We start from the raw sequence: 69,008 nt of genomic DNA on the forward strand, positions 1-69,008 counted from the left end.
GTGTCACACTACCCATGAGCGGGCCAACGGTGCCTAATAGAGTCCCTGCTGCAACACACTCAGCCTGAATCGACCACTAACCCATGAGTGGTGGTGTGTGCAGATCCATGTAACTGGCGATGTGCTCAACAATAATGGAGCGGACTATTGCACAGCATGCAATCATGCAAATGGTGCATGGCACTAACCACAAAATATCCTGACCTAATCCACATGTATATAAAAATGCATCATAGGTCAACGAATCAAAACAATCCAAAGGTACACAGAAGGTATAAAACCTAGGTCCTGAACATGGTAAAGCATGGTATATCACTACCCCTATAAGCATGTATAAACAGGTAAAATATACATGAGATGCAACCCAATCAATCAATCAAGCATGTACCAAGATTTGGGTAGTGATTAACCGAAACAGATAAGAAACACAATTAATGCAACATGTTAATTTCATTACTAAGCATATCAAAGACAAAAAGTCAAAAGTACCCGCCTCCGATAAGAAAAGTCCAAATCTGACTCCGAGATACCCGTCTCGCGTCAAAGTCCTGTGTCACCAATATATATACATTTTTATTTAGCTACAACTCATATAAATAGCCAAATAAAAATCTCTAACACTAAATTAGGGCAAAACCCTAATCATATAGCATTAATCCTACCAAAATTAAATCCAACGATTATTTAGGGTTAATTGCTTTAACCCTAATCATACCATTAATTTAATTCCAAACCTAATCCATATAACCTAATTATTCTACACAACCTAATGATGAATAAATTATCAATAGGTATCAAGATCATACCTAAACAGGGATTAATCCAATATATTCCTAATCCAATACATGAACCTAACTCATCAACATGTAACAATTACTCTACTTCTTACCTTGATTCAAACCTCTGCTCTTGATCCAACCCACTGGTGATGTTGGTTTGAGTGCTGCCGGTAAGAAGATCACAGATCAAACATAATTTGTTAACATCCTACTACTAAAACAACCTACAAATCAAACCAACAGAACAGGAAACTGATCCGAGATCAATCAAGATCCTCAAATCCCTAACCTTCTCAACACTGCCTTACCTTAACCGTGACCTAATTCCACCACAACGAAGGAAGATTGATCAGGAACAGAGGAGAGGCGGCACAGTGAGAATCAGAGAGGCGTCGGCTAGGGCACAAGGGTGAGGATCGGCGTTGGCAGAGGAAGACGGTGGCCGGCACAGAGAAGCAGCCGAGAGGAGTCAGTGGCGTCGGCTGTGGTGATCGGCTCTGGCAGCACAGAGGGAAGAGGGAAGATCGGCGATCGGCAAAAGAAGGCGGCAGTGGCGCTGTGCAAAGGGTAGGGCAGAAGCGATCGACCAGTGCTCGGTATCTCCATAGCTAGGGCACCGGCTATCGGCGCTGCTCCCTACGTCGCCGGCGGCTAGGGCACGGTTTGCGGCGGTGCTACTCGGGTCGGCGGCGCTGGAAAGGGGCAGAGGGAAAAAGGCTTCGGCGTGAGAGGAGAGGAGAGGAAATGAAACAGAATAAAAGGAGAAAAAGGGCGCGAGCAGTTAGGGCAAGGAGAGGCACGGCTTGGCGTCGGCGCGAGTTCGGCAGGGAGAAGGAGTGAATGGCGACAACCAAAAACAAAGAAAAAAGAAAATAAATAAAGAAAAAGGAATTAAGAAATTCAACTTTTCCTCTTTTAAATAGGGTAGCCAAAACAGGTTTTTTCGAACCCCATTTTGTCCCTGTTAACTCATCCATACGAGCTCCGAAAAATTCTCGAAAAATTTTCAAAATTTTTGAAAAATTCCCTTATTAATATTCGCCTATTTCCCGGTATTTTACACTCTTAATATGAACGAATAACTCAAGAAAAGTCAACACTCTCCAGGGCCAAAATTTCTTTAAGATAGCACAACTGAATAGCTTAGACAAGCAGTTCAGCTGATCAGATCTACAGTCTGATCGGACAGAATGGACGTCTGATCCAATTAAACTCTTTGGTTAAAACCGATAAGCCAAGTGAAAGGCAAACCCCCGATGACATTCTATAAGCCCAATCGGCCAAGCGACTGTCGATTGGATCATGGGAAAAGTTCTATCGGTATGCCAGGTAAGCGGATTATAGATCCCCTAATCCAACGATCTTATATTTCTTTTTGACATTTTGTACCATGATAATGAATATCCTATATGTAAAGTGTACATCAAAAACTTCGTCTTTATCAAATATAGAGATTATATATCTATTTTGAAAAAAATATCAGAGCATATCATATGATATATCCTTTTCCAAAAACGTTTAGAAATTTATATACAAACAGTAATACTATAGAAAGAAATCTCCATCTGTACATGTACCCCTCATTATATATTGTTTATATTCATGTTCATCATCTTCTACCCTACGCCAAAACCTTTATTGGCGGATCACTGATTTTCAACATCCGAGTCAAATATCCAACATTCACCATAGATTTCACTAATTCAAGTGCGGTTCCTTCGTTTAGACACTGACCTTTAAGATATTCATCCAATTTAAAATCAATTTATGTTGTTTCCATTGTAACATGCGAAGTAATGGTAGTTAAATTTTCTTCAAAATTTGACCCATTTCATTTTAATTCTAATGAATCTTAGGGGCATTTTTCAAAAAGTCTTGGAAACATTGGTGGGCATTTTAAAAATTACTGCATTTTTGGGGGGTAAATTCGAGATGTGGTAATAATCCCAAATGGTAGAATTTACACGACACTGTTTCCGTCCCTTCCACAGTTGCGCCAAGCTTCTCGGCTCCATCTCTCCCCGCCTTAGTCGACGCGGATGGCTGTGCGATCGCCGGTGCCCTTCCGCATCCCTCCATGCAGCCGCCCCTTCCTTCGGTTCGGTGCTTCCAGGTCGCACACGCTTCGATTTCTCGAGCCCTCGAAGCAGTCCCTCCCATCCAGACTTCTCATCGCCGCCCGTGCCACCGTCTTTCCGGGAGGCTCTAGTTTGGATTTCAACGGAGATCCCCCGAGCTCGGCTTCCCCTGCGGCGGCCTCCTCGATTATTGACTTCCTTACCCTCTGCCACCGACTTAAGGTCGGTATTAACGATTTCTCTGTGTGAACGTCTGCCTCTTGACTCTTGAATCGCAATTTAGTGTTTTTCATGCGTCGTTGATTATTTCTTTTACTAATTGCATTTTAATTTGGGATCCTTCAGAATGTTTTACGGTTTGGATCCTTGAGGCATGGTTTTAAGCCCTTTATGGATCACACTCAAACAATTGGGAGATGCGCTTGGTATATTATCGTTATTGGAAGTTAAAATCGGAATAAAGTACCGGAATTTTTAAGGGAAGGAAAAATGAACGAGCGACATATCCTTTCTATTGGGGAACTTGTTCTCAGAAAGTTCGAACTTGTGGCATTTGGGAATGACACTTTTTCTCGAAGGAATCAGCTTTAGTATAAAGGTTGAGTTTTGGGCTATGAGCTTCCCTATTAAAACAGACTGACAAAATTCCAGTTGAATCGTTGCCAACCTCACTTTGCTTCATATTCTACCTTTTCCCGTCTTTTTGAGGGTGCATACCTATAAGTGCTCCTATTCTCCTCAACTTGGTGTTGCATCAAAATTTTATGTTTGATAAATCTTTGACCTTCCGGACAAAAATGAACAAGTTGAGGTGATTTTTAAGAAGAAGATTTCTGTTGTGTATGTGTTACAATATTTAGGCTATCGAATGAATAATTTGTTCTTTTATAAATACATTCCATGAGTAAGGATAACAAACCTTGTGGCAAACTATCTTTCTGAACAAGCATACATTTTGGGAATATGGCTGAAAGAGTTTGAGAATTCGGAGACATTTTTCATTCTCATAAACTATAGTTGACAAGTGGATTGCAAATGTACAATTCTTCAAAAGTAGTACAACTATAAGCCATTTATCATAACTATTTGTGTTGTCCACATCAGTTTTATTTAGTCATTAAGCATGTGGCTGAGATCCACGTTATTGAGGATTGATACTTGCCTGTCCATCTATTCTTGAATCCAACATCAGCGATCGATAATCAGCTCTATGGTTTTGAATTATAGAGTTTGTTCTTTCATAAGTGTTTAAGCACATCAGATTTGCTAGTTGTGCTCCATAATTTGACACAGAATAATTAATTTTGATGGCTAATTTCAGTATGTGACTTCTTACTAATTTCTTCCATTTTTTACAGACTACAAAAAGAAAAGGATGGATCAAACATGGTATTGATCACCCAGAGTCTATTGCTGATCACATGTATCGGATGGCATTAATGTCATTAGTTGCTGGTGAAATCCCTGGTGTTGATCGGGAGAGGTTGAACACAATTCTCTGAACTGCTTCTTTATGATATGTTTAATATTCCGTTTTAGAAAAAGTTAGTCCTAGTTCCACTTAGTTGTCTTCCCTGGTAAACTAAAGATAAGTCACCATTAAAGCTTGTATGCAAACAAACAGTAAATTGAATAAAAAAATGTTGTTGATTACTATTTAACATAGAGATTAGTTGCTGGTTTTGGTAGCATGTCTCTATTGTTTTCTCCTCGAAAAATAGAGTAACTTGCCAAATACCAATAGATATCTGATGTGGTTTGCAATGCCCCCTCTTGGCTTGAAGATAAACAGGGCCACGGTCCATTTATTTTGTTTCCTATTTGACCAAATAGCTAAGGTCAAAGTATAGAAGTGTGCGAGGAAAGGAAAGTGGGGAGATCCTAACACCCTCCTCTCATAATTTCACTCATTTACCCTTTCCTCTTGGTGTGCAATTTGTGCTCTTGTTGCCAAATTTCTGCTTGAATGTATAATAAAATCAAGGGTTAGTTGGCAATATCTTAGAAGAGTAGACTGGTAAGTAGCTAAGAGTAACTTGTGACCCATTTGATAAGTTGTAGCAACCTTTTATATGTTCAGAGGTTATGAAATCATAAAAAAAAAGTGACATCAGAAGTTAACTAGTGAATCATTAGTTATTTATTATCTCTATTTCTACTCCTATTTACTCAAAGTTTTTTTTTTTACAATTCTCTGGTTGTAACTATCTTAATCTATCTTATTTTTAATAGGTGCATTAAGATTGCAATAGTTCACGATATTGCAGAAGGTAACTGACACTGTCTTTCTTTTTGTTTATTCATTTTTTTTTGGTTTGATGAACTCTCTAGATATGTTGGTATTCAATATCTTCCTAGTGCTTATCTTTTGACCACAATCCAAGTGTTTGTTGTTGCTTGTTATTATATTGTGATTTGTGAATTTTTCTATTTCAGGTTTGATGAACTCCCTAGATATGTTGGTATTCAATATCTTCTTAGTGCTTATCTTTTGACCACAATCCAAGTGTTTGTTGTTGCTTGTTATTATATTGTGATTTGTGAATTTTTCTATTTCAGCTATTGTTGGTGATATCACACCTTCAGATGGCATTCCAAAGGCAGAAAAGAGTAGACGTGAACAAGAAGCTTTGGATGAAATGTGCAGAATTCTCGGTGGAGGATTAATGGGTATGGAGTAATTTAAAACACCATTGTTTTCTTATGTTAACTCTCACTCTTTGATTGTCTTCTGATGTTTTTTTCAGCTGATGAAATTCAGGAACTTTGGCAGGAGTATGAGAATAATTCTTCTACTGAAGCTAGTCTTGTGAAGGATTTTGACAAAGTATGCTTACCTCATCTCTTCAGCATTTACACCATTGCTTTAACTTATGGCTAATGTGGTTGAAGTACAAGAATAATCCTAAACTATGTTTCCATTTCATTTGTACATAGTGTGTTTTGTTTTCAGTGTCATCAAACTTCATGCTTGCTTCATTTTAGTCATTTCATCAGATTTATTTGATGGCAAAGCTATAAGGGTTTAAATGCTGTTACGGATGTCTTTTTGCAATAGGACTCCATGGATTTCTTCCCATCTAACAGCTTTTTTTTTTTTCCTAATATCATTATATAAACAATGGTTTCTATTTCATATATGTACCCAAATTTTTTTATTTATGTTTTATTAGAATGCACTACCTTTTGTCATGTTTCAATAAGGTTTATTTTTTATTATGATCCACTGAATTACTAATGGAAAACAGAAAGGAAAGTTTAAGGAAGACATTGATAAAGATAAATTCTATGTACCAAAATGAACAGTGGTCATTGTTCAAGGAGTTTCTGTAATTTCCAATGTCTAATGCTGTTACCTTTGTGAACCATTCACCTGTACGAAAAGAATCTTTTTCTGCATCTTCTGTTCCTATTTACATTTGTTGTTTTTTTTTTAATTATAAGCTTGAAATGTCATAAACTGCCAAAAATTTCTTTTGGTGCGTAATTATTTTGTTTAAGGACAAATTGATCACAACTTCCTCTCCAAGAATCATTGCTCACTGTACTTCTGAAGATTCTCTTGGATATTCAAGCAAAATAGAAGATTCCCTTAAACTCTTCTTGTCATAGAAGTAATGGAAAAAAGTAATGAAATATGAACATGTGTGTTATTCTTTCTAATTGGATCAGTCATATGGCCTAGGAATATTCTTACAGACAAGCATATCGTGGATTTTTGTACTATCTGTTTGTTTGTGTTTCATTTTAGAATTTTTTTAGTGCAGGTAGAAATGATTCTTCAGGCTTTGGAATATGAAACAGGTAAAATTTTATCATTTCATTTTCTATGTACAATAACAAACCATGTTAGAGTTTGGGTCGGTAGCATGAAATCTGTATCCCTGTATTGACTCTATCATGCAATGTTATACGAGCATGTCACTAAATGCTCATCTTCTATGGATTGGCATTATTGATGTGAGAATGCTTGTAACCAAAATATATAAAATGCAAACCCATGTTAGTTATATTACTTCATATTTGTATATATTCATCAACACTATGCTCAGATATTCATGCCATTTGCATTTAACCAAGAACCTGCTATTAATTTCACATGCTAGAGTTGTCTTTTGATTTTTTTCCCTCACAAGGCCTTATAGAAGTATGTACTTGACCTGTTTTGGGAAGTCGAAACACTCCTTAACTCACTGACCTTAGACTTCGACATTTTTGACATCTTGTTTGAATTTGTTGGTGAGTACTAATGCAACATATAATAACAACAAAATGGAAGTGTGTCGAGAAATGAGCATTTTGTTAAACCTGTTATTCCTCGTTTTCTTTAGATGTCACAACCCAGATTTTAAATCGGTGTTTGTCCCCAACAAATCAAAATCTGCTAACTAACCAAATATCTTCATATTGGTTTTTGGATGATTCTGCCACTTGGCTTAGAATATGATTAAAGTAACCAGTATTCCGACTAGACCTACCCTAGCCCTTGCTATATCAAAGTTTAGCAGGTGATCAAATCCTCCTTTTTTTTCTTTTGCCCATGGCAGATAGACATCATGTTACTATATTCCTTATTTGCAACTGAGCTATGTTCTCCTTAATAATCTAACATTCTCGCAGAACATGGGAAGATCTTGGACGAGTTCTTTATTTCAACTGCAGGTAATAGACGAGTAGACGTTATTTGTAACTTGAATCCTGCTTCAAGTAATCAACCTGACAATTGGATCTTTTTTCTTCTTTGAATTGGCAGGAAAATTTCAGACTGATGTTGGGAAGAGTTGGGCTGCTGAGGTGGTATCGAGAAGAACCAAGAGACTACATGATCTAGCTTAACGAACCGAGTTGGCTAAAACATGGAGATCGATTTGTATTTCGGAACATTGTCAAACAATAAGAGTGCTTGACCCATTGAAGCCTTCCTTCCTAAGCGTCCTAAAACAGATGTTGCTGAACTGATGAGAAAAAGAATCAGTTCATATACCGAATAGTCAACGGAAGCAACTTTCATTTAACTTTGTGGGGCTTTTACTTGAATCAGTAGGGTAAAAGCTTTTAGGTCTGCATGTGTTTCGAATAGGTGCTGACGAATCAATTTTTTTTTTTTTTTTTACATTCAAGACTCTGCAAATGGAACATTGACCAGTGTTTGAATAATCATTATCTTTTAATTGGGACAATTTATCTATAAAAATATTTTAGAGGAATTTTAAAAGGAAAATAGATTGTTGTATGGAAGGATGCATGAATTACCTGCCGGATCTTAGGATCCTACCATCCAGAATCACTATCACTAAAGATCGGTTTTGTGGTGGAATCGTATGGTATCGATGGAATCGACACGGCCTTACGTTACAAAGATTTGGATGTGGTACTGGAACTAAGCGTCCTAATTGACGACTCAACGGGTAGTGAACGGAGGGGACATAAGGAGGTGATGTTGGCGCCTTGCGGAGAGGGATGAAGAGGGGAAGACGTTGATTGGTGACTAGCAGCGGTGAAGACATGGATGTGCAAGCGCGTGAGTGAGGCCACAAGAGGAGTAGCAGCGGTGGCGGCGTGCACTCGAACGAAGAGGGGAAGGCATCGACCAGAGGTCAGCAACGACGACAACATGGATGCATGAGCGCGCAGGTGAGGCCGTGAGGAGAGTAGGTGCGAGTGAGAGGAGAGCCTAAGTCTCTGTTTGGATGAGGTGAGGTAAGGTTCATTAATGGAAGGGGATGGAAGGGGAAGGGAGGGAAAGGAAGGGAAAGTAATATATTTATCTTGTCCTTGTTTGGAAGGGAGGGAAAGTTTATGTGAGAGGAAAAGGATGGAATGAAGGTTAAATATATAAATTTATAAAATATCCTCTTATTTTTTTAATAAATCTGTATGTGAAAAAATAAATAAGGATATAATTGTAATAATTTCTCCTTACCCTTCCTTACACCCCAATTTGGGGTGTAAGGAATTTCTCTTATTCCCGAGCATGCAAGGGGAAGCTTTACCCTTCTCTCACCTTCCCCTTCATAACTCACTCTCTCCCAAACAAGGGTAAAAATTCATTTTACCCATGTTTACCTTTCCCTCCCCTTTACTCACCTTCTCCCAAACAGAGGGTAAGTCTCGCACATGTGAGAGGATAGGACATCACACACATGATTTTTAATATATGGTTAAATTTTAATTGAAACTTTCAATCAACTCCTAATTTAAATAAGATAGTTTAAAATAGACTTTTTTAATTATCTTTTATATATATATATATAAATTTATTTTAAATTTTAAAAATTATAAATAAATTTTATTTATTTATTATAGATTTTCAATCTATTATTTCTATTATTAATTTAATTTAATTTAATTTAATTTATTCTAAAGAGAATTTAATCCAATATCAAATTTATCTAGTATTCTATTAAATGTTAAATTAAATTTTAAAGATTTTTAATAAGATAATATGATCCTATAATCTGATCCAAATCAATCTAATTCTGTCATACCCTTAACGTCTGATTTCATTTTGTCTTTTTCCCTTTTTTTTTGTTGCCTTCTAATCCATTGGACGAGTTTCTTCTTCGTTGAGGTCTACATGTAGATTCACATCTTGATTAGATGAGGTGTTGTTTACCCCCGACTCTAAGGTATTTATCTTCTTCATGCGAACAAGGTAATCAATGGACTGTGGAGTGAACATTGGACGGTCATTTACAATTCTCCATACATGCTCGAGATTAAATGCAATACTGTTATTTTCATCTTGATATTTTTCATACGTAAGCCACAATATGTCCTCATCATTGTGGCCTCTACAATATGCAATATAAATACTATTATAATTTACATCGAAGTGATATACCTTTTTTGTTTGGTATTGTGTCAGTGCTAACGTATGACACTAACAATTCTATTGAGTGTACCTGAATGACGATTCTCATTGCAGTAGATTGCAATACGTCCCCAGAAAGCTCCACCTAATCATTGTTGATGATTAGATCATCACTGATAATTGATAGATCGTTTGGAGTGATATAGGGGGGTGAATATCGCGCGTTTAAAAACTTTTCTTTAACCTTTTAAAATCAAAGTCGTGCAGCGGAAAATAAGAAAGGGGACAAAGTTGTTTACTTCGTTCGGAGCCTAGCTCGACTCCTACTCGAAGGCCCGCGGTCCTTGACCGCGCCGATGGGCAAACACTATAACCCTTCTTTCCGAAATCTTTGGAAAGAAGCAGTGCGTACAATATGCAAGATAGTAACACCCTACTATCTTGTAACAATTAAGTACAATGCAAGCTTATTACAAAATGAAGTATACCGACAAGGATTTGAAGACGAAGCTAGGTCGGCACTTCTGAATGGAGCAGCTTGCAAGTCGTAGAGCAATAGCAGAAGCTTGCACAGAGATGACCTTTGAAGCAGAATCGTGTACATGAGCTCTGGACCTCAAGCTCCCTCTTATAATAACTGTCGACGTTCGGTCGATCGATCCATGGGTTCGGTCGACTGCACCCGCTCCCCTCCTTTTGTGCTGAGATTCGCTGAGATCTGATCTTCGAGCATTAACTGATCATTAATGGTTCGGTCGACTGATAACCTTGTTCGGCCGACCGAACAGTGAATTTCCCTTCTCGCTGAGATTCGCACTTAATGCTCCATTAATGTTTTTATTGGTTCGGTCAACTGAACCTCATTTTCGGTCGACCGATCATGCTGTGATGCCATATTTGCGATCCTGATCTGCTTTGCCATTTTTGCCTGTTCGGTGGACCGAACCTTTTTTCGGTCGACTGATAAAAATCCTTTTTCGGTCAACTGAACCTCCTGTTCAGTCGACTGAACCCTTGGTAAATTGAAGGTTTCTGAGTGCTGGTCGCGTGGCCGCTGACAGAGCTTGATTCTAAGTTCTGAGTCAAAAGTTATGACCATTTGAAGTCCAAGGGGTCATATGACTCTGCAATACAAAGTTAGTTCGATATAACAAGAATATTCCTGCAAAACAAAGTTAGCACAGTTATAATAGTAATATGCATGAGTATAACAGTTAGCACTGTCTTGATCTCAACTTGGAAACCTTCCCGGTTTCTTCAGTTGGATCAGCGACCTTAGGTTGTTCCCTTCAGGAACTCGATCTCACTGTCGCTCCTCTAATTATTTACCTCAACCTACCTACCAAACGTTAAGTCCTCCAGACCTGATTGGACTTTACTGTCTGGCCATGACTAGGGCTTTCCTGATTGAGTAAATAGCCTGCACACTTAGCCAAATATCAGATCATAACAAGACTTAACATGAACCTTTGACAACATCAAAACTCAGGTTTGATCCTGGTGCACCTTGCACCAACAATCTCCACCTTTTTGATGTTTGGCAACCAAGGTTTATAGTTAAGTTTAAAATATGCAGAGTTAAGTAAACAAACATTTAACTCTCCCCCTGAGTTCAATAACTCCCCCTAAATTTACTATCTCTCCCCTTTTAACACACATCAAAAATAGGGGTAATACCAACATGTTTGAAATAGTTTAAGAGAAAAACTAAGTTTGAGTTAGAAAACTTTGAAAATTTTTGAAATCAAGGTTCTCTAAATATAAGTTAGAAGTTATTCGATTGAAAATAATAGTAAAAAAAAGTTTTTTTTTTATAAAAATCCATAAAATATCTAAGTTTTGAATTATTAAGTTAAAACTATTTAAAAATGTATTTTTGAAAAATTATCTAAGAAAAACTTTGGAATTTAGAATTTTTTTAAGAGAAAATAGTGAACTAAGTTTTTAAATTAGTCTTTAAATTTTTTTAAATCGAAGTCAAATTTTGAAGAAGAAACTTTGAAGCAAAAAATATTTTTAATCAAGAACATTTATACATTTTAGGAAAATAAGTATATAATTTTTGAAATATTTTGGAAAGAGAATTTTGAAATATATTTTAAAATCCATAAGTCTAAAACAAATAAGTTTTGAAAATATGAATTTCGAAAAATTCTAGGAAAGATTGGTTTTGAAATGATGTTCATGCTCCCTCTTAATTAAATAATCTAAAGATCAAGCGAGATAAGGAGTAATTTAGTTAATTATTTAAGTTAAACTTAATAAAGGTTACTTTTGAATTGATTAAGATTAATTAATTTAGGATTAAATTTAAATTAATAAAATACGGTGATTAGTTTAAGTTGTTAATCAATTTTAGATTAATTAAAACAACTTAATAATTAATTAAAATTAATTAATGTTGATTTTTAATTAGATTAGATTAAGATTACTTAAACGTGAATTAATTTACGTATTAAATTAGAGAATTTATAAATTAATTGATTAAGTTGAGAATTAAATAAATTTCGATTAATTTCAATTTTGTGTTAATTAGATTTGTAAAGTTAATTTAAATAACTTCAAATTAATTAATGATTTAATTATTGTTTTAATTAAAATAAATTAGGTTTGAGATTAAAAATTTATTGATTTATTTAATTTATAATTTATTGTATAAATTAAAGTTATTTAAAATTAAGTTGAGTTTTAATTATTTTAAGTTTAAATTTTAATTATGTTTTAATAAAGTTTTAAAAGAAATTTAATTAAGTTTTTAAGAAATTTAATTAAGTTTTAAAATAATTTTAATTAAGTTTTAAAATAATTTAATTAAGTTTTAAAATAATTTAATTAAGTTTTAAAATAATTTAATTAAGTTTTTAATTAAGTTATAATTAAGATTTAAAAATTTTAATTAAGTTTTTAATTAAGTTTTAAAATAACTTTTAATTAAGTTTAAAAAATAATTTTAATTAAGTTTTAAAATAATTTAATTAAGTTTTAAAATAATTTAATTAAGTTTTTAATTAAGTTATAATTAAGATTTAAAATTTTTAATTAAGTTTTAAAATAACTTTTAATTAAGTTTTAAAAAATAATTTTAATTAAGTTTTAAAATCATTTTAATTAAGTTTTAAAATAATTTTAATTAATTTTAATAAGTTTTAAAATAATTTTAATTAATTTTAATAAGTTTTAAAATAATTTTTAATAATTTTTAAAAAGTTTAAAATAAGTTTTAATTAGGTTTGATAATTAATTATGAATTTAAGTTTGGATTAAAGTTTGATAATTAATTTTGAATTTAAGTTTAAATTAGGTTTGATTAATTAATTTTGAATTTAAGTTTGAATTAAAGTTTGATAATTAATTATGAATTTAAGTTTGAACTAGGTTTGATTAATTAATTATTCGAGAAAGGTTATTGAACCCATGTTAGATTCAAACTTAGCTTTGGGTTAATCAAGCAGGTGTCCTAAGGATAAACTTTCAGTTCAGTGGCGAGGCATACGACCTACTTGGATATCATTAGACCACTTGCTGAAGGCTTTCCACACTGTTCCTGTCCAAAAAAATTAATACTAAATTTTGGTCTAACTAGCCCATATATGTTTGACTGGGGTAGCTTCGGTCAGATTCACTAAGTCTAGTGCACCAGGTAGAATTCCATATTCAGCCTAGACATGCCTTCGACAAAGCTTCCTTGACGTACTATCATCCCAATCCATTCCGATGCTATATTATAGGGTTTGGTAAACCTTTTTCATCTAACTGTTCTAAGCAGAAATAAACCTAGTCCTAAGTATTGAGTTTAGTTAATCAAGTTGGTTGTATTATTTTTCTACTTGCTCCCCCTGAGTCATAGCTTAGATAAGGTCTATCTAAGTAATGGATTTGACTCTTAGGGACCAAGTATAGATTTGGTTCAATTTGTTTGATTAAAAATTTTGTTTGGGCCCATGCTTGGACTTGACTTCTAACTTTTTGACTAATTAAAGACAAATATGATTTGTTTGTTTGTTTATGGTTGTAACCAAGTCCTGATTTGTTGTACACGGCTCGTTGCGATCCAAGTACCATATTTAGACACTTGGATCCCAGATCGAACTTTTCCAACATTTCCTCGAGTTGCTCGACTTGTCTTTTCAAGTTAGAATTTTCTTCCTCAAGTTTTGTAACTTGAGTCGAAGTTCCAACTTGAACTTGATTAGTCGAGTTACTCAAGTTAACTTGTTCCTTAAGGTGGTCTATTTCCTTAAGTAGCAAGTTATTTTGTTTTTCGGATTTTGTTAATTTATTAAAAAAGTATTTAATTACTTTCAACATTTCAGACTTCGAATTAAAAGTTACCTTATCGTGTCCTTTTGAAACTGATGCAAATCCATGGCTTATCTCAGACTCGCCGTCAGACTCTGACTCATACTCATCTTCAGACTCGGATTCAGACTCTTCAGTCTTTGCCATAAATGCTATATGACTCAAGTGCTTTGGTTCTGGTTTTGTTCGGGGCTTAGCTTCCTTGTTTAGCCCTGCATACAAAGCTAACCCTTTCTTGGCTTGACTCAAGTTAGTCTGCTCATGTAATGTTAATTTACAAAATAGTTCGTCTAATGTAATAATGGAAAGATCCTTCGCAACTTTATAGGCGTCTATAATAGATGCCCATAAGGAGTTTCGAGGGAATGAGTTAAGCGTATACCTGATGATATCACGATTCTCAAGTTGATGGCCGATGATATGTAGTCCATTTAGGATGTCCTTAATCCTCATGTGTAGTTGGCTTGCCGACTCACCATCTTGCATTTTAATATTTAGTAATGAATTTAATAAAAGATCACGCTTTATTACCTTTGTATCATTTGTCCCTTCATGTAGTTTACTTAACTTATCCCACAAATCTTTTGCATTGTCGAAGGGCCCGACTTGTTTGAATTCTTCTTTTGATAATCCACATTGTAGAGTGTTGAGTGCCCTTGAATCAATTTGTACTTTCTTCTTTATTTCTTCTGTCCATTCATCTGGATTGTTGACTGGTGATGTGTAGTCGCATCAGATAATAAGCCATTGATCAATGTCTGTTTTGAGAAAAACTTCCATCCTCTTTTTCCAGTATGAGAAATCGCTTCCATCGAATAGCGAAGGACGCATGGTCAAATATCCCTCGAATTGCACCATTTGTTCTTGCACCAAAAATTGAGAAACAAAAAGAATTTCCAAGACTTTTGTCTTGGGATTAGCAGTGCGAGATAAAGAAAGAAAAAAAAACTTGAGAATTAAATAAAACACTTTTAAAGCAAAATAAAAAGTTTTTAAAGTTGCTCGAAAAGCGGTTAAGTAATTTCAGAGCTATCAGGTTCTGATACCAATTGATAGATCGTTTGGAGCGATAGAGGGGGGTGAATATCGCGCGTTTAAAAACTTTTCTTTAACCTTTTAAAATCAAAGTCGTGCAACAGAAAATAAGAAAGGGGACAAAGTTATTTACTTCGTTCGGAGCCTAGCTCGACTCCTACTCGAAGGCCCGCGGTCCTTGATCGCGCCGATGGGCAAACACTATAACCCTTCTTTCCAAAATCTTTGGAAAGAAGCAGTGCGTACAATATGTAAGATAGTAACACCCTACTATCTTGTAACAATTAAGTACAATGCAAGCTTATTACAAAATAAAGTATACCGACAAGGATTTGAAGACAAAGCTAGGTCGGCACTTCTGAATGGAGCAGCTTGCAAGTCGTAGAGCAGTAGCAGAAGCTTGCACAGAGATGCCCTTTGAAGCAGAACTGTGTACCTGAGCTCTGGACCTCAAGCTCCCTTTTATAATAACTGTCGACGTTCGGTCGATCGATCCATGGGTTTGGTCGACCGAACCCGCTCCCCTCCTTTTGTGCTGAGATTCGCTGAGATCTGATCTTCGAGCATTAACTGATCTTTAATGGTTCGGTCGACCGATAACCTTGTTCGGTCGACCGAACGGTGAATTTCCCTTCTTGCCGAGATTCGCACTTAATGCTCCATTAATGTTTTTATTGGTTCGTGTAGTTGCAGCGGAGGCCGGCAAGAGGGGGTGAATTGCTGTAAACAAAAATGAAACTACCCTCCTCAGATTTCAACTCAGAATAAATGCAGTAGTAAAATAATAAAGACAGAAAATAAAAGCAGAAACAGAAGTTTAACCTGGTTACAACCAAGAGGGTTGTTGATCCAGGGCAGTGAAAAGCGCACTAAGAAAATTCTCCTTCTCTGAAGGCGGAGAAGCCTTTTACACTCTAATTGCTCAGAACTACTGCTAGGAATTGCTTACAGATTGATTGCTTGAGTTGTGGTTTAATTCCTAGCTCCAGGGACCTTTATATAGCTCATGGAAAGTCTATCCCGAGGGTCCAAGGCGCCTCCAACAAGGTTCAAGGTGCCTCCAGCTCGGTCAGCGGATAAAACTTTATCCGTAGTATAAACGGTCAAATTTGACCTGTTGAAGGCGCCTTCAACAGGGTTGAAGGCAGCTTCATGATGGAGGCGCCTCTAAGCCTGCTGGAGGCGCCTCCAAGCTGGCAGCACAGTTTCCAGCTTGGTTTTTCCAGGTTCCGACACTCCGTTCTTTTTGGGTGATTGCGGCCAACCGGAATAGGGCTCACCCGAACCCAATTCCCGGCCTTTTCCTCGAGCAGCCTTCCATCCCGGCTTCACGTCCCTCGAACGCCACACACGCTCTTCACGCCCACCGGAGTACTCTTCCGCAGCTCTCTCATCCTTCGAACGCACCGAACCCGTCGGCTCCCTTCTCGTGCCGTCCTTCTCGCTAGCTACATCTTCCGCTCGACTTCCTATGTTCCTAAGCTCCTGCACACTCAGACACAGGGATCAAACACAGCAGGACCTAACCAACTTGGTTGATCACATCAAAACTACCACAGGGTCCAACAGTTCGGTCAACCGAACCTCATTTTCGGTCGACCGATCATGCTGTGATGCCATATTTGCGATCCTGATCTGCTTTGCCATTTTTGCCCGTTCGGTCGACCGAACCTTTTTTCGGTCGACTGATAAAAAGCCTTTTTCGGTCGACTGAACCTCCTGTTAATTCGACTGAACCCTTGGTAAATTGAAGGTTTCTGAGTGCTGGTCGCGTGGCCGCTGACAGAGCCTGATTCTGAGTTCTGAGTCAAAAGTTATGACCATTTGAAGTCCAAGGGGTCATATGATTCTGCAACACAAAGTTAGTTCGATATAACAAGAATATTCCTGCAAAACAAAGTTAGCACAGTTATAATAGTAATATGCATGAGTATAACAGTTAGGACTGTCTTGATCTCAACTTGGAAACCTTCCCGGTTTCTTCAGTTGGATCAGCGACCTTAGGTTGTTCCCTTCAGGAACCTGACCTCACTGTCGCTCCTCCAGTTATTTACCTCAACCTACCTGCCAAACGTTAGGTCCTCCAAACCTGTTTGGACTTTACTGTCTGGCCATGACTAGGACTTTCCTGATTGAGTAAATAGTCTGCACACTTAGCCAAATATCATATCATAACAAGACTTAACTTGAACCTTTGACAACATCAAAACTCAGGTTTGATTCTGGTGCACCTTGCACCAACATGATAATAACAAATGATCTTGCTAAAACCTCATCATCAATGATACTCCATGTTGACTGCTTTCTTCTACCCGCAGCGTAAAAGTCCACCTTCTCTAAATTTGCGAGTTCAATTGGGAATTCTGTTGGGACCGAAAAGTAGCTAGAGGGGGGGGTGAATAGCTCGTCGCGTGCTTGTGTGCTTCGCTGCTTGTTTCTTCAGAGATGTACAGCGGAAATACAAAAAAAACAACTACAACAATGCTAACAAATGGATTTTACTTGGTATCCACCTCACAAGAGGTGACTAGTCCAAGGATCCACGCACACACACACACCTCCACTAATAAACACTCCTTTATGGTAACTACCAAAGGCGGAGAAGCCCTACAACACTCTCAATACAAGAAGAAGTAAAGGGAAACAAAATACAAGCAAAAGCTTACACGTTATGCAGTGAAAACCCAAACCCTAACTTCTTGTTGTTGCCCGCCTCTTGATCTTGGATCACTAGCAAATCTTGCTCCAAGAACACTTCAAGAACTGGCGGTAGAGTGGAGAAGAAGTGTGGAGAGTTGCTGGAGAGGATCGGAGATGAATCGTAAAGTCTCTACCGAAGGAATCGAACTCCTGCGGCTTTTATCGACGCTAACGGTCGGATCCCGATCGATTGGATTGCTCCCAATCGATCGGGGAGGCTTTGGATCGATCGACTGATTGATCCAGAGCGCCTCTGTGCTCTCGGTAAATTGCCTGGATCGATCGGCTGATCGATCCAGGGCTTATCGTGCAAAATCGCAGCTCCCAATCGATCCACTGATCGATTGGGGTATCTGGATCAATCGACCGATCGATCTAACCCTGTTCTGTGCGATCGCGCACTTGTCCCAATCGATCCACTGATCGATTGGGAGGAGGTTGTCGCGAAGACTCGCCCAATCGATTGGGCATGAGCCAATCGATCGGTTGATCGATCCAGCTCATGATTTCTCCCTAAAATCAAGTCTAAAGCCTCCTAAACCAACATCTGGTCAACCATGACCTGTTGGTTCATCGTGCCTAGCATCCGGTCACCCTTAACTTGTTAGAACTTGCTCACCAAGTGTTCGGTCAATCCCTTTGACCCACTTAGACTTTTCTCCTCTTGCCAAGTATCCGGTCAATCCCTTGACCTACTTGGACTTTCACCAGATGTCTGGTCAACCTTGACCCATCTGGATTTTCCCCGTGCCTGGCTTCACTCACCAGGACTTCTCATCTGTCTGCCTTTACTCATCAGGACTTGCAACTACTTAGCTTCACTCACTAGGACTTCCAACTGCCTAGCTTCACTCACTAGGACTTTCCATCTGCCTGGCTTCACTCACCACGGCTTTCACTCGGCTTCACTCACCAAGATTTTCATACTGCCTAGCTTCACTCACTAGGACTTTGACCTGGCTTCACTCACCAGGATTTTCTCCTGCCTAGCTTCACTCACTAGGACTTTCACCTGGCTTCACTCACCAGGATTTTCTCTCTGCCTAGTTTCACTCACTAGGACTTTCTCAGTCAAGTATCCGGTCAACCTTGACCTACTTGACTCTTCTACAACCAAAACTGATCAAGCCATGATCAGTGGAGAATTGCACCAACAATCTCCCCATATGAACAACTGCACCTACACTTGTCCATTTCATCGAAGTCTCATATTGTCAAACATCGAAACCCAACACAAGACTCAAACTTGGTCAATCAGGTCAACCTTGACCTGAGGGATATTGCACCAACAATCTCCCCTTATTTTATGTTTGACAATACCTCATTTAAGTTAGACTAATTTCCATAGCCTCAACTTCCTTCATGCCACTAGGTAATGAAGGCTTGAGTTACAACCTACATTCTCCCTCTAAGAAGGCAGACCCCCTCTTAGATAATGAAGGCCTAACTTAAATCCTACATTCTCCCCCTATTGGCACACATCAAACAAATTCACTTGTTGATGCCACTTCTTGTTGAAAACTCTCCCCTTTGAGACTCTCCCCCTGAAGAGTTGCTCATCATTGTTCACAACTTCCCTCGTTGTGATCAACACGATAATGAAGGTCTCATACCCTTCATTTATCCTTAACCCTATATTCTCCCCCCAATGTAGAAAGATGTCCAACCTTGAACATTTATAACTTAAACAATGAAGATATCCACTCTCCATTGTAATCCAATGCTCAACCTTGAGCATTTTTACTAAAGAAGGTTAACCACCTTCCAAGGTGTATGAAAAATAGTTTTCTTGTCTTTAAAGAGTACCTCCCCCTAAAGATATGGTCGTGAACTTCTATCATTGCACCAACAATGACTTGGAATCCTTAAACCTTTAGGAAACCCAAATTTAGAAGTTTTTGAGGTTCAAAAGTTCAACATTTTACACCAACCTCAACGTAAACTTCAATTTAGTCTTCCTTAACCAATCTATCCTTGTTTTCAACATGAAAATACCCTTTTTATGTATACAAATATATTTTTAAGGGTTTAGAATGGTTACCTAGACTAAACACAGTTCAAAATGCTGAAAATAATCTTTCCCAGCCAAAATCAGCAACTTCAATCGATTGGAGTTGGGTTCCAATCGATTGAACTGACTTGAATCGATCCACTGATCGATTCAGAAGGGTTGGATCGATCGGTGGATCGATCCAGAAGGCTTCTGTTCGCGAGAAGTCTGCTCTCAATCGATCGCCCGATCGATTGAGAATCTTCAATCGATCGGGTGATCGATCGAAGTCTGATAGTTGCTGAAATTTCATTTCAGTCAACTTCAGAAACCCCTAGAAAATTCTATAAAATTTCAAAAATCATGAAAATCATTGTAGACATTATTTAGGACATATATTATCATGGAAAAATAATTTTCTATGAAAATACATCATATTTTCAAAGATTGACACAAACTTGAAAATTTGTAAAAACTTTAGTGTTTTCTTCAAGTTTGTGTCTTACTATTCAATGGTGATTACTATCAAAAGATAACCTTCACCAAGGTTTTCCAAAATCATTTTAAAAATATTTTCAAAACCAATATCCCACCATGTTCCTTGGGCTTAATGCACATGACTTGTACATTAGCTTTCCCAATGATGGAAAAACACATAACGATGTGTTTTGATGAATTTAAAACTCAAAAGAATGCACTAAATCAACATCTTGAGTTTTGTTCATCATCCTAATATCTCACTTGTATCTAATGTGCACTAAAACACATACAAGTCACCTTATGGGCCTTTGTGAGATGTAAAATTTGGTTTTGCCCTAATCTAGAGATCATGCATATTTATCTAGGCATTTTGTGGATATTGAACATCCACCTAGGATGTCACTTGTTGATACTTGTTGATAAATGTCATTTGTCCTTAATTTTAAGGAAATAAACATAATGCATGATAATGTTATGACATACATCAAAAAGAAATAATTTTCAAAAGAAAATTTCCTATAACTACATGATGTATGTATGACATGACATGGTATATTTTTTATTTTTTATTTTTCATAGTAAGTCATGAATGCAAAATATAAAACTAAATATGATGTCATGGCATATAGTGAGCAAACAATCATGGCAATGTTTAGCATAAATAAAATATCTAGGTTGTCTACCTAAGTGTCCTTAAAACCTTAGCTAAGTTAAAAATTAAACCTAAATTGCCCTCTATACGTTCAAGAAAATGTCAAAACCTAAATTGGTATTTCTAGTTCTCTTGATTAACTTATGCCAATTGAAATTAAACTTATTCCTCAAATGTTGGCATATTTTTCTTCCACAAGAGTAACACTAAGAAAATACCAAACTCCCAACTTGGTATTTCTTATGTTTTCCCAAATTATGCCAATTAAGATTAAAATCAATACTTCTCAAGTTTGGCATATTTTACTCTTTCAAAGAGTAAATCATAAATCCATTTCATTTTCAAAGGTTAATAATAACCTTGAAAATGCTCCTTGAGTGTCAATTTCTTCAAAGTTGGGTTAACTACCCTCCTTCTTAGAGTTGACACTCTCTAACCCATCTATGGGGTAGAGAAAATGCTCCTAGGAACCCAAAACCTATTAGTGCTCCTTGGATGCTCTAAGTATTCACTAGGGATAACTTTCCTAGATACCTTTTTAGTGGCCTTGTTTGGCTTCTTAGAAGCCTTGGTCATATTTTCTAGGTCAACTCTAGGGATTGCTTCCCTTGTGACTTTATTAGACTTCTTAGAAGTCTTAGTCACATTTGTTGCAAAAATCCTCTTAGGGATAACCTCCCTAGTATTCTTGACTTGACCACTAGACTTAGAATTTGTTCCATAACTATATGGAACTCTATAGTAGGAAATTACATCCTTCTTGACCTTTAGTTTGTATCTCAAACCTTTATGCCCATTGGATGACTTTGATATTCCTAGCCCTAGGTTTTGCTCATTTTGCCCTATTAGGATATTTTCCATCCTTTTTAGGGTCTTTTCCATTTTATCAAGTCCTGACCTCAAGACTTGATTTTCTTCCCATAAATCCCTAGATTTTGGTTTTCTATTTAATCCTTGAGCGTTTTTATTTCTAGGCGTATAGTTATTGATCTTAGTATTCTTGCCTAGATTTTTATCTACATTCCTAGCCCTAGGTTGAGAGGTTTTAGCATGAAAAGCTACATGATTTTTCTTAACTTTATCATGCCTCCTATTTTCATGGTAACTAGCATTAAAATGATATAAGTTAGAACTAGCATGCTTTTTACCATAATTTAAAAGGGTAGGCTCAATAAAGGTTACCTTTCTTTTTACCTTGGAGGCTCCCCCTTGAGTTGAGCTTCCTCCTTGAGCATTGACCACCTTCTTCCCCTTAGGACATTGACTCCGGTAATGTCCCTTTTGATTGCACAAAAAGCACACAATGTGCTCCTTGTTCCTTTTTGTTCCGGGGATGGTCTCCTTGGGCTTCTCCTTACCCTTGGGTGCCACTTGGCTCTTTTTCTTGGCCAAGTTGGGACACTTGCTCTTGTAGTGCCCATTCTCCCTACACTCAAAACATATAATATGATTTTTGTTATTTATTGAACTATTTATACATTCTTGTGTAGGGATGTCACTTGGTCCTCCATGTGATGTGGATGTAGAGGCTTCCTCTTGATCCAATAGTGATGCTCCTGTTGGGTTTTTCGGGCCGCGAAAACCGCTTTTCGCGTCGCGGAAACCCCGAATCGCCCAAGGCCAACGGATCCGTGCAAGGAAAACCGAACGATAAATACGAGTACGAGTTTAAAAACCTTTTAGATCTACTCCTAGATCTGCATGTTAAGAACTTTACCTTCGATGCGTGCCCTTTTTCGTATCCCGCTCGTCCAAGATTTGTCGGATCTCGAAAGTACCAAGGATAGATACTTCTCTATATGTATCCACACGAACACACTAGGTGGAGATGACCAAAACAAGGTGTGCTAGCACCTTTGGATGGTTCGGCCAAGAGAGGAGAGGGAGAGCAAAATTGGAGCAAGGAAGAAGATGAAGGAATGAATGAAAATAATTCCAAAATGAAACTTATCTCTCCCATTCATGTGGTCGGCCACATTAAGAGCATGAGTAACTCCCATGGAATGCCAAGAGTTACAACTCTTGGTAACTCCCATGAGTTGGCATTCCACATAAGCAACCATGATGATGTGGAGCATTATCATTGGTCCACATCTTGCCCACTCACCAATGAGGTGGCATAAAGTCAAGTCAAACTTGACTCTTCATCTTCCTCTCAAGTCAAGTCAAACTTGACTTAATCTCTCTCATGGTTGATCTAATCCAACCATTTAATTCAAGCCAATTTAATATAATGAATCTAATTCATTTAATTAAATTGATTTAATGAGTCATAATCCAAATTAGACTCATTAAACACATGAATCAACTTGAGTCTAACTCTTAGCCCAATTAGGATTACTCTTAATCCAATTTGATTCATCAAATGAATCTAATCCTCTTCGTTCATCATATGAACCTAATCTCCATCTAAATGTCCTTAGTGTGTGACCCTATAGGTTCTTGTAACGTTGGCAATGCCCCTAAACCCATTTAGAGGCATAAGTAATGAGCGGTATCTAGCAACACGTTATTACTACCCAATGTTACAAGAATGTTGAGATCCAACATCACCTTGTGACTACTAATTGTGACTCCTCACAATATGCGACATTGTCCTTCTATCCTAGACACCTAAATTGATCAATGTGAGGCATAGACCGTGTCATCCTCTAATCAATCTAAATCTTGAACTCCAAGTAGACTCACTCGATCAAATGAGCTCAACATCTCATGTTGACTCATTTGGGCATGGCCATGCACTTCGTGGTCTAACTCTATCAAGAATATTGATGTCGCTCCCGTCATATGGGAGGGATAGATCCCATCTACATCACTCACATCCCTCTACATAATTTGTTACATACCCAGTAATCGCCTTTATAGTCCACCCTGTTACGGGTGACGTTTGACGAAACCAAAGTACATAACTCCTTATATAGGGATCCATGGTGACTTCAGGTCAAAGGACTAATAGTCATACTAATAGCCACATGAGAAAGTATATGACACTCATATAACGATCCATGATACTTTCTCATGGCGGGTCATTCAGTATACATTCTCTAATGCATACTCATGTGTCAGCTTGATATCTCTATATCTATGACTTGTGAGATCAAGTCATCGAGCTGACCTACATGCTAGTCTTATTGTATTAACATTGTCCCTGAATGTTAATACTCGACTAGGAATGATTTAGAGTAGTGTTCCCTATATCATCTCACTATCGATTCAACTAATCGATTGATATAGGTATGAACCTTCTACTCAAGGATGCTATTATACTTAGTCTATTTGGCACTAATACAAATAAGTATAATAACCAAAGCAAATGCCTTTATTAATATACAAGAATATGATACAATGAGTCCATACAATCATCAAATGATTCGCTCTAGGGCTCTAACTAACAGCTCCTCCATTAGATTTGTCTTGACTTGTGGAGGTGGAAGCTTCTTCATCCCTTCTTGACCCGGATGTGGAGACTTCTCCTTCTTCTTGATCCGGTGTCATCAAAAATTGCTCCCCCTCAATCCTAGAGGTGGAGGCTTCATCATCTTGTACATGGAATAAGGAGTATGCTCCCTCCTTGTTCCCTTCATTGCATTCCCTCGAAGATGAAGCTTCTTCTTGGACTTCTTCTTCGGAAGTTGAGCATCTCTAAACTTTGGAGTCCTCCTCTTGGTCTTGCTCCAATGAGTCACCCTCTTTGGATTCTTATTGGATTGGTGCAGTGGAGGGGATCTCATGAATTGATGCCAATTTGCTCCTTGGCATCCTTGAACTCTCCAATTTTACATAGAATTGTGCTAGGCAATAAATTAACCTATAATTTGGTTACCTTGTCATTTGCTTCGCACCTTTGGACTTGCTCTGGGCTCCATTTGCTCCTCTTGAGAACTTTGCCCTTTGAATTCATTGGAGCTTCAAAGCCTTCCATAAGAGCAAACCATTGCTCTATCTCCACCATTAAGAAATTTTCGATCCTTGATTTCCAAAGATCGAAGCTTGTAGATGTGTACGGTGGAGCCACCCTTGTGTCAAATCCAAGTCCATCTTGGATTTGCATCTTGAAGTTGAGCTTCTTGAATTCTTTGACTTTGGTAATTTTGCTCCAACTTCTTCACCCTCTAGCTCTTCTTGTTTTGTTTGCCCCTTCCGACGATGATTCCGGTGAAGAGCGGCCTCGCTCTGATACCACTTGTTGGGACCGAAAAGTAGCTAGAGGGGGGTGAATAGCTCGTCGCGTGCTTGTGTGCTTCGTTGCTTGTTTCTTCAGAGATGTACAACAGAAATACAAAGAAACAACTACAACAATGCTAACAAATGGATTTTACTTGGTATCCACCTCACAAGAGGTGACTAGTCCAAGGATCCACGCACACACACACACCTCCACTAATAAACACTTCTTTATGGTAACTACCAAAGGCGGAGAAGCCCTACAACACTCTCAATACAAGAAGAACGAAAGGGAAACAAAATACAAACAAAAGCTTACACGTTATGCAGTGAAAACCCTAACCCTAACTTCTTGTTGTCGCCCGCCTCTTGATCTTGGATCACTAGCAAACCTTGTTCCAAGAACTCTTCAAGAACTGGCGGTAGAGTGGAGAAGAAGTGTGGAGAGCTGCTAGAGAGGATCGGAGATGAATCGTAAAGTCTCTACCGAAGGAATCGAACTCCTGCGGCTTTTATCGACGCTAACGGTCGGATCCCGATCGATTGGATTGCTCCCAATCGATCGGGGAGGCTTTGGATCGATCGGCTGATCGATCCAGAGCGCCTCTGTGCTCTCGGTAAATTGCCTGGATCGATCGGCTGATTGATCCAGGGCTTATCGTGCGAAATCGCAGCTCCTAATCGATCCACTGATCGATTGGGGTATCTGGATCGATCGACCGATCGATCCAGGGTTGTTCTGTGCGATCGCACACTTGTCCCAATCGATCCACTATCGATTGGGAGGAGGTTGTCGCGAAGACTCGCCCAATCGATCGGCCAATCGATTGGGCATGAGCCAATCGATCGACTGATCGATCCAGCTCATGATTTCTCCCTAAAATCAAGTCTAAAGCCTCCTAAACCAACACCTGGTCAACCATGACCTGTTGGTTCATCGTGCCTAGCATCCGGTCACCCTTAACCTGTTAGAACTCGCTCACCAAGTGTCCGGTAAATCCCTTTGACCCACTTGGACTTTTCTCCTCTTGCCAAGTATCCGGTCAATCGCTTGACCTACTTGGACTTTCACCAGATGTCTAGTCAACCTTGACCCATCTGGATTTTCCCCGTGCCTGGCTTCACTCACCAGGACTTCTCATCTACCTGCTTTACTCACCAGGACTTCCAACTGCTTAGCTTCACTCACTAGGACTTCCAACTGCCTAGCTTCACTCACTAGGACTTTCCATCTGCCTGGCTTCACTCACCAGGGCTTTCACTTGGCTTTACTCACCAAGATTTTCATACTGCCTAGCTTTACTCACTAGGACTTTCACCTGGCTTCACTCACCAGGATTTTCTCCTGCCTAGCTTCACTCACTAGGACTTTCACCAGACTTCACTCACCAGGATTTTCTCTCTGCCTAGCTTCACTCACTAGGACTTTCTCAGTCAAGTATCCGGTCAACCTTGATCTACTTGACTCTTCTACAACCAAAACTGATCAAGCCATGATCAGTGGAGAATTACACCAACAATCTCCCCACATGAACAACTGCACCTGCACTTGTCCATTTCATCGAAGTCTCATATTGTCAAACATCGAAACCCAACACAAGACTCAAACTTGGTCAACCAGGTCAACCTTGACCTGAGGGATATTGCACCAACAATCTCCCCCTTTTTTATGTTTGACAATACCTCATTTAAGTTAGACTAATTTCCATAGCCTCAACCTTGACGTGAGGGATATTGCACCAACAAATTCATGGTCAGACAGTTGAGTATTTGGAACAAAAGTCAAATAAACAATTCATTTTTCGTCAGAGATATAAAAGGCATACCGGTTGCATGTGATATAGATGGATGATTTTATGGATATGAATTATATAGATAATTATGGATATGGACCATATGAATTTGGTAGGTATGGATTATGTGTGGATAATTTGATGGATATGGAAAATATGGATAATTTGATAGAATTTGTAAATTTTTGTAAGAAGGATTTTCTTCCTGCAAATGGGAGTAATTCACAAAATTTCTAAAAAAATCCTCAATTATTTTCATCTATTTTGGAGAAAAATAGGAGAATATTTTTGGAGAGATTTAGATGTTTGAAAGATTAAATAATGTGATGAGTATTTATAGATTTTAATTTTTATTTTTTTTAAAAATGTTTGTTGAAAAAATCATTGAAAAATTAAAATTATCTGTCGAAAGATTAAAAACTATCCTTTTAAAGATTTTTAAAATTTTTAATTTTAATTTTTAAAATTTTTTAATAAAAAACATATATATTAAATTAAAAAAAGTTTTTGACCCATAGGAGAGTGGGCAGGCTAGCCCACCCACACATACAAACCATGAATAAAAAAATACTAAAAAAAGAAATTAATGTACATGTTCATTTCATTAAACATGTGGTAAAAAGGTGATTCGCTCGCTCTTAGCGTCTCCGTTAACCCATCCCTAGGCCAACATGGAAGAGGTAAATCACGGGTGACTATTAGCCATTAGTGCAAATGGTAAAGACATGGGGAGGTTATGCTCGGTCACGCCGAGTTTCGACCCCAAGACCTCATGTGACAACACCCCATATCTTAATCATCGCACCACCCCGAGAGGACATGTTCATTAAACATGTTCAATGTATTTGTGGGCTCATACATATTATAACACTTCATGTATTAATTTTAACTTTCAATCATCCAACAAGAATGCTCTTATAATATTCATCATCGTATCAAAAAGTATAAAATGTATAGGTCACATACACATTATATTAACACTTTTATTCTTTCATATTTATTTTAACATTAACATTCATTATTATAATCCACATATAAATATTATATTTACATATTTATTCTATCATATTTAATTTAATATTAACACTCATTATTTACGTGGTGTGTTGTCAACTCATTCATCTTATTCTTATTTTATATTAAATAAATATAATTTTAATTTTATTTATACAATTTAAATAATAATTATTAAAATAAATAATAATAATATTTTTAAATATATTTATTACATAAAATAATTTTCTTATTATTTTATTAGTGTCATTTATTTAAAATTAAAATATTATTATAAATGTGAGATGAAAGAATACAACATATAGAAAAACAAATCACACTTGTATAAAATTAAAAACTAACATATAAATTAAATGTAAAGAGAAATATAAAATACTAATTCATGGATCGTTGTTGTATTGTGACATTCAACTAAGCCGACACAAAGTTGGTAACATATTGACTATCATGTAGTTCGGAATTTGTTCGGAGATAATTATGAAAATAGTAGAGAAATGTTTTTTAAAAGGATTTATGTATTTGTATGATTGAAATAAGTTGTCAAGATGATGAGTATTTATAAATAAAAATTTAATTTTTTTTATTAAAATAGTCGTTAACTAGTTGTGTAGATTTACTAGACATTGTATGGATCTATTAGCCATTAACTAGTTCCATTAGCCATTAACTAGTTGTTTAATTTTTTTATTTTAATTTCATCCAAAATATACCGCTAATTCAATTTTATTTATTGGTTTTTAATTTTTAATTTTTATTTTTTTTTAATAAAAAAATACATGGAAGGGCACCCATATGACCCGCCCATGCTTCTACCGGGTGACATAATGCCACGTCGGCATTAAGGCTGCTTCATATTGATTTTAATGAGGACGGCTACTGTAACATTCACATGAATATAGATGCTATTATTAGTAAAAAGTCACACGGCTGATTCCGTAATAATATATTGGGAGATAAATCAAATAATTCAACAGACCCGAGGTATATGTCCCGGAGGATAAATATAAACGTGTACAATGTCTTCTAAAATAGATTTAATTATCCAATGATGACGGTATTTTCTAGCTCAAAACAGAAATAACAGCTGTAAAACTAAACTGCAAATAACAAAGCAATCCAAACTCAAACCTACATCAACTGTCACAGCAAAATAGCATTGTAAATATCTCAATGGAGTACGTCACTGGGCCACTGGCTTTAAATTATTAATTGGTAGAGAGCGCCTCAACGTCATTTCACGATGCAGATCTTGATCACGGAAGCAATGCCGATCCGATGGAGTGCGACGACGGCGTCGCCCTGCTTGCAGTATCCCTTTGCCACTGCAGACTTGAGCGCAGCCTCCAGGATCTCGTCTGTGGACTCCGTGTCGGTGGCCTTGGCCGAGCCCTCCGCCAGCAGCGGCACGAGCCCCCTGTGGATGAGGCTGTGCTTAGCGGGGCTCTCGTCACTCACGCTCCAGCCGAACGTGTCCGTTGTGAGCGCCGGCACCACCACCGACAGCACTGGCACCCGCGGCCGGTACTTGGCCACAAGCTTGGCCGTGGTCCCGCCTCGCGTCAAGACCACGATCAGCGCGGCCCTGGCTTTGTTGGCCGTGCGCACCGCGGAGGACGCGAGGCTCTCCAAGGGGCTCATCGGCATCGGCGCCGACCGTATCATCGCCTTGAAGATGGCCGCGTAATCCAGGGACGACTCGGCCTCCAAGCATATCCGGGCCATGATCCGCACGGCCAGCTCCGGGTACGCGCCGGCGGCGCTCTCGCCGCTGAGCATGACGCAGTCCGTGCCGTCGAGGACGGCGTTGGCGACGTCCGTGGCCTCGGCGCGTGTGGGGCGAGGAGACTTGATCATGGACTCGAGCATCTGGGTGGCCGTCACGACAGGCTTCCCGGCGAGGTTGCACTTGTAGATCATCATTTTCTGGGCGAGGAATATCTTCTCCACGGGAATCTCCATTCCGAGATCACCGCGAGCAACCATAAAAGCATCGGTCTCCTTCAATATCTCGTCGAAATTTACGACGCCTTCCTGGTTCTCCACCTACACGAGCAGATCATCATCAACAACTTGTTGCAGTTTGGATTAACTACTGCATGATCAAATCAGTTCAAACCTTCGACATGAGCTTGATGGTATTTGCATGAGTCCCTAGAACCTCCCGAACAGTGACGAGATCCGAGCCTTTGCGCACGAAAGAGAGGGCGATCATATCGATCTTGTTGGGAACACCCCATCCCAGTATGTCTTCCTTGTCCTTCTCCGTCAGAGTGGGGAGGTCCACCACGACGCCGGGAAGATTGACGTTCTTCCTCTCGCCAAGCTTCGCGGTGTTCTGGCACCGGCATCTCACAGTTCCGGCGGCAGGGTCACACGACAGCACGGTCATGGTTATTGTGCCGTCCGCACACAAGATGGTGTTTCCAGGTTTCAGGTCTACCGGCAGCTTCTTGTAACTCATGGAGATGGTGTTCTCGTCGCCCTTGATGCTGTAATCTGTGCTGATGGTGATTTCTTGCCCCTCCCTGAGTTGTACTGGTTTGCCATCCTCCAGGAAGCCAGTGCGGATCTCAGGACCCTGTGGAAAACAAAAGCAAGTTCGTAAGAACGTTTTGACAGACATCTACAAAACCCCTTCCAAATCCATAGAAAATTCAGATAGTGAAAAATCTTTTAGTGCTATGAGTTTTTCCAGTTATATCTACTATGGTAATGCTCATTGACCATCAAGGAACAAGGATAGAGAAAAAAAATAAATCAAACAAATCATTCAACAGAACAAAAAGTTGAAACAAACCAGAGGTTGCAAAAAAAAGAGGAAAATGTATCAAGTTTCTTGCTAAAGAAGAATGGAAGAGATTATTTTAGTGCACAGATAGGCAATTAAGCAACCCTTACAACTGTGGCCTTGCCTTGTTTTTAAACTGAGCGCGGATGTTAATGATGTCTTTCATTTCTTCTCTATGATTAGAGAAAACATAAGAAACATAAATATTAGTTATTCAACATTTTGTTATCATATAAGCCACGAATACGAACATTTGTTACGTCCCCATATTTCTGCCATTGTACCTAAACCTGATCCGATGAATGACGATATAGCTAGATTAGTTTGGTGAAACACTAAGCTGTACGAGTCCTTACAAAAAGCTTCAGAATACAGTCCAAACTGCAGGACCTTCAGTTCTTCACGCAAGTATATGACGACAAGGATTTCTTATGAGCACTTGAAAACTTAGATTCAATGGACTAATTAAATAGACGCATTTTCATAAAACCCTCTGTCCGCGATACTTGGGGTGGAATGGGAAAAAGACAAAGAACTAGAGGTTGCCATGGTAACTACAAGTCTTGTCATCAGTTGATTGCGATGCCAACATAGATAAATGGCAATGAAGTGTTCGCTTTCTAAGCAAGACCGAAGGCACATGCCATGGCATTCATAAATTTCAAAAATACAAACGAGGAACGAAATATGTAAAAACCAGATCCATTATCCCTTGAAATAGCATCTGAAACTTATCAAAGAGAAATTAGGATCTCGAGAGAAGGAAAGATGAGACCTTGGTATCGAGCATGACGGCGCACAAGATCCCGGTGTTTTGCATGGCGATCCTGAGGTTGTCGAGGGTTTCCTGGTGATACTCGTGCGTCCCATGGGAGAAGTTGAACCTCGCGACGTTCATGCCCGCCCGGATCAGTTTCTCCAGCATCGGCACCGACCTCGACGCCGGTCCTAGCGTGCACACGATCTTCGTCTTCGGCAAGCGTCCCTCGTCGGGCAGTGACTTCAGGATCCCCTCGATGTCGATGTTCGCCATCCTCCTGCAAAAATACCTAACCAAAGTTTCACATCAACGAAAGAAGCGATCGTCCCGGTCCCAATAAAAAAAATAACCTAAATTTTCTTATTACAAAACAAAGAAGATTCAAACACGAGATCAAATCCGCCACATTGCTTCCATGAGGGATCTAAGAAAGGAAGAAAAGAGATCGAAACCTTACCTCCTCCTTCCTGCAGAGAACAATGAGCGAGAGTCTTCCGCGTTGCTGGTTGGGGAAGGCGGAGAGGGGGGGAGCACCTTTTAAGCGGGCGGAGCGGGGATCGACCCCTCACTTAGGAAAAATGAACGGACAAGATTCCCCTCAGCCAACCCAATCGAGTGATGAGAGCCGTCGGATAGGCACAAGAGTCGGTGAAGTGAAAAGACTTTAGACGGATCTTCTACCCGTCCATATACCATTTTATGATTGGAGAAAAACAATCCTGCCACCCGCTCACCGGCAGGCTTGGGCGGGGAGGAACTGCCGTTAGGTTTAGAATTAGGGGGAAAGGCCGCTGGTTTATGGGATACTGCGGCGACAAGTCGCCGTTGGTGGCGGCGCGATCTGATAAAAGTAAATCGATACGACTTTTCAAGTTTGCATGCGGAAGCGTGTTTTAGCAATTAATGGAAAAGGGAATAAAAGGTATTATTAAAGAATATACCGCAGACAAGACTCTATGTGCTCTCTCGGACACTGATTATGCTTCTAGACAAAGTAAATTCGGGCGGTTAATTCGATTGGTTCGAAATTTTGAAATGAATCCCGGTTCCCGGCCCAAGAACTGATCAACTATTTCCGGGCGGCGCAATTGCTTAAATTAGATTTCTACAAAGAAAATCAGATTTACGAAAAAATAATTTATTTTATTGTTATTTGAATGGCATTTCCCAAGAGTTGGAGAAGGGTCTTATACTACAATTTTGCCTGATATAGAAAGGAGAGACATTGAAGCACCTTCATTGGTAACTAGTATATAAGACAATATTTGGAACAAAAATGTATATAAAAAAAAAGTTTGTAGTCGATAAGCTCACAGAAGATTAGCTAAAGGATCCAGCTATCGGCTTCACTTCTCATCGGCAACTTCAGTTTGAGCTGCCAGTTTTACAATATCTTCAACGAGAATCTTTCCTTCTGTTCAATGACAGGAAAACAGAGTTAGCAGATAGAATGGTGGTGTTTTGTCGGTACAAAATCAAAGTTTGAAGGCATAGGACCTCTATCTCTAGAAAGATTGCCAATGAGTTCTTCCACGCCCTCCTTTCCTATAGTGTCTTTCAGATACATGGCAGCGGTGGCTACCTCTTCTGGTGTCACTTTGCCGTCATGGTCCCTATAAGTAAATATAGAAGACCACTGAGAAACTATTGAAAATTACGAATGAAAAAACACATTTTGATGCAAGACTTCGTGTTAGAAATATTGAAGTGCAACTATTTGAATGAATTGGACGGTAACCTGTGTTTGGTTTGGCATATTTTGCTGATCAATAGTTGGGTACAAAATAATGTAGGAAGAATGTTTTCAGGCATAATAGACGGAAAATGGTCATACTAATTATATAGAGGAATAATTTCCCTTGAGATGATACTAGATAAGAATGGTAATCTGAAAAAACAGCTACTAAATTGATGAGTTGATGTATATCTCAAGCAGACCATCGTGCGACATATTCTATCACAAAGGGAAAATGTGTTAGATAAGTTGTCCTGTCAAAAATGTTTGGGCTTGTCAACAGGGAAGTTGGAACCATAAGATTGAAGCAAATGCAGGAACCTCCCAAGATCATAGGAGATTAGTTTATCTCTCACGTGTTCTAAACACACTAAATTTGATATAGCAAACCTCGTGAGTATTTTGAATAGATACGTGCATGATCCACAAGAGAACCACATGAAGAATGTATGTATTTTGAGAGCATTATTTACTCCTTCCCATTTCGGTTCCTTAGACCTTCTCATGTCCATGTCATCCTCACTTTTCCAGTAATTTTCTTTTGCCAAATCTTTCTTATGCTAGGATTTTGCTTAAGCAGGCTAAATATTCCTAAGTGAAGACCAAATAGATTCTCTTTTCTTTTAATTCTCTTCAATAATAACCTAACTGCCTCTCTTAGATGGACCAAGGAACCTTGTGAATGAGAATAAGCAAATGTGGTAATTCATGTAAGTTAGGATAAGATGGTCCTGTGACAAGTTAGGAGACATTTTTCAGCAACGGAATTATATTTTGACAAAAAAGCATTAGTGGAAGTGGTAAAATGCAATCTATACTATTATTGAAACACATATCTCCTTTCCAGAAACTACCAAGGTCATTTCATCGAATAAGATACCTGTCAAGTAGCTTCCAACGATCACCAATTTTAGCATCTACATCATCAATCTCCTTTTCAAGTTTCTGTAGCATGGCATCAACCTAAAAGCAAAATGCAAGGCAAACATTAATAGTTATGAGTCTATGGAGAAGTATTCAAAACATAGGTAAAAACTAAATTCATTTTTACTAAAAGTTTGCAGTTATACTATTCAAAATCGTGTCAAAGGATGACCAGAGTGGAAAGAAAAAACAAAGTGGCAGGAATTCACTTCTTACCTTGTCTATCAAGGCTGACGAAACCTTGTGCCCAACAGCTATTTCAGCTGCATGATCACTCTCCTTCCTGGCCGCCCTATATGCCTTTTTGGCCTCTTCTTCACCTTCTGTACCCACTTTCTCCAGTAATGTTTTGTACAAATCAATCTGCAGTTAACACTCATTTAGGTTCATACAGAAAAATATAAAAACTTGCAGAACATCAAAGAGTTCCAACATTAGAAATTTCTCTCTGAGTTGGTAGAAAATAGATTTATCTTTGGTACAATTTACAATTCCATTTAAATGCATCAACTCATTACCTCCTTACCAACAAGGCTAAGGAATTCTTGCCGCTCCCTATTCACTGACTGCATGAATTGGTTAAATTGTCAATAAATCTTCAGGAAGCACTAAGCATCAGCATCCAAAGAATACAGGAAGCTAAGTACTGGGAATAAAACTAGACACCGAACACTTACTGAAGCTGAAGCAAGTACAGCCAATGCACGGCTTAGTTGACAGAGTTGCTCCTGCTTTTCTAGTGCTTTTGCTTTAGCCAACTCTTCTTTTTCCCTAGCAGTAGGGTCAGTCATCTCCTTCAATGCTACATCCTCATTGATGACTTCAGACTCTGTCATCTTCACCTTCTCCTCTTTCACTTGTTTTTTCTCTTCCTCCTGAAAGGTTGAGCAACATCCAAGTCAGTTCAAAATCCTAAACCACAATTCAGCCAACATAATTGAATCTCATGCACACAAGATAACTTCAAATACTAAAGCTAGCCAACAAATTTCAAGTTGATTATAACTCTCAGATCTCAAGATATTGTCAGAAGACAGGATATTTGATGATTTTAAATGCTTTTTCAAGGTATTTTAGTTTTATCCTCCTAAAAAAGCCCTCATACCTTGATAAGTTCTTCCTGCATTTCGAGGAACTCCAATTTTCTCCTCCTCTCAGAAATAGAATCTTCAGATGGCAAGACAGTACCAACTGTATCTACAACCTCATCTGGTAAAGAAGATAGTGTGGCCACAACAGCTTCTTCAGGTTTCAACTTTCCAGATACAGTGAAGGCTCTGAAATTTTTTTTTATCCAGTTAGAAATGAAGATATGATCAAAAAGATGCAGCCATAAAAATTCATACCTTGAGAGTATCAGGAGAGAAGAGGGAACGGCATGATTAAGGGACAAATCCAACCAGTCACGAAGCTGGATGCAAAATTTTCTACAAGTCAATAACTTCAGACTGAATATTGAAAAAATAATACTGGTAGGCATATAATAATATTGCTACAACAAGATTTATTTGGAATAACCTGTGAACCATAGCACGGAGTTCACTTATAGCTAACACTCAGTGTACATAAAGTACCAACAGATATTCATCATCATAAAATTCATTAGAGAATGACCAAAAGGGAAGAAAAATTATAGTTATAAAAACCTGTTGGCGCATTTCCTCTGTGGAAAGCAAGCCCAAATGACCTCGTTCGGTATAAGCTTGTCTAAGTTCCTCCTCTGAAAGAGATTCCACACCTTCTGCTTGGATCAACTTATCATCTTCTTTAATCCTTCAGAACAGTGATAGCAATCATAAATGAGGGTAAAAACACAAAACAACAGCCTTTCATGTAATTTTAGCTTTTTAAGGCTGATAATGAAGTATCATCTAACCATTTGCAAGTCCAGCAGAACAATTGGACAGAGGATGCAAATTTAAACTTACCAGGAAAATTCTCAGCTGGAATGGTTTGTTTAGACAGAGCTACTTGGTACATGACAGAATTGAATTACATTCACTAATGATGAGTGTCAGCTTGGAAGGTATAAAACCAAAAAGGCTATCGACATAGAAATAACTTACTTCTGTAACTTCCTTCGGAGCATGAACCGTAAATAATTGTCAGTTCCATATGGTGGGATCCCCATATATTTGCACATGTTGATCAATCTAGGCCTGCAAACAGCATACATGTGAAATTGGACCGTGACCAAAAATTAATCTATGGTTAATTATGCCAACCTGCTGATATTGTCCAAAGTAAGCTCATCATTAAATAATTTTGCAAAATTCAAGATTTCATCATTGGAAACAGGTGCGCCAGTCCTGACCTTATTGAGAAACCAACATCTCAGATTTTAACATCATTATATTGAATGCAAAGGTAACAAAGATCAACAGATCCAATGTTTAAACACCTGTTTAAAATACCTAGATCCTATGGTTGCATACCTTGTTTAAAAATTCATCTAAATCCTCTGCAGTCTGCTTAACTTCTCCACTATGTGAAGTCTGAACTTCCTTTGCCATCTCTTTAACAGTATCCTGAAGAAACTTCGCATACTCTAGTTTTGCTTTAAGTTTCCTCTTCAGAGCCTCCTGCATGTTTAAAAAACAACATAAATCAAAATCCATCAATGCCATATTTGATGATGAGAAGACCAATATTATTTGGCAAATCCTTACAGTGTCATAAAAGAGTCTGTATGCTTACTATATGAAATTCGACATGATGAGATATATGAATGAGATCATAATGTTTATAGCGCAAAAAGAAAAGTCATGAGTAGTATCATCATCATGCACAATGGAACAATTAACAGCACCTGTTCTTTCATCTTATCCTGGAAAGTAGATGGCAACATGTTTGGGAATAATTTTAGGAACACTGGTAAGAGGAATTCCATAAATGGAACTATGATAAAAACAGAAAAAGGAACTAGTCGAAAGATATCCGCAGTGGTGCGCATCAATTGCTGCCTTTCTCTTCTAGTGAGACTCTTTCCAGCAGCCAACTTAAGCAACAACCTTGAAGAGATTCTTGCGTCAGCCCATAATAGTTTCAGACCAAGCCAATAATGTTGCATGGTAGATACAAATTCACCCTTCCAATGCGTCAATTTTGCAGCCCAATCTGCTCTGTAATTTGGCAAAATGAGAAGAGCAAAGCAGGCATAAAATCATGAAAAAAAACGAGGAAATAATAAAAGTATGCATTAACAATAAAGAATGGAGTAATGGAATCAGTTAAAACCTGCTCATGGAAGCAACTGCTTTTAGGGCAGGACCAATTCCCAGAAGCTTTGCCCAAAACTTGTGCATAAATGATTGAGCAGTCTTTGAGGAATCTTGCATTTGTTTGGCTTTTGCTTTAGCTTTCGCAGTGCTTAATCCTTCCACAGCCTGATCGCACTCCTCAGGAGATGCTTCCTTAATCTGCTTTTCGGCCAGATCTTCATTAGGCTCTTTCTCACCACGCATTACTGGTCGACCAGCTGTGGCTGTAGATGCAGTGTGAATGCACTGTGATAAACCTCTGACAGCAAAGGGAAAAGCAAGCTCTCGTCTATCATGGATAAATCCTGAAACAGAAATTCCACCAGGTGGACAAGGAGCAAAACGCCATCGACTAAAGCTCAGTGATTCTTCTTCTTTGCCTGCCAACAAAACATTCCATTTCCTTCCACTAATCTCAGCTTCACAGCGGCTCTGCTCAGATACCTGATGTAGAGGCCTGGTGTCTGTTTCATGACTATATCTTTCGAGCCCAAATCTCAAGAAACTAGAACATGAGCGTGCAGGAAGATTCAGATGCCTCAAGAGGTACTTTTTCCGTCTGATTATTGCTTGGGAAGCCATTCTTTAGGGCTATTTTTTTCCAACTGGAAATCAACAATCATATCTTTCCGGGGACCCCTGAATCAATCACACAATCCACGATTTTAATACACGTGCTACCAAAAGAACCTCGTTAACAAATACACATACCATGAACGGTAAGAAAAGCAAGCTCTTTTAACTACCGCTGGAGCAACACGAAACTTTCCTTCCATGCAGAAAACCAGAAGCGCCATTAATACAAAGATCACATCACTACAACCCATCCGAATCGTGCGATCAATATATTAAAGAGCATGAATCATTTCTAAACGACACGCATGGACAAAAACAACAGATAAAAGCATAGAGCACGCTAGGTCAATTCGGCATTCAATCAAACTATAGCATTTCATCTGACCACCCTGAGCTTCGTTAAACAAGAAAACAAACAATCGGCGAAGTGATAAATGAAGGAAAATAAAATAAAATCTTGGAGCTCACCAGAAACGGTCCTGCCCCGAGATCGGACACCCAATCTCAGACCCTCCGAGAGGAAGAGCACAGAAGCTCCAATACAAAGCCACGATCCGCTGCCCGACCAGTACCGAGGTAAATTGAAAGCCCAGCGGAGCGATTCGGATTTTAGCGGGAGAGACGCCGAAGGAAACGTATCCAAGTGGACGATGGGGAGAGAATCTCTGAGCGAATATCTGAGAGAGGACGACGAGGCGAATGGAGGCGTAGAACATAGAACCGCATCGACCGGACGAGTCGTGCATGATTGACGCATCCGAATGGACCGGGCCTAGGTTCGGAGGGGCCGGCCCAGGCCCAAATGGAAGCAGAGCAAGTAATTCAGTATTTGATTGTATGACAAATAATAAATTTTATGATATATAAGTAAAATTCACCTATTTTTAAAATTTGTTTACTCAATAAATATCATAGGAAATGCCTTTCAGTGTAAAGTTAGAGAACATTAAGGCAACTAGAGACATCGAAAATATGGCTAAACAAATACCGAAAACAAGAGTAGTATGGTTCGATGTAGGCACTACAAGCTTGTAGTTGAATCTAATCGATCGACTAGGCCTGAAACGAGATGCATTCACCAAAGTACCGGCGAAAAATTACACCTCTTAAAAAAAAAACAGTCTGGTGCATGAAACTTTCGTCATACGGAGTCCCGGGAAAGAATCTATTATATGCAGTCTTATCTTATTTTTTACAAGAGGTTGTTTCCAAGATTCGAACCCGTAACCTTTTGGTCACAAGGCTCCCCTTCTAAAAATTACACCTCTAACAGCAACAAAATTAAAGCATGCACCTGTTATCGATACACTAGCGCACACAGCATTCAAATCTTCGGGGCAAAAGACATGATAAGCCTTTCTGAAGTAAACACGATATATAAGGAGTAATGAAGTAGATGTTACCTATGTTGTTGACTGAAGGTTGCTTCCCTTTCCACAAATAAACAGGATAACAGATTGAAAAGACGAGCCGAAAGACCTCGCTTTCGGTATCATTCAAGCAATAATACAGCTTTCAATTTGAAGATTCATGGCTCTCACCTGATCACCCATTGGAGTTAGCAGTCGTATGAGAATGCTGCGTAATAAGGAAAACCATCTACAAGCTCCAACTTGATCTATGAACTTGAATCCAAAGAGGCTATAGGGGACAAATCAAAATAGCGAGTAATGTTCAAAACGATGAGGACAGAAGTGGATACTTTTTTACATGCAACAAACAACACGGATATGTATAGAAATCGAAACAATTTAGGAGTAGCTCAGACAATTTCCAAACTAATGCATTAATTGCAATCTAGTATGGCAGAGTTTGACATCAGTTCTGGTGCATTCAAGTCAGGAAGACAACATCAACTACTTAGGTTGCTATTGAGGATATCTGTCAGAAGCATAAAACTTGATAGAACCAACTACTTTAAGTAGATGTGGGGAGGATTCCTTACACAGTTCCACACACAACAAGCAATCTCAGCTTGTTCACCACTATATGGAAGGAAAAGCTCAATATAGCATTATGAATGTATAGAAATCAGTCTGAAAAACAAAACAAAACAAAACAACTCTGATAAATACCATGTTACAATTATAACAGAGTTTATTCAAAGAACTAAGCAAGGCATTCACATGCAAGAAGCATATAATAAATATTTTCCAGAACACATCAAACACCATGAAGAGATGTAATTAGGTATAGACTAGACATGGAGAAAGATAACTAATCTAGTTTATAGTCAACGCAAACATAAACAATCTGGAAAATAAGAATGAAAGAGATTTTTGGTCTAATACTGTAAGGAATGATGATGGTTGGAATAGAGAGTGCTTACACTTGAATGAAGATTGACAAAAGATTTGGTCATGCAGACTTCTAGAACGGAGTAATCAAGTGCATTCACTTGCATAATAAAAAGGAAACTAATGAGGCAAATCTTGTCTCAAACGAAGAGCAAGAGAGGGATATGAACATTGTGATGAATTCAATCGTCACATCTATCTGCGAATCAATTTGCATTAGGAATATGTGTAGTGTGATGGATTCAATCAATTATGTATATCTATCTCTGAACCTATTTGCATAGGCTATCGTAACTGTTAAACAAATTCCCATAAGCAATATGGATTTTGCATATTATAACTGTTACACACCTAAATCTTTTACCTTTTATTTTTAATTATGTGGCAGATTTAGTATATAATTACGAACTACTTAAAATTATAAATTGTATTTCTATTGTATGATTAATTTAAAATATTTTTCTAATGAGTGTGCATATGTGCCGTATATCAGATATGCACTGTGGTGAACTAAAATTTGTTTGTGTGTTTAAGAAAAAAATGAAAAATAGACAAATAGATAGTTAAAAGACATAGCCAACATAAATTGGCTGACACTGCAAGTTTGAGAACTTCAGATCTTTGATGCCAGGTCTAAGTTTGTAAGATAATCATTTCATATTTGATTTCAGCAGGCAATAATACATTAAGGATAATGAATTTACATAAGTGGAGCTATCACAATCGTGCATACAAATGCATCTGAAACACCAATGTCAACTTAAGAGTACGAAAACTAAAAAAACACATATTTTCATTGCCTACACAAAGTGAGCTTCCATTTAGGAGTTGGTATAATTGTTTCAATTGCTAAGAAAATTAGAATGTACATATTTTGGCCAAAAGAATAAACCGGAATATCACCAGCTCCAATTCTCTGATGGTATCTTGTTTCTAAGATCAACTGCAACTCCCATACATCATAGGATAAATCTGAAACATAGCACCGTAAGATTCCAAATTAGAATGTTATCCACACTGCAAAGTTAAGAGACAAAGAATCAGAGGTTACCATATCCAACCATCTGGACAGAACTGACATTAACTTGATCTCCAACAATCAAGCCCAGAAATATTTTGCCTGCCTGAGAGATCATGGTGAAAATCTTGGCCTGGAGAAATAAAAAGACACCAATCAATCAAAACAAGGTAAATAACTTTTAGATGTAGGAAGCATTCTCCCAGCAATTTATGACAACCTTGAACTGCAACTGCCGATTGAATAGAATTTTGTAGTGGGAACGGAAACCCCATAGAATTAGAAGATGGCCATTCTGCATCAGACCTAGGAAATCCTATCCAAAAAATAATTCATAAATTAAACATAAAAATCTAAACTCATTTTCTTCCTCTGATGTACAATATCAGTAATCATGTTGATTAAGAGAAACTTACAACCACATACCATCCTGCAAAATAGGAGCCCCTGAACATGAGGGCCTTGGAGCAGATACCATTGCAGAATGCTGATTATCTGGACTAAAACCACCAGTATGCACTCTCCTAGGTTCATCAGCCAAATATGGTCTCTGACTACTAGGAACAGATGACATTGGGTAAGGATTGTGTAGCTGCTGCACTGGTTGATTCATGCGAATAGCATGTGAAAAATGGTCAGAATGCATTTGTGCTGTTGCAAGAGGAAAATTTGAGGGTGCCCGTGGAGGAAGTGGATGGTAAGGTCCCTGGTGGAAAGGTGCATTGCTTTGTTGAAAATGTTGAATGGGATAAGAATTCTGAGGAGCTACATACAATTCATTTTGTCCATACTCAAAAGGTCTAGAGGAAGTGAAAGTATTTATAAATTGTGTGCTTCTCATTCCATTTGTCATAAAGTTAGGTTGCTGCTGTGATACCACTTCAATGCTTAAAGAAGCATCCTGCCCTCTTAATGTCATATTACCATGCACATGGGCCATCTCATTGGCCTGTTAAAAGATGGAAAAAGTCAAATGCATAGTCAACTTAGAGCATTACAGAAGAAAGCATTAAAAGGCTTACATTTGATACTCTGAATTTTTCCTGCATCTGTGAATTAAGCATGGAAAATGAGTAAGATGATGATAAAGGTGGAACTGGAATAGAAGGCATAAATGTATGTCCAGGTGGATGCAGAGGCGGTGGAGGAGGAGGTGGTGGGGTTGAGGGTGATGATGGTAGAGGTGGAGGCAGTGGTGGGGGCGAAGGTGGCAAAGGTGGAGGAGGATCCGCTGGAGGTGGTGGAGGATCCACTGGAGGTGGAGGAACAGGAGGTAGAGGTGGAAGGTCACTTGGGTTGGTCAATGTCGGTTCCAATGATCCGCTAAAATCAGAATTGTTTCTAGTTATGCCCTTATCTTCCTTGGGCAAAATAGCATCTTTCATTTCAAGTTCACCATTCACAACCTTTTCTATCGGATGGAGCTTAGGCATGACTGCACAAGTATCCAGCTCTTTTAAACTACTAGTAGCTTCCACTGACATTTTAACTGCAGAATTTCTAAACAGGTTGATAGGAGAATCTTCCTCATCTTGAAAAATATGACATGAAAATAGTCCGGTCAACTGAAATGTAGCATTGCTGAAATTAAGAACAAATACAATTTCCTGAGAACCGGTTGTGTGAGTGTCAAATAAAAAAAACTGGGATAGTAAAAAAAACAAAGATGAGCACGTTCGTAAAAGAATACTCATAAAACTGATTCAGCTTCCAAAATCTTAAGCATGCCACTTTATCTAGAACAAGCAAAAAAGGAATGGCGAACTCAAAGTACAGCATAGATTGATGTGATATATGAATAGGCTGCCTATACTTGAACTTCAGTGAAGGTCAAAAAAAAAAAAAGATTCATTTCGAGTGGTTAGCAAAGGTACACATTTAACCAAAAGATAACAACCATCAGCACTACAATTGTCAAATCAAATGTCATGATTGCAGAGAGCATTGCGCTGGAAAATTACTAGTTACAGTGGCCAAGATGATCATTGTATTGTGTTGGGACCTTGACGTTCGAGGGGTTCCTATAATGTTAGTGCACAACGGACATACAAAAACAAATCTAACAAATAAAATGCTAAACCTAGAGGTAATAACCAAGACAATCAAACCTCTAACACGTTTATGTAACATGGTTCGGAGATCACTTACTCCTACTCCACGGCTGTCCGTAAGGTGGACGATCCCGATCCGTCAGTGGATGACTCCCTGGAAAACCTCCGACTAGCTCAAGCTCCTTGTCGGTGGAGAAACCTCGCCACAAACACTTGAATACAAGCACACCGATCACACGAGGACTTGAGAGACTCTAATAGGCTTTAACCAAGTCTATTTCGTCAACCTTAACCAAACTTCCAATGCTTGGTTATAAAGGCCACGAGTTGGAAAACCTCGTCTACCAGTCGACTGCCTTATGTGAAAATTCGACCGTTACAACCCAACGGCTCGATATCAATCGACTGATACTTCCATTAGTCGACTGCTCTACACTAACCGAACGAACAAAAGCATTTTGTTCGCTCCAAGTCGATTGCCTAGTCGACCGCATCAGTCGACTAATGAAAACACCAGTCGACTGCTACAACACTGCTACATTAACGCTACAGTAGCACTACAGTAACGCTACAGTAAAACCCTAATCCTAGGATTTAACTCCCGAGTACATTCACTCAGCACTCATCCTCGCCCGACCAACCTAGACCTAACCTTCTAGCCTCCTCCATCAGCCTTGCGTCCCTCGGATGCCTCCCCATCCTTCACGTCTTGCCTTCTGGAGCTTCCATCGGCCATGTGATTGTTGTCGGGTCTTCCTTTGCCAAGAGGTCGCGCCTCCGAGACTTCATCAATTGCCAAGACACACTTGGACTTACGTTGCCAAGACTACATGGTTGGACTTACACCACCAAGACTCATCCTTGGACTTTCCTCCTTTGCCAAGATCATCTTTGAACTTTCCTTATTGTACCTGTATCCTGCACACTCACAATGCATATCAAATACAACAATAAACCTAACTTAAACCTTTGCCCAAACATCAAAACCTAGGGTATCCAAATTGCTCCAACATATTGTTCAAAAATGATGTCTTGAATTCTTAATTGAAAGCTTATTCACTAGATTGTCAGATTATAATTTTCGAGTACTAATTGCCCTATCACCCTTAATAACCTACAATAATGAAAAAGTTATTTACTAGATTATGAGATTATAAACTTTCAAGCACTAAGTACCCTATCGCCCTTATAACCAACAATAAGCACAATTCTAATTGTTATAAACTCAACATGCGACTTCAAAAGAGAACTAAAATTTTAGAAAATAAATTTCCCATAGGTCAACCACAATGAACATAAATTTTCACATTAACCATAAGAAAAAACCATGCAAATATACTATATTTTTAAATTAGCAAACTGAAACTATGGCATCAAAAAATAATAATTATAATATGGTAACAGCATAAATAAAACCAATTAATGATATAATAGTACCATTGAAGACCTAGATCATGGGAAAGCTAAACTTGCATCAATTCACACCAAATTTTGTCAAATCCCAGACTGAAGGAAACCAAATACTCTCATGATTACAAAAAAATACTCTCATACCAGAAAATCCCATGGGATATAAAGCAATATTAGATTAATGAAGAAATAAAAGGCAAATCAGTCAGTTCTGAAGTAATAATAATCGAGCTAAAATGAACAGCTATAACAAAGTCGTAAAGATTAGCTAGGCCAGATCTAGGTATCAAAATATGAACATGGTGAGTCTTTCAGATTTTTTGTGTCCAAACAGGCACAATCAGAAAGAAATATGGTACAAGTTATGACCTCTATCAGATTGCTCATAGATAAACTTTGATAATCCAATCATGATAATTTTGTTTTCTAACCATAATGAGATAAGAATAGTTGAGTTAACAAAATAACATCTAGAAAGCTCCTTCAACTCTGATAGGACACTGAATTGCAGAAACATAGTACACTTATGGATGATGATCGTGGAAATGAACTGCAGGATGCTAGAACACCAATGATGTTCCAAAAGTTCAGTTCTACTGATTTGTGATTTAAACAGTCAATGCACATAGTTTGTCATAATGTCAATTGCCAAAAATAGATCATTCTTAGTTATGAACAGTTAACACCAAAATTAGATAATTCTAGCATGTTCCTTCAACTATGATAGGCCACTGAAACACCATGATGATGTTCCAAAATTTCAGTTCTGATTTGAGAATTGAACAGTCAATATGCATAGTCTGCCATAATGTCAATTGCCAAAAGATAGGTCGTTCTTAGTTATGAACAATTAACACCAAAATTAGATAGTTGATGTCCAGAAAAAGGATGCACCTAATATTGAATCATAGAATAACCAGAAAGAATATAAGCAGAGCATGACCCTAAAACAGGGCATACAATGCCTACCAAACCAATATCAAATATTAAAAACCCAGTGGCATATACCTTCCATATTCATCAACCTGCATGCCTTCCATTTCTCTTATTGGATCATCCACAGACCTATCAGCTTGAGATCGATGCCTCAGAAAAACACCAGAACTTATGTCATCACTGGGAACATCAATCTCATCAATATATCGCCTAAGAAAAGAATCTGGCATAATTTTCCTCTGAATCCATAGCCTCAGTACCTGAAAAAATTGATTTATGATGCAAGATAAGCATACAATCAAATCCACGGTTTGAAGTGTCGTTCCGTGCCGCCCGGCACGGACGGTTTTTACCGTTCCGCCAGGCGGCCGAAACCGGCACGGGAGGCGTCCCCGTCTCGGTGGCGCCGGAGGAGACGCGGGACGCCTCCTTCGGCGCTGGAGGAGACGCGGGACGCCTCCGGCGGCGTCCCGCGGCACATTCGGCAGCGAAGGCGTCGTGCGCGACGGCCGGCGGAGGCGTCCGGCGACGCTTCCAGCGTCGCCGGACGGCCCCCGCGAGATCGATCGCGGGCGGGCGCGATCTCGTGTACGCCGTTTTTTTTTTCCTGTTTTTAATAATTATTTATTTTATTTTATTAATTTAAACAATTCCTAAGGAGATGAGTAGAGGATGTGTGATATTTCAAAGAGGCTTTTATAAACCTAGTTAAATTATCCTAATAAAATATATAAAAAATATATTTAAAAGTAAAATAAATTAAATAAATTTTATTAATTAATATACTGAAAAAATAATATTTTAAATTTCATTTAAAAATTTTAAAAAATATATAATAATTCTTATTTATATTCTAATATATTTTTATTATTTTAAATTTCATTTAAATTTTTAAAAAAATATAAAAAAATTCTAAAAAAAATTAAAAATTCTAATAAATTATATTTGTATTCTGTTTTTTTTTAAAAAATTTTTTACTTGATATTTTTTACTATTTAAAATATATATTATTTAATTAATAATTAATTAAATGAATAAATAGTTAATTTATATAATTATTATTAATATAAAATAATATCTTGTATTATTATTATTATTATTATTATAGATACTTCCATTTTAATTTGAATTATTGATATATCAATTCTATTTAAATAAAATTATTTTAATTATTTTTTCTAACAATATTAAATTATTCAATAATTGAGAACTTATAATAAATCAATATACAACTTATTTTTATATACACAATAAACATATTTATCTTATCATTATTATAGATAAATAAAAAATACCGAAACTATATCGGCACGGCACAATACGATACCGAAACCGTATCGTTCCGGCCTGAGACCGAAACCTCGGCACGGGTCGAAATTTTAAACCATGATCAAATCATTAACATAGAAGCAAAAAAATTACCTTAACACACTGGCGACGGTTCTCACAAGCACTAGCACCTGATGGAGCAGCAGCAGTCAAGAGACGTGGTAATGATGCCTGTACACGGGGAATATATGACGACCCAGCAATCCCTGTGTTATTTAATGATCACCAATACACCAAATTTAAGTGAAATTCTAGAATAAGTAACAAATATAAAGGCATATGACATGACAAAGAACCCATATGACAAAATTCTTCAAAATAGTTCTAGTCACAGCAGCACCTGATCGCATGTTCTATTTATTTGACCTAACCTACGAGCATTATGGAAAATATGTTCACTGTGTTTTAACCAAAAGCATGTCAAACTCCCCAGTAGTGCAACAAATATGCAAGCACACCTTTCTGTGTGTGTGAACACTGAGTGATAGAGTCGACTAGGAAGAGAAGATCCACTCTACGGTGAAAATTAGGTTCATTCTCCAACTTTTGGATAAGTAATTCCACAATCTGCAGTAAAACATGTTGATCAAAAAAGGAAACTGAAAGAAACACTTGATCTTTTGGCAAGACTAAGCAGGTATAGGAAAAGAGGAACTTCCCTTGAGATGCAGCACATCACCATATTGTCCAAAACTACTAATAGATACAACAACAAAAAGGAGGGTGGGGGTGGATATAGCCACATAGGTAGGTTGGTAAAGCAAGAAAAAGGCACAAGCTGGATAGCATATGCTACAATTTTCAAGTTGTCTCACCTCACTAGCAATGCCAAATTTGGCACAATCAATTGCAAGTCGAGTTGCACGTCCAATACTATCCTTTGTACGTGAAAGAGTCTCTATCATACCCTCAAAAGCATCACGAGCGACAGCAGCTTCAATGCCACAACTTAGTGAACCCTCTGGTCTGTATTCAGGACTAATCCTGTGTTCATATTCTTCATGATCAATTTTGTTTGTCTGAGAAGGTTCATGAGGCGTATTTCCATGGACAGATGGAGAATCAAGAATAGAAGCGTAATCTCCTTTCATATCCTGGTGAGACAAATTTATTGATGTATAGGGAATCATTGCAGCAGGACTTGGACTTTTTCCATGGATCAAGTTTGGAGTTGATAATATAGTAGGAATAGAGTTTTCTGAGTGTTGGCACTGTAATTGTGCTTCCTTCCTTTTAGCTTGGGCAACTGCAATAAGGTGTCTCATTGATTTACTGGGGTCAGAAAAAAGAGTCTCATTTAGGGTTGACACTTTCTCAGTCTTATTCTTTCCTGACCTGTGTTGATGCAAGCAATCAGCAAAAATATAAGCCTGAACACAATTTGAAATAATAGCTCAATAACTAAATACCTGTTCTCTCCTAAATCAACCTTTTCAGGGTTCTTATGAGAGATATATCTGTTGTCATGCATGCTATCAGTAAGTACAGTATTGTGGATATTAGATTTGGACAGTGTCTTAACTCTGACAGACTTATTCGATGCTGTAATTTTTTCTGGCACTGAATGACTATGAGATAAGTTCAAGCTATGAGATCGGCAATTTGAGAGTTTAGATGGTGTTACGGGGAGTTTTTTCCTTGAAGAACTCAAAGGTCTTACATGTGGCTTAGCAGATGTTTGTTTTGTTGATTTTGATTCATAATCAAGATTGGTAGTTGCATCAGGTGAAAGAATGAGTGGCCTAGAATTGCCAAAAGTAGATCTCTTGTATTCTTGCTTCATTGGACTTTGAGAAATCTGAGGACTTTCAGATATTTCTGCTTTCTTCTCACTTGTGCCCGTTGTCCCAAATGGTAATGTCATGCCATCCGGAGACTTCTCATCCCTGGTTGAACCAGTCTTCTCAGTCATACAGTTATTGGATGGAGAATCTTTGTTAGTACCTATCACTAAGTGAGGTTTCTCTTCTGAGATGCCTGAATCTGCTAAAACCAGATTGCCAGAAGATACATTACGAATTGGTGTCCTAATCACTTCCAATTCCTCAGCATCAACCAATCTACGTGATCTTCGTTTGTATTGAATATATGTACCAAATTGTCTATCACAGTACTTCATAAAGCAAGATTCTGTTTTAACTTTAGTTGCAGTAGTTTTAGTAGCAGAATCTGCCACTTCACCAGTGTCCTCAGTGTGTTTAACCGTTGGAAGGAGGGACCCATTACTTGTTGCTGATGTTAACTGATTTTCACTTCTTAAGGGGATTCCTGATTTCTTTGAGTTTTCAATTTTACCATATTTATCTTTAACATCAATCTGACAATCCTCTTGTACCGATTTTGCTATTTTAGCTGGGCGTCCATCCTTGCTTGCCTCCAATTTATGCCTTTTATTTCTGTCCTTCAAATTCTTCTTTACTTTAACAGAAGACATTGAGTCCTCATTGGCATATTCATGGGAAGTATCAATTGTTTCTTTGCATGAAACATTATGCATTTTTCCTTTTTCAAGAAAATGCTCCTTGGAATTCTTTAACATCTTTCCAATTTTGGAGTCACTACATTTTGTAATATTTCCAGATGGTTCTCTATTAGAATCACAAGAAGCAACCTTTCTGTTTCTTCCTCCGGGAAGCTTATTTACCTTGCCATTAAAACCCTTCAACTTCTTTGCTAAAGCTGCACCAGTGTCTATCCTGGAAACATTGTCCTTATTTTGCTCTGGCTCAGTATCCCACTTTGTTGTTTGTTGACCAATTTCTTCAACTTTCAGAGCATTATTTGCATCTTCCTCCTCATGATCACTTTCACCTTTAAGATCACTGCAAATCTGAAGTCCACCAGCAGCTAAGCCTTGTGGAACCACCTCTTCAATTTGCAGTTTAGGTGACATAATCAAATCATCATTCATAATATCATCAGGATTAATAGTCACCAATTTCTCCTTGTCAGGAGAAACAGAGAAGGATGATCTAGAAACAACTTTCTTCTTCATTGCATCCTGAGCACAGACTTCTTCAGCATTCAAAGCATGACTCACAACTTTCTCCTGATGATCCTTATCACCTATCAACTCGCCACAATTATCAAGTCCTCCAGCAGCTGAGACGTCTAATAGTAGCGTTTCAACTTCCAGTTTCGGCAATGTAGCTATGTCAGTGTTCTTACTATCATCAAGATTAGTACTTGTTATTTCCTTCAAAGTATTACTTGCATCTTTCTCCTGATGTTCCTTTTTAGCTATGGAATCGCCACAATTATCATGTCTGTTAGCAACTGAGCCTTCTGATAGCAGCTTTTCAACTTCCAGTTTAGGTAATGTAGCCACTTCAGAGTTCTTGCTATCATCAGAATTAGTACTCACAGATTTCTTCTTCTTGCAGGAAGAGGCATAGAAAGACGATTTAGAAACTAAAACTTTCTTTTTCATTGCAACCCTACTAGCATTGTCTTGCACATTGAAAGCATTACTTGTATCTTTCTCTTGGTATGTGCTTTCAGTTCTGAAATCACTGCAATCATTAAGTCCACTAGCAACTGAGGCTTCTTGAAGTGGCGCTTTAATTTCCAATTTGGATATCATCTCTTTATTACCATCATCAGGACAAGTGGTCATTAATTTCTCCTTGCCTGAAGAATGGTAAAAAATTGACTTGGAAACTACAACTTTCCTTCTGGGGGAACTCTGGTGGTCATTATTTGAACTCTTTTTGTTTTTCAAGTTATACTCAGCACCATCTAAGTCACTCGAAGTTTGATCTGAAGACACATTTACATCTTGGATCTTCAAATTAACATTTGTGCATTGCATCTCAAGGATTGCGTATGTCCCATTATGTTCAACTGGAGGCTTGTCATCTGCAAAATCAGTAATTAAGAAAGATGCAGCAGCGGCTGCAGTACTAGCACTGGAGATGTCAACTTCCAGCACAGATTCTGCTGATTGCTTCTTGTTCAGCTTTTCAAAAGCCTCACAAATCTGCTCAACAGCACTAGCAAAGTATTTTACTGTTTTACCCTGGCAACGAGCCACCAACTTACTCTTTGACTCATCAGTAAAAACCTGAATGTCAGCTGGTACGACAAAAGCACTGCAAAATGATATTCAAATAGTGATTGACCATAGCATCAGCACAACATATCAATCATATAAGTTCAGTGGCTGGAAAAATATTACCAAATACAATCACACAAAATATGACTTCCATATAAAATAGTGTAGAGGTCAAACCACATCAAATTTCAATAAGGTAAAGAAAGAAATTTCAAAATAAATGGTGTGCTTGATGTAAAATAAATTCAAGCTTTCCAAACCCTTCCTAGCATCATCAAAAGAGCTGCAAGGGACCACCTATCAATCATACCCTTCTCAGTTCAGTGACCAGCTCTCCACTAGTCATTCTTGATTCAAATTCGAAAGGTTGAGTTCCATCAAATTAGTCCAATTTTACCTAACGATTTCACTGCAGCTGTTTAAATCAGCAAAAATTAATAGTATATATGAAGCAGGGTTCCAAAAAGACGAGACATGAATAGTGAATGTATGTTCCAATTATTTGTGTGACCAAGAGATAGAAATGAAGAAATTTTCAAAATGCTCATAAAGAGTGATGCCTTTTTCAACATGCCTCACAAGGTTTTAATCAAATTTAGCCCAAACCACCACCACCACCAATAAAAATGATTTAAAATATACAAGAGGTTTATTACAAGATTTTAAAGATTAATAGTATCGTTGCAGTTGAGCATTCCGATTGCCCAGATTGCTTCAGTCATGATTGAGCAACGAATTCTCATCTACACTTTGCCAAAACAACACAAGCAGCATCAACGAAAGCACAAGCCTCCTTCACACCGACTCCTTTGGAGAAACTTGTAAGTCGTAACTTCCTTCAACATCAGCAAGAGTATGTGCAAAAGCCTCCTTCCCATGGCTTCCTCCAGAATATCACCCCAGGCAATGAGCAAAAAGCCCTGCAAGTAGTGGTCATATTGTGCTTCGTCACCCATTTATTACACCCTACTTCGTTGCCAACCGGCATGGAGAAAACTTGAAGTCATGCCAAGGTTGGCAGGGTCAAGATGTGAGCTAGGTACCGGGAGTGATCCATAGGTTGAGATCATAGAATAGAAGCATGAATTATAAATTGTAAGGATGTTTACAAACTATAGTTGATGCTGAGAAATATTTTTCTTGTTCCTTTCAATCCTTTATCCTTTACTAGAGAATTCTTTATTGCTTATTTTTATCCTCATACATCCCAACAAAACAAAGTAGACAAAAGGAAGAATTGCCACTTCATTGAAACTACTTTTGCACTTCTCCTTCAAATGAGGATTCTACTCAAATTTTGGGATGATACTATTCTTGTTGAATCATTGAAGGGAAGTCTTGGCACAACGGTAAAGTTGTTGTGACCTAAAGGTCACGGATTCAAATCTCGGAAATAGCCTCTTGCAAAGAGGGTAAGGCTACGTGCAATAGATTGACTCTTTCCCGGGACCTCGCATTGGTGGGAGTTTCGTGCACCGGGCTGCCCTTTACTATTCTTATAGAATCATTATAAACCATATATCCCCTTCTGTTCTCCATTGTCATATTCCCTTTAGTATTCTATTTTCACATGATCCTATTTACTGTTTCCTACCTAAAGATTTTGAATATGGGACAGTTTGCATGAGTCTCTAACCTTGAGGACCTACAGTAGATGGATCCATTGTTCACCCAACACCACCTTCTATTCCAATCTAAGTTTCAATTTGGGACCTGTCATTTCTCTTACAAAACAGCAATTGTTCTACTTTTCATCTCATTTCTCATTTCAAATCTTATGTTGCATTATGACTTAGCTATTTTTATCAATACTTCTTCTGTAGCTTAGTATTCTATTTCTAAAACTATTTCTTATTTCAGAGATGCACTCACATCTAGAGTCAAGTCAATATATGATCGAGAAGATGTTAGCATTCCATTATAATGTTACATGGGAGCTTATGCCTCTTCAAGATAGAAAGCTCACATTAAATTGCAAATGGTATTCATGGTTCCTAATGACACAAGATGGATGTCTTCCGATAAATTAATTCTCACATATCAAACAAAAAAATAAGACAATATCAAGTTCACTTAACAACCACATTTGTAATTTTGTTCATTTACTTCCCCCCAAACAAAATAGACAATTGTCTCTATGCACAAGAGTTTAACCATCTTTTAGTACAACAAGCAAACTCAGTTATCAGGAAGAATATGGCACAAATCAAACTGATGGGGGTAAAAAAAACAAAACAAATAAGAAACTTACACTTCGGTGGTACCAAAAAATTGAACAAAGTATTTCCTGGGATCTGGAGATTGGTCAAAATCTTCTGGCCTGCTTATCTGAAGATAAGTAGACAAACGTTTCAATTAACGTTAACCATGCAAGAGCAAAAAAAGGGACAGTTAGGGGAAAACAAAAAACAGCTAGGTAACTAAAAATTTTCAGAACGAAACAAAAACAAAGCAAGTATTTAACTGGAAAATCGTTAAGACGATGTGCATGAAAAGAAAATATATATGTTTTCTACTAAGGAAAACTGAGGCAAATGTTATATATTTCACAAAGCAGCCCCAAAAATTGCACAGATGAATAGCCCAGTGTCAGAAGGATCAAAATCCCGTCTTCTAGAGTATAGAATCAAGAATATAGCAAATGGAACTAACCTTCGCAGGCCAAGCAGGGTATCCTTTCACCTTAGCAAGAACAAGATCCCCCAGGTTGAGCTGCCCCACCGCCGTAACCCGATTCGAATCTTTCCTACGCCCGGGAGCCATGGAGGCTACCGCTCAAACCCTAACCCTCCTCCGTCTTCCTGAACACAACCAACGAGGAGAACGACGACCAGAGTCCCAAAATCAAACCCTAGCTCCTCTACCTGGTGAAGGACTCCGATACTCAGAAGGCCGGGCTTTCCCGCCCAATTCCCGACGTGACGGGAGAGGGAAAGGCGGAGGAGGACTACAGCCGAAGGATCTTGCAGCGTAGTGCGAGAAGCGACGGAGCTGGACGGCGCGGCTTGAGCATCAGAGCGGCGGCGACGTGTAGGGAAGGGATTACGGAAGCGAGGAACGGGAAACTGGAAAAGCAGCAACTCAGAAACGATCGAGTTAAATAGCTCGAAACCATATTTTATTTATAAATATTATTTATTTATTTTAAATTATCTTTTGCAATGAAACAGCATGAAATCATATTTTAGAAACAAATAACAAAATTGCAATTACAATATTAAAGCGATCAAAATAAAGAAAATGGTGGATAGACCCTTAAATTTACTTTTTTATAAGAAAATATTCAATTTAAGGTTTTAATTTTTAATTTTTTTTAAGAAAATGATCAATTTTAATATTAAATTATTTTTATATCATTTGTTGTAATTTTTTTTTTATAATTATTAGTTTTAATTATACGCTATAAATATAAAAACTCTTTCTTTTCAATATCTCTTCACAATTTAACCATCAGTAAATATTTCACACCCTTTTCCTTTTTCATCAATGATATTGTATCGACTGTACTCTTCTCTTCTCTTATCAATGATATTTTTAGAGGACGTCTTTCTCCACTCTTTTTTTTTCAATATGAATTAAAGATTTTTTTTAATATACAAGAGCCTCTAGAAACTTTGAGATGCCATGATATCTATTTTCCAAGATAAAATCAGATCAATTATCTCAAATTAATCAGGCTAAAGATTTGTATATATAATGCCAACTAAAAAAAGAAATTATCAGCCCAAGGATTTGTATATATATGATGCAACTAAAAAGACAATTAATGTTTGATTTTTCTTCCTCTTCCAAATAATATGAAAAATGTTGTAATATTGCACAAAATCTTAAATATTCTTTCATTACGTATGCACTTACTTCTGCCAATATCTTTGCTCTAAATCCGTATGATTTATTTTTTTTATTTTATTCGTATCAAGCAAAGCACAGAATGTTATCAACACAATCTCAGTTATGGATCAAATCTCAAATCGAAACAATGTGTTCTATAATCTTGTAATGAAGAACATGAACACGCAGAGTTGCTTCATTGTAATGAAGAACGCCTACACAGGTCCTCACAGTGTAGCTGAGTTTAGGAGGCTAAAGAGTCAAGCTGCTCGCGGGTTATTCGGATTTTGATTCGAAAAAAAATCATTCAAGTTCCAAGTTCGAACCTGATTTCGAGTTTAAAAATATTATCGAGTCGAGCTCAAATTTAATAGTATTTGATTCGTGAACTCGTGAATATGTTCATTTAGAGACTTACGAATATGTTCGTTCAGAGACTCGTGAATGTGTTCATTAAAAGCCTCATAAACATATTCGTTAAGAAACTCATTTTATCTTAATTATGATATTTTTGAATGAGATTTTTTTCGAACCGAGCTCGAGTTATTTAATTTAATTACGAATTGAGCTCGAGTTAAAGAACTAAAGTTCAAATCGAACTTGAGCCGAACTTGATCTTAGGGATTATGAACCAAACTCAAGTTCAAGCCTCTTATTGTTCGGCTCGATTCAATTAGATTACACCCCTAGCTGAGTTCAAGGGCACAGACACCTTTGGTTAGGGTGGGCTCCAGCCCCACTCATTTTTTAAATAATAAAATATTATTTAACCTAATCGCAAATCATGAATTTCTCTCTATTTCCTCCTATTGCACAGATACATTACAACAAAAAATCCTGACAATAGATAAAATCTCCCCCAATAAGTTCCTTAAACAATCTTAAGCACACGTCACTAACCAAGTAACTAGTTCTCATTATTATCACAAATTGCAATAGACATAACGATTATAACATAAAAAACAAAGTGCAAACTTGTTGGAAGATTCATATCTATGAAACTTATTTCTCCTTTACAATCTATTCAAATGTCTCTCTAGGCACAAGCTTTGGGGCATCATCATCATTATCTTCTCCCGCTTTAGCAACAGGAGCATCATAAAGTGTTTGTTCCTGGAATTGCTCAGCGAACCTCCATAGATTCTCTAAATTATTAGAATCCGTGTGACCAAGTGAAGATCATAAAATGCTATTTGTTTTGCAAGAGCAAGGTAAAAACAGATTATAACTAATAGCATATATGATTCTGAAGTATAATTAGTGTTGATGCTGTCCGGAAGCTGAGTCGGACAGAGGTCAGTCGCGCTGTTACCGGTATTGACGAAAAGTCGTTGCGAAGCCTAGTCGATCTGTCACCCGTCGCAAGGGCTCGCACGAGCAGATGACGGAGGGGGTGATGACGGAGATGATGAAGTAAGGACCCTGCGCACACTCAGACGAGTCGCCTCACGTTAGAGACCAAGAACCAGGGAAAAGTCCCCGGGTTAGGCTCTTCGATGCTCAAGTTGTTGTGAAATGATTACGCTAACACAGTAATCTATAATTGCACCAATAAATGACAAGCATGCAATAAACGGTAATAAGAGTAAGGTTAAGAATTTGTGTATCTCCGGTTGAAGCGTCGGGCTTGCCGACTGTCTTTAGAGAATTTATTGCTGCCCACGGTGCAGAGGCTCTCCGGCAAAATCCTCCCAAGATCTGACAACCGCTCGCGCCGTTCGTAGGTGCACTCCAAGACGAACGCCGCACTTGGACTCAACCTCAGATCACAGAACCAAGCCTCAGAACTTGGAAAGAAGAAGAAGAAGAAGAAGAAGAAGAAGAAGAAGAAGAAGAAAGCAGAGAGCAGAGGAATGCTTTGCTTTTTCCGGAGTGAGTTGAGAAGGAGCAGAGGAAGTGTATTTATACACTTGAAGCAGTGCAGAAGAAGCGACGCGCGCTTTGCTTCTGCTTCCTCATCTCACGCGCGGGTGCGCTGCTTCGCATCCTCACGCGACGCGGACAGAACCGAACAGATGCCGTCGCGCTGCTTCGCTTCCTCGCACGGACAGAACCGAACCACCAGGTGTGAGGGACAGAACCAAACCGGACCAACAAAAATAAACCAGGTCACCAAACTGGCAAAAACAGACCAGGCCGCCCACAAGCGCGAGGCCCACGAGCTGGGGATTTGCACCCCCCCTGCGCGCGATGATCGCGTGTGTCGCGCCCGGTTTATGGATTTCCAGCTCGAACCCCCCGAAACCACCAGATTTGGGCTCAGCCCTCGCATGCGTGTAAGTCCCCTTAACATTGCTAAGCATGGATGGAAGGACTCCATATATAAGGTCTTCCAACCTTCTTGGCTTAGCAATGTGGGACTAAAAGCATAAGGAATAATGTGAATTAAAACTCAATACAAGTCATGTACTTTTTCCACAGAAGCACAGAGAAAGGATGAAAAGTGAAAGACGAGTATGAAAAGAAAGGACGAAAAGTGAAAGACGAGTGTGAAAAGACGAGTGAGCGTACATGCATAAGGGACAAAGCTTCCCTTTTTATACTATAAGGGATGCTTCTGGAGTCTGACGGGTGTCAGAGAATGTCGGATGTCGCACTTTGTCTGGTGGTGAATGACACGTGGTGTCCTCCTATAGGTCTAGGAAGGAATCAGCGGGTGGTGAGCACCGGACCGTTAGCATATTCTCTGACAGACAGTGTTTATTCCCTGATAGGTTGTTACGATTCTCTGGCTTGCTTGTCGTGTAGTGTATGCTTACCCCGATCTGTTAACCCTGGACTGGGTCCCTATGCTTGCCAGCCTCGCTCCGTAGGGTGTAGACCTATATTTCCTAACCTGCGTTTGCTGCTTCACAAATCCAGATCTGTACACCCAGCCCTGTCCTGCGTGTCCTGTCTTGTGAACTCCTGACCTGCCTTACCTTGTATCCTGACCTGTATGCCTTGGTTTGGTTCCGCTTATCCTGCGTCCCGACCTGTATGTCTCCGTCCGATTCTGTCTGTCCCGACCTGTACACCTTAGTCCGATTTCGTCTATCCCAACCTGTATCCTTAGCTTGCACATCCTGACCTGCACGTTTTGGTCCCTGTGTTCTGTGCCAGAAGGTTATAAGTTCTGACCTGTATCCTTGGTTTGCACATCCCGACCTGTTCGTTTCGATTCCTGTGTTCTGTACCGCAAGGCTATAAGTCCTGACCTGTATCCTTGGTTTGCACATCCCGACCTGTACGTTTCGGTCCCTGTGTTATGTGTCGCAAGGCTATAAGTTTTGACCTATATCCTTGGTTTGCACATCCCGACCTATTCGTTTCGGTTCCTGTGTTTTGTACCGTGAGGTTATAAGTCCTAACCTGTATCCTTGCACATCCCGACCTGTACGTTTTGGTCCAGGTATCCTGTGTCGCAAGGCTATAAGTCCTAACCTGTACCCTTGGTTTGCACATCCCGACCTGTACGCTTTGGTCCAGGTAGTCTGTGCCGCAAGGGTATAAATCCTGACCTATATCCTTGCCTCCAAAAAAAATGTGGAACCGCCACATTAGCGGCCCCCCTAGAGCCGGTCCCACGGTATATCCTTGCCTCCAAGTTCCTACTTGACGCGTAGGTCTAACCTCGGACTGCCACTTGTGTCTGACCAGGACCATCTGGTAACCTGACCCTTTGATCTCCACGTAGGTCGGATTCTTGATCTCCATGTAGGCCAGACTCTTGACCACCACGTAGGTCTGACTTTTGACCGCCACGTGAGCTTGACTTCTGACCGCCACGCGAGCTTGACTTCTGACCATCCCAAGGACTTGACTTCTGATCACGTCCACTGTCCGATCCCATTATCATGCATTGTATCAAGTGTATTTCATAGAAGTTAATCATGGAATCATATTACGATGCCCTAATGCAAGATAATATTAATTCTTTCATACGTGACAAAAGAGGCTTATTAACATTTCGATGAGTTAGCCAAAACATATTAAACTAAAAACAGAATGTACAAGGGGCTCAGAAAGATGTTCACATGCATTGCTAAACGTTTCCCTGATCAATCTTGCACTTTCACCAATATATTTGTCAATTATAGCACTTGATACAATCTATGAATAGATTATTTTGGAAAGAGAAGTTATCAAATTCTTTTAAGTTATAAACAAGAAGAAACTTACTTAAATTTTATACTACCAAACTAACCTTTGGAGGCTTAATTCCTACTCTTAAGGAAAAGTTCAGGATTCATAAGACGCAATTCAATTGACTCTCTCAATTCCCTTATTCGATCAGACAGTGCACCTACAGCAGAATAGCTAACATTTCCAGAATCTTCATGGAGCATGTTACGTACAACAGAATCAACCTGCAAGAGTAAAAGGGAAGGTTTATATTTTCGCTTCAAATGTGGTTCAAATGTGATAAAAAGTGATTCGTTCATTCTCAATATCTTTGTTAATTCATTCCTAGGTCAACATAAAGAAAGTACATCATCGGTGGCTACTAGCCATTAATGCAGGTGGTCAAAGCATGAAAGAGACATGCTCAAATGTTCTAAATTTTGATCCTAAAATCTCATATGATAATAATCTATATTTTAATCATCATACCGTCCTAAGAGAACCGTATATTTTCCCTTCAGGTGCATCACAGGAAATATAATGATGGTTCTTCCGTTGGGTTTGCAAGATTGCAAACATAGTCTCACATTGTAAAATACATTGAAAAGATCATAGGTTTATAAAGAGAAAAGATATCTCCATTGGCATGAGGCCTTTTGGGGAGATCCCAAGAGCAAAGACATGAGGGTCTAGGCTCAAAGTGGACAATATCATATAAATATAGAGATATCTAAATTCTTTTCGATCCTACATCTTCAAATACTACCGCCTAAATAAAGTCCAAACATATACAAGAAAAAGAAGGGCGGGTCCAAGGTTATAAAATTGTCCACTCTGGTTTGTATTTTAGAAAAGAAATGAAAAAGCAAACTGTTTACAACAATATAATATATGATACAAAAAGTGTAATTGGTTTATACTCACAACACTCGTTATCAAGTGGCCTAAGAACTTCTCCAATTATTTACCTAACACTTTGAAGAGACTACAGATCATCTTTGGTTTTACTAAATTCCTGTTTTTGTTTGTAAACTTCAGAGTCTCCTTTATTTACCTAACACTTTGAAGAGACTTCAGATCATCTTTGGTTTTACTAAATTCCTGTTTTTGTTTGTAAACTTCAGAGTCTCCTTATTGCATTATGATGCAACAAGACTTCATTACAGTACCACAATCATTACCAGATGGGATCAGTAAATAGTTAAGAATTCAATCACAAGGAACAAAATTTACTAGGCATGTAATTTCTGTTTTTTTTTTATAATCCTATGGGATTTTACTGAATCAGTGATCTATGTGGCCCTTGGTTGTTTCAACACCATTGTATGTATTCTAAAACAAAAAAAAATTATAAGTTGCTTCTAGTGACATACGGAAACATCCTTTGTTCACTAAAACCAAAACATGAACACATGGGAAATGTGATGGACAAAATGTGAGTTTGCATTTTGATTATGTAATTAAATATGAGTGTCATGATTTTTATACATGTTGTTTCAAGATATCAGCTTGTGGCCTTATCACATTTCCAAAAACCAAATAAAAGAATATTTCCTTATCCAAAATGCAAACTTCATTGATTTAAAAAAAAACTCAATAAAAATTATTGCAATGAGAAAAGTTTAAGTTTGACTGCATTAATATACCTAATGGCCTTTAAAGCAATTCAACCTCTACACTGAACATCTATGACGAGACATACTAAATAAGCCTGATTTACTTAGAAACAACAAAAAAAAAATGAACAGGAGACCTGCAGCACTAAGTGAATGTACAAGAATAAACATGTAAATACAAACAAAGTGGCATTAGATAAAACTTTCTAACCTCAAAAGGATCCAGGTCTGCCTGTGTCTTCAAAGCAAACCCATTCTACCTTATAAAAAACAAGATAAAGTTGGACATTGAAGTCAAAATGTCATATATTGTTCGGACACCCCAAGTTAACCTAGCTAATCACAATTTAATAAACAAATAAAAGATTCAAATTCTTCTACAACAAGAAATCTAGTTTAACAAGTCAGAAAGCAAGGAACATAAAGACCTGCCAGTCCTCCAAGATTGGATATTGAAATTGAAAACTTATATATTGTTCGATCACAAACTAATATAGCAACAAAGTGGAGAGGAGCTCGACAGAGAGGAATTAGGCGGAGATGTTCATAGAGACCTACCGGTCCTCCAAGATTCGCTTCCACAAAGACCTGTCAGTCCTCCAAGATTCAGCATAGAGGAGTTAGGCAGAGAGGAATTCAGATGAGAGGTTTGAGGAGAGGGGTTCGTTGGAGAGACATTGCACGAAGATGCTTACCCTATGTTTGGATGTTTGGATGGGGTGAGTGAAGGTTCATTAAAGGAAAGGGAAGGGAGGAAAAGGGAAGGGAAGTAAAGTATTTATACTCTCCTTGTTTGGGAGGGAGGGAAAGTTCATTAATGTAACATATGTTTTCATGTTTGGGAGGAAAGGAAGGATAATGAAGGTTAAGTATATAATATTACTAAATTACCCTCTATCGTTTTTTATTCCACAATCATGAGTTAACTACTTGTCCTACAGTCTATTGCTCTGTTTCATCTGTTGCAAGCTGATTCGAGCGAGAAACAACATGCTGTTTTTAGTTTATGCTTGAGTTTGCATAATAACTCCCTGCTTCTAGGCCTGACTACACAAAGATCACTGTCGACTTCAGAATCTATCTAACATCCCTTTTTCAAATTGTTGATTTATATTAGTCCGTGTGATAGTTTTCTGAATTAAGTTATTAGTTTCAAGTTTGACACTTGTAGATGCTTAAGCAATTCACTGATGTTGAACGTGTAACGACAAATTGGAATATTCAAACTTTAGGAAGAAGCCTATTTGATGTATTAGTAGTCGTTGTATTTCAATTAAGCCTCACATTCAAGTATCTGTCAAGCTTTGCAGTATTATATCTTATAATGATAGAAGTATTAAGTTATGAGTTCATTTTTTTCTATTGTACATTTTATAAAGTGAAAAATCTGCTAGATGTCTTGAAATGTTGATATTCTGAAACCAAACACTACTAGGGACTGTTTATAGGAAAAAACATTACTTTGACTTTCTTCCAGTATAGCTGTTACAAATCCATTGGGGTTAAAAGTGTGAAGGTTGGAGAGACCAAAAAAACTTTATGTTATTAAAAGAGTTCTAAGTGAATTGGTGTCACTGCTGAAATGCCCTTAGATATATTGATAATTGGCTAGAAAAGTAATGTAGCGCCGAAAATAAGGAGGACTGAGTGTCTTGTAGTGTGTGCAGATAATAACTCACTTTGTTGGATCAAGGGAGGAATTGCTTGTCAACACTTCTTGTTGCTTCAGTATTATTCATGTGGAAGTGCCTGCATGTAGCGGTTTTTTCTAATAATTAATTTGTGCATATGACTAGTTGCTGTGTTGATTGTTATCCACAAAATTATTCTGGCAAAAGTTCCTTCACGGAAGCTTGTCTAAAATAGTCTCAACTAGGTGTCAATCTCAAACTTGGTTTGACAATGATTTCTTACTAAATAGTTTGCACTTTTCAATTGTTTTCAGAGTGAAGACTCAAAGAATCAACAGGAGAATGCTTCCAACTTTACAGCAGATTTAAACAGGAAGGAGTGTGGTAGCCTTGCTGAAGATGCAACCAATTTCCCAGATGAAATAATTGAAGATGATAATTTTACCAACTTGGTTGATGAGCCTAAGCAGCAGAGTGTAGCTGCTGTTGCTCATGAAATGGAGAAGCAACCTCCTACTGATGATTCAAAATCAGTAATTTTACCATTCATGGTTTACTGATCATTATATATATCCAAACAAGATGTAAAGAGGGGAATTTAAATCTGTTATAATTGACTAACAACAAATAAATCATCTAAAAACACACAAAAGGCACAAAGTATAGATAAATCATCCAAAATCAAATATCAAGTCTTACATGACATAATAATCATCCAACAAACATCCAAAATCTTCCAAGTACATAACATCCAAATGCATAATACATATCATCCAAATATAATCATCTCACATAACAAGCAAAAAACTTAATCATGTCGTAGATTTTCTCCATCCAACATTTGAAGTAATAAGTCTTTGCGATGTTCAAAAGGGCATCCAAGTAAAGCTCTCAACATCTTTGGGCGTTGAACAAGAAATAAATAGCATGTAGAAGTGATATGTTGCTCGACACCTAATTGATTCAACAAACTCCACACTTCATGCTCAGGAATAGGAAGTTCATTTGACTTAACCATTTCATGTGTTGAACTCATAATAGCTTGAGCTACATGGTCAATTGCATTGCTTATATTCTCATCATCAACTTTTCCTTTTTTGCACTCTTCTTCTTTGATGATGATCCAACAAAAGAGTCAGCTTGAGATTTAGATGGTTGAGTTGGAATTTGGGCATCCATATTAACTACATCTTCATTGTCCAAATGGATTTCCTGTTGAGAAATCATAAATTCAACTTCATCAATGGTTTCAAAATTATGTCCACCAACATTATTCTCTACTTCTATGCTAGCTTTTCTTTTTCGCATTTCTGATGCAGTTTCAGCATATTGTCCTGTAGCCCTATCTTTTCCATATAATTGAACTAACTTCTCATAATTTCAAATAGGCTTGGTCTTCCATTCGGCAGCTGCTGGTTTTATCTACAAATTATAATATAATTATATTAAACATTCATTTATAGATAGTATCACAGAAAAAAATCAAATATAATTTTCAAATGCATATTATGAAACACACCTCAATTAGTTGTTGCCAAACTTCAGGTTTAGCAATGAAGAATTCTGTAATGGGATCCCATCCAAAACCACTCATACCATTCTTGAATATATCATAACATGAAAACCAACATCTTTTAATTTTTCATGCAATTTTGAATCCTTTCCTTATCGATAAGTTTGTCGAAAAATTTTGCTTTCAATTCATTCATAATATTTTCAAATGCGTGTGTAGTAAAGGTTCCACCAACTCTATTGCCTATATTATGTTGATTCAAATATGCATCAATAAGAGCATAATCCATTACTTTAGTCCAGATACATTGATTATTCGCCTTGCTTGCACTAGTATTTCGCAAGTCCTTTTTTCGCATCCTTAAAAACAAAAATATAGTAATAATCAAACACACAATCACACAAATAGTCATATGATATAAAATTCAAGTCACATAATAAATTAAAATGTCAACATTCATAGTCATCCAATTACAAGAGCATTTGTCCAAAATCACTAGATAAACAAATAAACATAAATATCACATATTATAATTTAACCACATAGTCGCAGCTATGGAATCTCTAAGAAATTCTCCCCTTCTTGCATCGTCACTGTCATCTCTATTATTATGATTTTCCTCTTGATGTTCACTATTATTATTAAGTTCAGCCAGAGCCGGTCCTAGTTGTTGAAATGCCCTGGGCGAAATTATTAATTATGCCCTAATTTTATCCTTCCATCAACCTAAGTAATAATTATTGTAATCTATAAAATTGTATTTCTAAAAATAGAATAAGGAAACTTTTTAGTTGTACAAAGATTTTTCTCTTATGATGACTCTTACTATAAATTTATGTAATTCTAGCCTAGAAATAAGAATGAAACATCAATTCTAAAACTATATGTATAAATTCTTTTTTCATTCCTATACTATTAAATTATCCAAGAATAACAATTCTATTTGTAATCAATTGAATTTAGAAAACAAGAAGTGTTTTGAAAGAACAATCACTTAGAATTCTTAATAAAAAAAATACTGACAATAGAAAAAAAATTAACTCAGGAATGCAAAAAGATAAGTATAGTAATTTAACATAAAATTCTGACACCAAATTGAGAAATAATAAAGAAGTGTAGCCTAATTAGTTTACCTCCATAATCTTTATTTTCAACATCAGCATAGAAATCTAGAAGAACGAAGAAAACACCAAGGAAATCTATCACAAATATATTCACTTTGAGTTTGAGTATCTTAAACAATATATTCAATAGAGTAGTTAAGAATTAAATCTTTTTATCCTAAATAAGTGAAACTAAGATATAAATGAATTAAATTTTATATATAGGAATCCTAGCAATAACAAAAATTAAAAACACTGTAAATTTTTAAATTTTCAAATTGACTAAGGCATCATGTAACAATCAAAAACTTTCCATAGAAAATGACCTACTTGGTTACTTAGTCCAGAAAGTAAAACAAATTTCAGTTTATAAAGACTTAAACATTAGAGAAATAGAACAACACTATTTTTTCTCTTTAAATAAAGAAAAAAAATTTAAAGAAATATTAGTTCCTCATAATTAACACAAACCTTCCAGCTTATTGGATGTCTCCTTGTCAATTTCGCATCCAAATCTAAAGAATCACTCACATAGACATTGTAAACCTTCTTCTTCGCTTCCTCTTCACTAAATCTGAAGAAAAAATGAGAGTGAATGTAGAGGATATAGTTAAATTGTCATGTTTAGAAAATTGACATTTTTTTTATGATGAAACTACCAACTACCTCACAACAATATAAGCATGTTTAGAAATATTACTCTAATTTATGAATATGAGCACTGCTCGTATGTTGAAATTTATGAAATTTTACTTCAATATAGGCGTGTTTTGGACTTGCCTATCACTCCAGAAATATCTTTTATCAATTAGCACTTTTGGAGCATTTTGCAAAGATAAAGCTAAACATGAATATGATGGCTACAAGACAGCACTCAAACATCAAGAAACAAATAATACCCATCCTCACATAAGCCAAGTTATCAATCTAATAGGGAAATTACCAATTTATGCAAAAATAAAACATGATTAGGACGATTAAGACCTAAAAATGAATAGAGCAGAAATTTCCAATTAATACACATGATTAATAAGAAAATGAAAAGCACTAGGCGAGGTAGGGCAGGGCTTGAAACTAGTTTAAGAACTACGGAAGACGACAAAGAATATGAAACATCAGAACAGGCAAATGAGCACAAAGCTAACATAAATCAATGAGGGGCGAGCCGCTCCTCAAAGTGCAAACAAAGGCAGGGAGGGGAGAAGTAATCGAAGGGAGCGTAGGGAAAAACAACATCAGAAGAGAGACCTAGAGACTGCTCGTCTCGCTGATGGAGGGTGCCTCTGAGAGAGACAAATCCTGTTGGTTGCTACTCGGAAAACCTAGAGGTTCCACTGTACAAAAATTTTGTACAAAGGTCTGAACCTTTTCCTAGCTACCATGTGTTCTTTTAAATTAAATTTTGGATCGCCTGCGGAACTTAACACGTTTGATCCAAAACTTAATCTATTTGTTCTTTTAGGTTTTCACTTGGATCTCCTGCGGAACTTAACACGTTCGACTCAAGTCACCTTAAGTTATTAATTCCATTAAATATTAATTTCCATAATTGGTTCCCAGTACTGACGTGGCGAGGCATATGGCCTTCTTGGATATGGGAGCAACCACCACCGACTAGACAAAACCTTTTATGGAAAGCTAATATTTAATTTCCTAAAATAACTTTAGGTTAACCGAAAAGAACAATCAAATCACAAGGAAAAGAAAAACAAAAGAACACTATATCGAAAACAAATTCGAAACTGTAGAATCGTATGCCTCTTGTATTTAGTATTATTTCCAAAAATAACTAGTATGATGCGGAAAGAAAAATTACTAATTATACCTTTTAGAAAGACCTCTTGATCTTCTACCGTATTCCTCTTCTAACCTCGGACGTTGTGTGGGCAACGATCTTCCGAGATGAGAACCACCTTTCCACCTTCCTTCTTTCTTCTAGATTTCGGCCACAATAAACTCCTCCAAGGATGAAGAATTTCGGCCACCACCAATGCTCCAAGGGATGCTAGAGACGAGGCTTGTTTTCTCTCCTTCTTCTCCTTCCTTGATCCGGCCACAAACAAAAGCTCCACCAAGAGATAAGTTTCTGCCAACAAGAAGAGAGGAGAGAAATAGGGCCGGCCACCAAAACCAAAGAGGAGAGGAAAGAAAAAGAATAGAAGTTCACCTCTTGAAGGCTCCTCTACCTCCTCTTTTATAATCCTTGGTTTTGGCAAATAAGGAAATTTTAATAAAAAACTTCCTTAATTCTTTTTCCATGAAAAGGAAAAATTTATTTAATTTAAAATAATTTTTCTTCTCACAATTATAATGGCCGGCCACACCTATTCTCCAAGCAAATAAAAATTTTAAACACAAATTAAAACTTCCTTATTTGCTTCCGGAAATTTTATAAAATTTTTTTCCAATAATTTTAATCCCTTCATGATTGGTAAAAAGGAAATTTTATAAATTAAATCTTTCTTTAAACATGTGGATAATTTCCGGAAAGTTATCTCTAAAAATTAAAATCTCTTTTCAATCTACAAATAAGGAAAGATATCAAATCTTTTCTTAATCTTTTGTAGAAACTAATAAAAGAGAATTATTAATTTTTAAACTTTCTTTTAAATCATGAACATGGTTAAAAAGGAAAGTTTTTACCAAAATTAAAATCAACCTTTTAATCTACAAATAAGGAAAGAGATTTAGCTCTTCTCTTAATCTTTTGTAGAATCTTATAAAAGGAAAGATTTAAAATTTTAAACTTTCTTTTAAATTATGTTATCCACATAAGAAAAATAAAAAACCTTTTATTTTAATTTGGGTCGGCCACACCAAGCTTGAACCCAAGCTAGGGCCGGCCACCTTGAAGCACCCATGAACCAAACTTTGGTCGGCCCTAGCTTGGTCTCCAAGCTAGCTTGGCCGGCCCCTATGGGATGGGTAAGAAGGTGGGTATAGGTGGGTATAGTACTCTATAATTAAGAGGCTACGATAGTGACCGAGAGGAGGAATTGGTTTTGGTCTCCCGATGAAATTAAGTATCCCGTGTTCGCCCCGAACACACAACTTAATTTCATCAATAATAATTCATTCCACTAAAGAACTATTATTGAACTACCGCAACAATCCCAAATTACATTTTGGGCTCCTTCTTATTATGAGTGTGTCAGTCTCCCTGTGTTTAAGATAACAAATGTCCATTAATTAAGTAAGTTACTGACATCTCACTTAATTAATATCTAGCTCCAAGAGTAGTACCACTCAACTTCATCATTATGTCGGACTAAGTCCACCTGCAAGGTTTAACATGACAATCCTTATGAGCTCCTCTTGGGGACATTCTCAACCTAGATTACTAGGACATAGTTTCCTTCTATAATCAACAACACACACTATAAATGATATCATTTCCCAACTTATCGGGCTTATTGATTTATCGAACTAAATCTCACCCATTGATAAATTAAAGAAATAAATATCAAATATATGTGCTTGTTATTATATTAGGATTAAGAGCACACACTTCCATAATAACTGAGGTCTTTGTTCCTTCATAAAGTCAGTATAAAAGGAACGACCTCAAATGGTCCTACTCAATACACTCTAAGTGTACTAGTGTAATTATATAGTTAAGATAAACTAATACCTAATTACACTATGACCTTCCAATGGTTTGTTCCTTTCCATCTTGGTCGTGAGCTACTGTTTATAATTTATAAGGTACTGATAACATGATCTTCTGTGTGTGACACCACACACCATGTTATCTATAATATAAATTAATTGAACGACTACATTTATCACAAATGTAGACATTTGACCAATATGATTCTTATTTCTAGATAAATGTTTTATACCAAAAGCTAGGCTTTTAGTATACATTCTAACAAATCCGTCCCTGGGCCAGGGAGGGTTTCGCTGTTTCGGCGACGAGGGAGGGAAGGCGCTGCGGCTGTGGCGGCGGCGAGGGAGGGAAGGTGCGGCGGCGGCGAGGGAGGGTGCGACGACTGCGAGTTTGCAAGGAAGGGTTTCGCCAACGAAGGAGCCTAGGAGGGAGCGAGGGAGGGTGCGGCGAGGGAGGGTTTTGGCGATGGGAGCAGAATCACGAGGTTCGGTGAGGGAGGAAGGGAAAAGGGCAATATATATATATATATTATTATATATGTATATATTTTTTGGGCCCCTTAAAATTTTGGGCCCTGGGCAGGGGCCCTGGTAGCCCTGGCCCAGGGCCGGCTCTGAGTTCAGCATCAACCTCGGCAAGCAAACCCTCATCTGGATCAGCATTA

At 37.8% G+C, this 69,008-nt stretch overlaps 4 protein-coding genes across 10 annotated transcripts; 1 reads left to right on the forward strand and 3 right to left on the reverse strand.

Moving 5' to 3' along the window:
• Window positions 1-2,738: 2,738 nt before the first annotated feature.
• On the forward strand, window positions 2,739-8,051 carry LOC122032241 (5'-deoxynucleotidase HDDC2-like). 3 transcript variants are annotated; one of them, XR_006126004.1, is made up of 8 exons: window positions 2,739-3,079; window positions 4,216-4,340; window positions 5,090-5,127; window positions 5,417-5,527; window positions 5,605-5,684; window positions 6,620-6,661; window positions 7,478-7,519; window positions 7,611-7,655. XR_006126004.1 is itself a non-coding variant. In XM_042591513.1 (8 exons), exons 1-8 carry the CDS (start codon window positions 2,819-2,821, stop codon window positions 7,691-7,693), a joined length of 777 nt encoding a protein of 258 aa, XP_042447447.1. In that variant the 5' UTR covers window positions 2,741-2,818; the 3' UTR covers window positions 7,694-8,051. The 3 variants fall into 3 exon arrangements, 2 of the variants coding, with proteins under 2 accessions (XP_042447449.1, XP_042447447.1); XM_042591513.1 differs by having other exon boundaries at window positions 2,741-3,079; window positions 6,625-6,661; window positions 7,611-8,051; XM_042591515.1 differs by lacking the exon at window positions 7,611-7,655 and having other exon boundaries at window positions 7,478-7,520.
• A 20,768-nt stretch (window positions 8,052-28,819) lies between these two features.
• On the reverse strand, window positions 28,820-32,395 carry LOC122032964 (pyruvate kinase, cytosolic isozyme-like). Of its 2 annotated transcripts, none has more exons than XM_042592284.1 (5): window positions 32,288-32,395; window positions 31,804-32,187; window positions 31,362-31,623; window positions 29,915-30,376; window positions 28,820-29,841 (listed from the first exon to the last, which is right to left on the reverse strand). In XM_042592284.1, exons 3-5 carry the CDS (start codon window positions 31,617-31,619, stop codon window positions 29,029-29,031), a joined length of 1,533 nt encoding a protein of 510 aa, XP_042448218.1. In that variant the 5' UTR covers window positions 31,620-31,623; window positions 31,804-32,187; window positions 32,288-32,395; the 3' UTR covers window positions 28,820-29,028. The 2 variants fall into 2 exon arrangements, with proteins under 2 accessions (XP_042448218.1, XP_042448216.1); XM_042592282.1 differs by having other exon boundaries at window positions 31,362-31,635.
• Window positions 32,396-32,567: 172 nt separating this feature from the next.
• On the reverse strand, window positions 32,568-38,559 carry LOC122032962 (mitochondrial proton/calcium exchanger protein-like). 4 transcript variants are annotated; one of them, XM_042592280.1, is made up of 16 exons: window positions 38,310-38,559; window positions 37,977-38,029; window positions 37,243-37,904; window positions 36,815-37,127; window positions 36,441-36,587; window positions 36,231-36,319; window positions 36,072-36,164; window positions 35,652-35,778; window positions 35,352-35,416; window positions 35,111-35,282; window positions 34,683-34,880; window positions 34,524-34,571; window positions 34,222-34,368; window positions 33,962-34,044; window positions 32,844-32,959; window positions 32,568-32,760 (listed from the first exon to the last, which is right to left on the reverse strand). In XM_042592280.1, the coding sequence occupies exons 3-16, from the start codon at window positions 37,845-37,847 to the stop codon at window positions 32,693-32,695; spliced, it is 2,271 nt and encodes a 756-aa protein (XP_042448214.1). In that variant the 5' UTR covers window positions 37,848-37,904; window positions 37,977-38,029; window positions 38,310-38,559; the 3' UTR covers window positions 32,568-32,692. The 4 variants fall into 4 exon arrangements, with proteins under 4 accessions (XP_042448214.1, XP_042448213.1, XP_042448215.1 ...); XM_042592279.1 differs by having other exon boundaries at window positions 37,977-38,034; XM_042592281.1 differs by having other exon boundaries at window positions 37,977-38,081.
• Window positions 38,560-40,803: 2,244 nt separating this feature from the next.
• LOC122032916 (ENHANCER OF AG-4 protein 2-like) lies at window positions 40,804-54,008 on the reverse strand. The gene is made up of 12 exons (XM_042592230.1): window positions 53,589-54,008; window positions 53,188-53,264; window positions 48,292-50,973; window positions 47,698-48,217; window positions 47,341-47,449; window positions 46,976-47,088; window positions 45,626-45,813; window positions 42,179-42,737; window positions 41,583-42,105; window positions 41,377-41,472; window positions 41,190-41,289; window positions 40,804-41,110 (listed from the first exon to the last, which is right to left on the reverse strand). Exons 1-11 carry the CDS (start codon window positions 53,697-53,699, stop codon window positions 41,219-41,221), a joined length of 5,049 nt encoding a protein of 1,682 aa, XP_042448164.1. The 5' UTR covers window positions 53,700-54,008; the 3' UTR covers window positions 40,804-41,110; window positions 41,190-41,218.
• Window positions 54,009-69,008: the final 15,000 nt, after the last annotated feature.

This window comes from Zingiber officinale, chromosome 11A, assembly GCF_018446385.1.
Source record: "Zingiber officinale cultivar Zhangliang chromosome 11A, Zo_v1.1, whole genome shotgun sequence".
NCBI classification, from domain to species: Eukaryota; Viridiplantae; Streptophyta; class Magnoliopsida; order Zingiberales; family Zingiberaceae; genus Zingiber; species Zingiber officinale.

Excerpts from the sequence above, each read along its gene's own strand:
- LOC122032241 (XM_042591513.1), top strand. The coding sequence starts at position 2,819 with ATGGCTGTGCGATCGCCGGTGCCCTTCCGCATCCCTCCATGCAGCCGC. Across the intron at positions 5,128-5,416 it reads AGTTCACGATATTGCAGAAG|CTATTGTTGGTGATATCACA; the intron begins GTAACTGACACT and ends TTTCTATTTCAG. Across the intron at positions 7,520-7,610 it reads GTTCTTTATTTCAACTGCAG|GAAAATTTCAGACTGATGTT; the intron begins GTAATAGACGAG and ends TTGAATTGGCAG.
- LOC122032964 (XM_042592284.1), bottom strand. The coding sequence starts at position 31,619 with ATGGCGAACATCGACATCGAGGGGATCCTGAAGTCACTGCCCGACGAG. Across the intron at positions 30,377-31,361 it reads CCGTCATGCTCGATACCAAG|GGTCCTGAGATCCGCACTGG; the intron begins GTCTCATCTTTC and ends TGTTTTCCACAG. Across the intron at positions 29,842-29,914 it reads CCATCAAGCTCATGTCGAAG|GTGGAGAACCAGGAAGGCGT; the intron begins GTTTGAACTGAT and ends CTGCTCGTGTAG.
- LOC122032962 (XM_042592278.1), bottom strand. The coding sequence starts at position 37,847 with ATGGCTTCCCAAGCAATAATCAGACGGAAAAAGTACCTCTTGAGGCAT. Across the intron at positions 35,283-35,351 it reads TCTCTCCTGATACTCTCAAG|AGCCTTCACTGTATCTGGAA; the intron begins GTATGAATTTTT and ends AAAAAATTTCAG. Across the intron at positions 34,881-35,110 it reads TGCAGGAAGAACTTATCAAG|GAGGAAGAGAAAAAACAAGT; the intron begins GTATGAGGGCTT and ends TCAACCTTTCAG.
- LOC122032916 (XM_042592230.1), bottom strand. The coding sequence starts at position 53,699 with ATGGCTCCCGGGCGTAGGAAAGATTCGAATCGGGTTACGGCGGTGGGG. Across the intron at positions 53,265-53,588 it reads ACCCTGCTTGGCCTGCGAAG|ATAAGCAGGCCAGAAGATTT; the intron begins GTTAGTTCCATT and ends ACTTATCTTCAG. Across the intron at positions 42,106-42,178 it reads AAAAATTCAGAGTATCAAAT|GCCAATGAGATGGCCCATGT; the intron begins GTAAGCCTTTTA and ends ATCTTTTAACAG.